The 72089-nt window shown below is 37.5% G+C and overlaps 1 protein-coding gene across 1 annotated transcript; it reads left to right on the top strand.

Annotated features, from left to right (window-relative positions):
* The first annotated feature begins 40153 nt into the window (after positions 1–40153).
* LOC110681093 (serine-rich adhesin for platelets-like) lies at positions 40154–70437 on the top strand. The gene is made up of 4 exons (XM_021856862.1): positions 40154–40399; positions 41692–41814; positions 57571–58983; positions 70343–70437. Exons 1-4 carry the CDS (start codon positions 40177–40179, stop codon positions 70393–70395), a joined length of 1812 nt encoding a protein of 603 aa, XP_021712554.1. The 5' UTR covers positions 40154–40176; the 3' UTR covers positions 70396–70437.
* The last annotated feature ends 1652 nt before the right edge of the window (positions 70438–72089 follow it).

Genomic DNA, 72089 nt, shown 5'->3' with positions numbered 1-72089 from the left:
ATCGCCATATTGAGCCTATTTCATCATCTACCCGATGGGAGAGGAAAGGGAAGGGAAAGATGGGAGGAAATAGGAGTGGGGTCCCTTGAAAACGGAAGATCGCATAAGCGAAATGAGAAGCATGTAGCGCCATACCACAATGGGTTCGAACAGCGCCCTTAAAAAGGGCACTGCAAAACGCATGAGCGTAAAGAGAGCCTATAGCTCATTACCACAGCGGGTTAAGAATAACAGAAATGTCCTGAAGATTCAGGCTTCTGAATTCAGTTTCACTTGATAAGTGTTTACCAAGTAATTGGAATCGCATTTGCGCAAAAAACTGGACAGTTGCATATCAGGTGATACGAAGTTCCATAATCGGAGTCACAACTATCACACACAAATGAGCCAACACGCTGAAAATTTGCCATGTGATAGTTGAGTCGGCAGTGGCCTGTCAACGCTCTGACCAAAGAGACTGCAAATTCTGCTTTGACAGATTTGTTCAATTACTTCACCACCCTTGGAGATGGCTCAGTAATGTACAATTTTGTTTGACGACATGACTCCAAACTATTCCAATATTGCTTGTTACTGAGTTGCCGCCCAAGAGTTATCTGAAGCTTCACCCAGCACTTCTAAATTGGAATAGCCGGCTCAGGGCCAATGAAGTCATGTGATGCTCCATCGATGGAAGAAATGGCCAGGTACCCATACAAGGTTTACAGAGTTGACTGAATTCAGTTCCTCAATTTGAGTTCGACATGCGATAACAAGCTTCGACCTTGAGTTGGCCGAAGCAAGAGCAGCAGCCTGACATCTGACATACTTTACAAACAGCCAGACGTCCACTTCTCCTGTGAAGGGAGTTGTGTAGAAAATTTCCTATAAGCAAAGTGACAAGCAATTGTGAGATCACTCGAAGCAAGGACAATTGTGTTCCAACTCATCGGAATTGGAAACATCCGAATCACTAGGATTTCCAATGGACGGAGATAATCCATGGAATTTGGTCACAACCGATTCCCAGTGTATGTAGCGATGATCAGATAATGATTCATCATCTGATACATACCAATTCGTCAACTTATGACTGATTCTGTTCGAGCAGAGCATTATGTCTAACACTTCTTCTCTAGCAGATACCATGAAGGTTGGGCGGTTCCCTAAATAAGTAATCCAAGATTTGAACTACTTAAGCACTTTATCAGAGAGCTTCTCAAATTGATAGTTGAACTGCTCCAGATGATGTGATGAGTATCAGCATCAACTGCCCACAATCAGCAGAAGGCCTCTTCATAGGCAGTGAACGACAACTCGTTTTGAGATCAACCATTGGGGATGGTTCATCATGTGGTAAATACACCAAAACAACGAAAGACGTATTTCCTATTGAGGTCAACAACAGAAATATCAATGGTGACAGCACATACATCTCTGGTTGTTAACTCAGAAATGAGTTGTAGCAACGATAGCGCTATGTACGAGCACGCATGCACGAGGCATGGCACGCGAGTTTGCCATTTCATGTTTCTGAAAGTAGCAAAACTGGGGTCCACAAGGTTACCTAGATAAAAGTTCACAAAAGTAAGGTTTTTGAACTAGCGCCATTTGAGCTGTATCATTTGCATGAGTCTACAAAGATTGATCATTGCTGATTTTTATACTGAAGATTGGTCTAACAAAGCTATCCTAACCGTAGCCACTACCCAAACTAGGCAGGATTAAGCTTTTCGCAATCTCAGAACGAAAAAGACCAGCAGCGAAAAAAACCATATCGGTATCTCTTAAAAGTCGCCAAAGGCGAAAAGCACAGAACACACTGTGTAATACGGCATAATGCGAAACCATAGAGGTGAAAATTTAAACTAAGTTACAACGTATTAATAATCCCACCCTTATTTAGCCTCAGGCTTGAGACTGAAGAAGGGCAGCCGATTATCTCGGAGAAACACAAGGTCACAGGTAGCACAGGAAGGGCATAATACTGTAGAGGGCGCCCTGGTACTCCACAGGCTCCGTTTGCGGTTAGGTTTTATTTAGACCCCCCTAACCATTCATTCCTAGGCACGGTAAGCTTAAAGCCGCATTAATTAGGGGTCACCTGTTAGGTGGACTTTTACCACCGGAACAGGCAGTCCGTAGTGTTAATTCTTAGCCAATTGAAACAACCGCTACCGACACTACGCGGCTATCTAGGCTGATCGGGAAAAGGAAGTTAACAATGATGATTAACTCCTGACGTGCCCAAACAGCTCCTATTAGAAACAATTAGAAAATTTTGATATTGCTGAAGAAAATGTTGGATTGCGTAGGTTGAGGCAAATGTATCTCGTAGTTTTGTAAAACAGTAACTTCCTTTTCATATATAATTGCTGACATTACTGTTAGTTTTTTTTATTGTTTTTCATATATGTAAATGCATAATTTCTTATTTAAATGGCTACTGTGTACCTATCTCATTACAAATAAACATTGAAAAAAAATGCCTTTTTGCATCATCGGTTCGCCATTTTGACTCTAGCCTTACTTTTGAGAAGGGCCTAAGAAAAAAATTCTTTAATGATTTTCAAACATTATAACTTAGAAACGGCTTGTCCGATCAGTTTGGTGCCTTCTGCAAAGTTTTAGGTTATTGTTGGGACTATCTGGAAAAAAATATACACTGTAAAAAAAATGTTGTAATTTTTTATATTTCGAAAATAAAGCTTAAAAATCATTTTTTTTTTAAATCGTATTTTTGATTTTTTTTATTTTTTTATATGTTAAATGAAGTCTTTTGCACAGTGGGTCAAGATGGAGAAATCATGGACAAAAAAAGTTATGTTTTTTTTCTAAAAAGGTGAACTTTTGAAAATGGTCTTAGAAACGGTTTGTCCGATCAGTTTTGGCGCCTTCCGCAAAGTTTTAGGTTATTGTTGGGACTATCTGGAAAAAAATATACACTGTAAAAAAAAAATGTTGTAATTTTTTGTATTTCGAAAATAAAGCTTAAAAATCAATTTTCTCAAAAATCGTATTTTTGATTTTTTTTATTTTTTTTATATGTTAAAGTAGACAAAAAATGGCACAGTGGGGTCAAGATGGAGAAATCATGGACAAAAAAGTTATGTTTTTTTGAAAAAAGGTGAATTTTTGAAAATGGTCATAATAAACTTTTTAAATATTTTTCAACTCGATTTTATAAAAGTACGCAAAATTTACGACAAAAAAGGTGTACGGAAAAATCAGGCTAACTTTTACCGTTTTAAAGATAGAGTAAGGTGGGGCAAAAGTTCGACCTTAGTGGTATAATCAAGTTTCCAGGAAAAATAATAGCAGATGAAACAAAACAAAAACCATACAGCGAACCTTCAACATATTGGTTATAATTTTGCTGAACAAACTTGTGTCAAAATATTTACCCATTTTTAGTTATAACAGTTTCAAAATTGATTGTCTTAAACGAACTTTTGCCCCACCGGTGGGGCAAAAGTTCGAAATCTAGTGTGGGGCCAAAGTTCGTTGGCTAAAACACAAATATCAATACTTTTATGCCAGGCATACTTTATACCAGCCGTAAACTTATGTTTGTCGAAAAATACACACTAAATTTTCATCAAAAAATAATAAACTTTTTAAATATTTTTCAACTTGATTTTATAAAAGTACGCAAAATTTACAAACAAAAAAGGTGTACGGAAAAATCAGGCTAACTTTTACCGTTTTAAAGATAGAGTAAGGTGGGGCAAAAGTTCGACCTTAGTGGTATAAATCAAAGTTTCCAGGAAAATAATAGCAGATGAAACAAAACAAAAACCATACAGCGAACCTTCAACATATTGGCTATAATTTTGCTGAACACTTGTGTCAAAATATTTACCCATTTTTAGTTAAAACAGTTTCAAAATTGATTGTCTTAAACGAACTTTTGCCCCACCGGTGGGGCAAAAAGTTCGAATCTAGTGTGGGGCAAAAGTTCGTTGGCTAAAACACAAAATATCAATACTTTTATGCAGGCATACTTTATACCAGCCGTAAACTTATGTTTGCCGAAAAATACACACTAAATTTTCATCAAAAAATGCTCAAAATAGGGTTAATTGTAATACATCAAAAAATAGCAGTTTTTCGCAAAACTAAGTGGATATGTAAAATTTTTGTTACATTTTTTGCAACGATCAGGCAAATTCGCTAAATTTGAAGATAATATGTAGATTTCAGGATATTTGAAATTTTTTCCGTGGATTTATGGGTCGAACTTTTGCCCCGCAGATTCGAACTTTTGCCCCGCTATGGGCCAAAAATTGATTCCAACTATTTATGCAAAAACTAATACACGTCGAAGCATCCTTATGATAGGCCTAGAAACGCCCTTACATAAAATATTAAAAAATATTTTATCTTCATTTGGTTCCATGCATCGAAAGTTTGACCAAATATTACAATATTTACGTCGAAAAACAACAAAAAGCCATAACTTTTCCAAATCGCGATCGATTTTTATGATATTTGGAGTGAAAGTCTCTTACTTGAATAGCATTCGAAACCACCATGTCATTTCTAAGTTTTGATTTGATTTAAGCTAGAAATCTTCAAAAAAAAAAACTCTTACCCCACTCGAACTTTTGCCCCACTTTACTCTACAGCGATTTTAATACAAAATTATGATATAATTTTCAATTTTCGGTCATTATAATATAACTTAGAAACGGTTTTGTCCGACTAGTTTGGTGTCTCACGCAAAGTTGTAGGTTATTGTTGGGACTATCTGGAAAAAATATACACTGTAAAAAAAATGTTGTAATTTTTTATATTTCGAAAATAAAGCTTCAAAATCAATTTTTCTCAAAAATCGTATTATTGATTTTTTTTATTTTTTTACATGTTAAAGTAGACAAAAAATGAAGTCTTTTACTAACTTTTACCGTTTTAAAAATACAGCGATTTTAATACAAATTATGATATAATTTTCAATTTTCGGTCATTTTCGAATGTTTTTCGAGGCTCATAAGCCTAGAAATTTGTTCATTGTCTGAAATAGCAGATAATTTTTGACTAAAATAGGACGCTCCATCATTGTATAAAAACATGAAATAAAATGCTTTCAGAAAAAAATATTCTTTATATTATAACTCGAAAAACATCCGAAAACTATCAAAAGTTGTGAATTTTCAGTAAATTTAATTTTAAAATCGCTGTATCTCGGAAACGGTAGCAATTAGCAAAATTTTCTCATATACCTTTTTTGTTGAAAATTTTGCGATCTTTCATAAAATCGGGTCGAAAAGCATTCAAAAAGTTTATTTAGACCATATTGAAATATCAACCTTTTTTTAAAAAAAATCATAACTTTTTCGTCCATGATTTCTCCATCTTGACCCACTGTGCAGAAGACTCCATTTTTTGTCTACTTTAAAATATAAAAAAATATAAAAATCAAGAAAACGATTTTTGTGAAAATTGATTTTTAAGTTTTTTTTTCGAAATAAAAAAATTGCAACATTTTTTTTACTGTGTATATTTTTTCCAGATAGTTCCAACAATAACCTAAAACTTTGCGGAAGACACCAAAACTGATCAGACAAATAGTTTCTGAGTTTTATTTTTTTGAAAATTGTTAAGGCTTTTTTTCTTAGGCCATTCTCAAAAGTAACGCTAGGGTAAAAAATGAACGAACCGATGATGCAAATAGGCATTTTTCTGTATAAAGAAAGGATATGCCAAATTTCAGCCAAATCAAAAAATACAAAAGTAAACCGACATTCGAATTCAAATGGAACCGCTCTATTCCGTTATTCCCCGGCATCAGAACGGCCAGGCTGTGAGGCGTCATATATTGAGAGCGACTCGATGGCCTTCTTCACAACACGTTGGATTGGTCCAACTCGATTGGCCGTCGATTTTGAACCCTTGCTGGGTATAATTTTCAACAAATATTGTTGAATAAGTTCGAGAAATTTAGATGCCTCTTTCATGTACACAAAATTGCGTACATAATGCACGCTAATCAGATCCTGAATAGCTTCAACGAAGTCTGCGGTTCCTTCCGAAAGGCGTGTTTGATCTGCATTAACGTAATACATGGTTTTTGCATTACCCATATCTGAAACAAAAATGATATAGTTATACAATTCAATGCATTCAAGTTGAACCCATAAAACAGTCATGTAAATTTGTCGTGAAAAAGCAGTTAATGATTAACGAAACCATTAAAGTCTACAGTGAAACCTCCATGAGTCGATATCGACTAACCGTTTGTGGCATACTTCCGGGCTCTTAATCTTTAGCTAATTAATGTTTTTCTATAATCAGTGAGTAGTCATAACAGAATGATTAAATTTAGGCGCCATCCACAAATTACGTAACGTCCCATGGGGAGAAGGAGTAGGCTCAAGAGTTACGGTTCATATTAACAATTAAAAACTTTTCAGCATGATTTATTGTTTAATATATTTTCAATCATGATTAGCTTAGCCTTCTGGTGCAAACAGTGAGTATCTGCAGGTGATGTTTGATTGTAAAACCGTAACAATTGTTACGGTTAGTACCTGGGAGGGAGAAACCAATACAAAATATCTGTACGTCATAGTGAGCCGAGATTCCGCTGTCACGAACTGTCACTGTGAGCCCAGATCTCAAACATTGGACTAACATGAAAAAGCGCGTAACTGATTAAACACATTTTTCGTATTTCTTCAAAAGTGATAAAAATCGAATGAAAATCAATTCATGCACATAACGCAAGTAATGTCACGTGAGCACCATTTAATCTGATTGACCATAAAAGCATTGAAAAACGCATCGTTCTACTTTTTCCAATGAAAATGAATATTTAGTGCATAGAAAACTGTGGCCCTTTTTCATGTTTTGTCAGGAAAGATCGAAGGTGCACAACAAAAGGAAACTACCGATTTTCTCGAAGCCTGCCTTGATTGTTGTTGGCAAGCTGGAGTTATCTTGCAGTTCAAATAACGTTGTCTTATATTTCGTGTGTAGTATCGGTGCCTCCCTCCCAGGTTAGTACTATGATGACTAGGTCTATCCATACAAAAAGATTCTAAATACTTAATTAGAAAATTCCGTTTCAAGAAATGATTTCTCCCGAAGAGTTATCCGACGTCATATCCGACTTTCTCACATACCAAATAAAAAATAAAAATATTGCTTGAATAACGAAAAATATGTATCCTTCAAAACAAAAATGGGATACTTTGGACTTTTAGAAATCAATACGCTTTGACAACAAAAAGATATTTTTGTCTAAAATTTGAAACTAATTCTATAGATGATTAGGATTCGATAGGACGTCTATTATGATGTTGTTGAACGTTTTTTGTTGATAAACATAATTAAGGAAATTGTACAGCGCTAAAGATATACATACCTATATAACACTCTTCCGCATTACCTCGTTCGATCAAGCTGGCTATGGTAGGTAAGGCCGTTACAATATGACGTGATGTGTGCGATGAGTCGCATACTTTGAACGCGACAATTTTGTCTTTGATTAGCTGCTACGATGTCTTAATTGATCGATGGTATCGCGTGTTTTGTAAAGAGGTATGTTTGATCGTTTTCTTTGAATTTAAAAATTGGTGCTCGATCGATAAAATCGTTTACTGATCGAGCTACGAAAATCTTTTCAGTTATATTATCATACACGACTTCCTTAAGGCCGCGTTCGTGAATATATTGCACATAAACTTTTATTGTTCCACGTTCTCTGTTGAACAGGAGTAAATCGATTTCGAGTACGAGAAATTGTTCGCCAGGTTGATCATGTTCGAGAAAAAGGAAGTTGCCTCTGCAGTAGGTGTATCTTAAGAAAGTTCCCTTCTCTATGTACATATTTTGATATGACTGCAGGCCAAAGCCGGACAACAAACGTTGTGTACAAGAGGGCAAATCCGAAAAATTTTCGACGAATTTCTCTAATACGACGTCGTTTTTGTATCGCAAATTTTGTTGATTTAGAAGGCCTTGGAAATACTGGTGTTGTTCAGAACAAAACTTTGTTACAATTTCGGGTATGTCTGTCGAAAAGTTCAATCCGGTTCGCAGACGTATTTTGAAAAAAACAATGCTTCCTCTCGCAGAATAGAGTACAGTACATCATAGGTGGTCCCCATCCATAAAATAAAACGGGTATAGTGTAGGGTAAAGTGATGCTTGGGACGAAGCGGTAGATCGAAGTGCTCTTCTCTTAATTCCATATATTCAAATCATAGGAAAGCAAGCGCACTTGTGTTTTTGATAAGATCGATGATGTTATTGTGTTGGTAATTTTAAAGATTAAAAGTAGCATTGTATACAGAGAGTCATCGTGATCAAGTAGCTTATCTTTGAGGATGAATGGTAGAATTTGTATAAGGTGCCATATGTCACAGGCCTTTCCTTTTATATTTTTCGTTTTCCGAGTAAAATTAAACGTGATTTGCGTACTTATATTCAGAGATTTGAAAATGCCCTTAACTCTGCCTTGCAAGTAGGTTGAAAAAATGAGTCAAGTTGAAATCATTCTTTTGAAAATGAGGTACAAATCTGCATTTGCCCACCCCTCAAATAGATCATTGAATAGATTGAAAACACATTCCGACTTTATTCCTCGGTAAGGAATTTTAGATGGATCGCTGATAAAAAATCTTTAAGGTTTTCGTCTGGGGTCCTACTAACTGAAGTGCATAAAGGGTCTTTTGTAAATGAATCATGATCCATATAACAAAACCGACAGAAAAAGGAGCACCTGGAAAAGTTTTCAGTCATTCCGACTATCTGGTGACCACCCAAGTTGTCGTTTAGCGTTGTAAATAATAAACTGTTTTGTCCCTTCCAGCTCCATTGATAACAATGCCCGCTTCTTCTAATATTTTTAAATCTTCAACCAAACGACGAAAAATGACACTTTTACCAAAATACGCGAAATCTTTGTTTTTACACAGAAGAACAAGATGCACGTTGTCGGTTAACACACGAAGATGGGGATCAAGATTACCAATCACTAAATAAACACAAATAATTTTGTATCTTAATGTAGCATTCCCTATAGCATTCACCACAACTTCAGCAGCATCCCGATAGATAAAAACATTCACTGTTTTCTTAGAAAAAAAATGAACTGTTTTTAGAATTTCAAGCCATCGGTGTAGTCGTGTATATATCCAGGAACACCATGTTTATCACGGAAAGCTGTATTATAAATGTGCTGATCACACAAAAGGGATTTCAGGGTGTCCAGTATTGGCACATAGTAATAAAAGCATTCGTTATGCTCATTATCCTTTTGGAGTGGCTCTTCCACTGGACTAAACATATGAGAAATTGCAACTGAAAAACTTTTTTCGCATATGTGGCGCTCTGAAGATTCCCCCTGCACCGAACATTTTTTTTTAGCATTAAACTATTAATGATCGGCTCTACAAAATACTGTTTCTGATCCACACCAATGTTTAACTGATCAAACACTTCATCACATTTTTCCCTCAAATCCTTTTATTGAAGGTTTCCGAGTTCACTGAGAGATACCACGATTTCCTGGATTGCTGTATCTGGTACATGGTATTTCGAAAATAGACTTCCGAGCCCAATTTCCGCAGCCATTCCAGGACTATCACTTCCCGCACTTGCATTGTCTTCCCCACTGTCTCCAAATTCACAATGGAGCTCTGAATTGCCATCTCCGTATCTGAGAGAGTCCGAATGTTTAGGAACAAGCAAAGGCAACTTAGGCACTTGATTTCTATGAACATACATGCGGTGGATTCGTAAACTGTTCGTAGTAGCAAAAAGGCTACCGGCTGGCCTGCTGATATGTGATTTTCGGCATGTTTTACTATACAGTTCACATCACTCTCCTCAAATTCACACGAAATCACAAGACACTTCAAAGGCAATCCATTTTTTCTTTGCGGAATGTTGTTGTTTTAGATGTTTCCGGGCATTGGAAAATTTTAAAATTCCTGTAAATTTTCACATGCTGCAGGTATGTGTTCATATCTCCGTAAAGCAGTTCACATATTGTACACTTAATTGTTTGTTCCATATTGAATGGACTGTTTTTTCACCTGTTTTTTTTTCGGAAAATTACCGGCGACGTGGAACTAGCAACTTTTAACGGCCATCTTGCACTTTGTAATGATGCGATGCAAAGAGTCAAGCGATGGTATGTTTACGTTTCGAGATGTAAAGTTCACAGTTTATTCATTGACATTTGTGAGAAAAAAGGATCAATGTTTTCGAAGAGTGGTATGTTTACTAATGAATCATGTAAATTTGATGCATATATCGCGCTCCATCTATGTGCATGATATTTCGCACGAGTTTACATTGGATAATATTTACGTGTTAAAAATTTACATTATTTTTTCTGTTAACGTTACCTGTAATTGTACAAAATTTTTGCTGTGTAGGTCATCAGATGTGGATATATTTTATAATATTTTCCCCCTGCCTTGAGGAACACCAGTTCTTTTAGGAAGTTTATCAACTTGGAGTTCTGATAATGGACCTGAAGTGTACGATTTGATTAGTAACTTAGAATTATGAATATTAACGATGTGTTAAAAATGTAATATGGGAAACTAAAAGCTATCAATTTTACAATCAATCCTTCCTTTTAAACAATATGCAATGTTTTTTTTTTATGTCTAAAAGAGGAGGTCAGTTAACTTCTATGAATGTTCTTTGAAGTATCTGGCAATCTAGTCCAATTAACTTTTTTTTTAAAGTTCACTGATAGAGGAGAGCAAGTTGATTGGAGAAGCTTAGACAAGTTTATGTCCGGTTTTAGAATCCGTTCAACCTTAATCTTTTTTGTTTTTTTTTTAATGGAAGTGTGCACTATAAAAACAGTTTTTGAATAAAATGAATGCGAGGCTGGCTCTGCCTGAGCATAGCCAAAGTGCGTAAGATCGATTTTACCTTTGACTGGTTCGGTTTTTCATTTGGCAGTCTTGTAGAGCGGTGGTTCAATGATTGTTGTGGTTGGAATAACACAGACGCAAAGTGGATGACAACTTTTAGCGCGCGTGATTCCATTTTATTGCTATGGTGAACGCAACGAGGCAAAACCAATCATTCCATAGCCCTATTCTCACAGTGTTAACGGGGAGCGAGTGGGTGTTGTTTCATTATATAACAGCTCACCGTTTTCAATGACTCTTCTTTGGTGCCCACGGGGTGTAAACAACAATATTAACAAGCTGGTTATTTTGAGTGGCTCCCACAGTGGAGAAAATACATTACCTATAGCTTGGTAACGAAATAATTATTGATGATAAATTAAGAGTGAACTGTATAGGCAGGTTAAAAACGAATTGTTCAAGATTTCTTTTCGAGATTATTAGTTCCTAACGAAACTCTATCATTCTATATTTATTTATTTATACTGAAGATTTATAGTTCATCTTCAATTATTAAACATTCATTTGGCAGGAATTAAGCCAATGGTTCACTTTGAAAGATTGTACAAATAATTTTTCGTTGTTTTCCTTCGTATTAGGTGTTAGGTATCAATTGTACACTATTATGAAGAAATGAAATCTATGGTTTTAAATTCAGGATGAGAAGCCCAATAACAATCAGAGACAATATGAGAATTCACTGAAAGGCTAATGACCTTCACCAGAAAATTTGCTTTGAAAAAAATAAACTCTCATAGTGCCTATCCATAAATTATTTAGATCTAACCCAACAGCTATGAGGCATCTCACGACTCACGGCATGAAAGCGTTAATAATTAGAGTTTCGTTATTCAAAACTGAGCTATTATGAGGCATGGTGATTATAAGATAAAACAGTTATTACTCGTTTTTGGCAAATTTTCCTCGAAACAAAAGATGAGACGAGACGGTAAAGTTTGGCGCATCGTTTAGAGCTGTTTGTCTTTTCACAAGAAATGCTCAATATCAAACCACAACTGTACAGCCCGAGGACGTGAATTTCAAACATAAACACAAAAGCACAACAGTCTCAAGAGCGCTATGCATAATAATAAAATTCACTTTATCCTCGGGTAGCTAGGAGCCTCGTCAGCTTCCCTAGCGAATCTATACCGAACGAAACATGGTAAACGTGGTCGTAGTTAGGGTTTCGTTTCAAATGCCGTTTTTTATATCTATGCGATTAAACAATTTGTAAAAACTAACTTCTAGAGAGAATAAAAATCATAGAGTCGTTCGTAATGTCATTTTGACATTATTTAGCTCCATCCTACAAGCAGCGAACTGGTCTATCGAAAATCGTGCATTTTGCCTTATGAAAGGTGGAACGATTATTGCAATACGAAAGCTTTATGTATCGTTTTAGCATCATTCCTCATTAAGGCGTCGATGGAGCCTTAGTGTACGCACGTCCCGAGCAAAGTCCAACATCAAAAAGAAAGCAAGTCGAAAACATATTTTGTATTCAGCATCAAGTTGATATCATAATTTGATATGAATTTGACATTGAAATATTCGATATCATATTTTGATTTCGTTCTGCTATCATTTTAAATTTTGGCACTGTTTTGTTGTCTTATTCTAAATACACTGCGGAACTCGTTTTTGTCTCAAGCAACAAAATACCGCTATTTACTAAATTAAGGGTTGCTGAATCCATTACCGTTTTCAATAATTTCATAGCACGTCTAGTTTTTAAGATATTGACTGTTGAAATGCAACATTTGACTTTTTCAACCAACTTACATGCAAGTTTCTCAGCTTGTATGGCAATTTATTTGACTTATTTGCCACAGAATTCAAATTTCATATATATAAGAACTATTATTTCCACACTCTTAAAATAATGAAAATTACTGCGGACGTAGTTCACATCATGACTGAATGACACATAATGTAAGTGATGAAATGAGGTAAAAATGTGTTCTGAAAAATGTATTGAGCGAAAAATGTAATTTAACATGATGAAGGACATGAAAACAATGCCACTATGATTGACATTTTCCGAATCAGACACCATCGTATTTAAAATGTTACAGAAATTCGCGTCATTTTGCTCGCTTTTTTTATGTGCATCCAAAAGACGTAAAATCACATGGTTTTTTTCGGAGTGTGCAAATTTCATAGTATATTCGATGCTCAAAAGTTATTTTTTGATGGTTTCGAAAAAAATTGTATTCTTCCATATAATAGAAACGAAGAATTTTGTGTGGAGACTGCAAGCATGTAGGAAAATTCGAATTAATCTAAATTTAATCGTGCAATTTCAACCAAATTATATCTGAAAAGAAAGTTTATGTCATATTTTGCATGCTTGATGGATTAGATCTCTAAAAAGTTTGATAATTCATACTCTAAATTCCATGTAAACATCAACTATAACAGTGTTTTATACAACTTTGGCGTCCTGTACCTCAAAATTGTGATGTGCCGGAACATTTCTGAGAACGGCATCAGATACAGCAACCCAAAATCTACTAGAAACACATATTTTTATCTTTGAGACACGCAAAAATGTATTTTTTGTTGCGATGTGTTATAGTTCATTTCCCTGTTTTTCATTTTCCACATCAAATGATCCTCCTTCATGTTAAGTTACGTTACAGTTCTGGACAAACTCTCCCACCAAGTTTCAATAGTTAGGTAGCATTAGCTTTAACATATTTGTACCACTGAGACTTCTCAAAACCTATCCTTTCCCACTGCATGAATGTGTCCCTAGACCTACGAACATTTCGAACCAAAACTAGCATATAAATCTCAATAATAATCAATAATCAGGGCCTTATTGCGCCCAAACCTCCTTGATAAACGAGATAAGTAAAAACATAATTTCCCGTAAAACGTAACTTAACAATATGTTCTACAATCACAACGTGAGATTTCTTTTATCAAGAATTCCTTATTTATCTTGGATGGATGAGTTGATGAAAAATTCAACATCAGCTTCGACGCTCTTAGCGAAAAGCACTTTTAATAATTGGGACCGATTTTGCGATTGAATGTGGGACCGTACCACCCACTAGCATCCCATTGCGCAGTTGTATTGAATACGATTGGTTTATACACAAAAACAGTCTTTGTAACAATTTCAGTGCCAAAAAAATTTAATCCTTTTATTTGAATGCAGTTATATAAAATACTTAATACTTGACTGTTCACCGCAAGCAGCGTTTCAAAAAACAGGAAAGAACTGCTAACTGAAAAATATCGAAGGTGCCAATATGAACCTTAGTATTTCACAAACCAACACATAGTCTTAAGCAATATCAAAGCTTTAATATGTTAAACTATTTGGTTGAGTGAGTATAGACCAATGGTTCACAACCTTTTTGAAGCTGTGGCCCCCTTCCACGTTTAAAATCATCAATATTCATTGAAATTTATTCGTATGATGGCATTTTAACACTCTTATACCCAACCCCGCCTTTAAACGAGGTACACTTTGGAATTTTGTGTATTTTTTCGTAGCTCTGAAATTAATATAATTTTATTTTTGGCTTAAACCTTGACTCATAACTCACATATAAGAATAGCTTTTTATTACTTTTGAAACTTTTTTGTATTTTTAAAATTTTATTTTAATTTTAGTTTTTAATGTTACCTAAGTTCTTTCAGAGTGCTTCGTGAGGCCCAAGCAGGACAGTTCGGTTTTGCGTCGTCCGATCGATTTTGCTCACAATTTCGCGCGTTTTCGTCACCGGAGAATTTTTTTTCCCTGTTTTGGAGCGTCTTGCCGGGTAGTGCTTCGTGAGGCCCAAGCAGGACAGTTCGGTTTTGCGTCGTCCGATATATTTTGCTCACGATTTCGCGCGTTTTCGTCACCGGAGAATTTTTTTCCCTGTTTTGGAGCGTCTTGCTGGGTAGTGCTTCGTGAGGCCCAAGCAGGACATTTCGGTTTTGCGTCGTCCGTTAGATTTTGCTCACGATTTCGCGCGTTTTCGTCACCGGAGAATTTTTTTCCCTGTTTTGGAGCGTCTTGCTGGGTAGTGCTTCGTGAGGCCCAAGCAGGACAGTTCGGTTTTGCGTCGTCCGATCGATTTTGCTCACAATTTCGCGCGTTTTCGTCACCGGAGAATTTTTTTTTTCCTGTTTTGGAGCGTCTTGCTGGGTAGTGCTTCGTGAGGCCCAAGCAGGACAGTTCGGTTTTGCGTCGTCCGTTAGATTTTGCTCACGATTTCGCGCGTTTTCGTCACCGGAGAATTTTTTTCCCTGTTTTGGAGCGTCTTGCTGGGTAGTGCTTCGTGAGGCCCAAGCAGGACAGTTCGGTTTTGCGTCGTCCGATCGATTTTGCTCACAATTTCGCGCGTTTTCGTCACCGGAGAATTTTTTTTTTTTCCTGTTTTGGAGCGTCTTGCTGGGTAGTGCTTCGTGAGGCCCAAGCAGGACAGTTCGGTTTTGCGTCGTCCGTTAGATTTTGCTCACGATTTCGCGCGTTTTCGTCACCGGAGAATTTTTTTCCCTGTTTTGGAGCGTCTTGCTGGGTAGTGCTTCGTGAGACCCAAGCAGGACAGTTCGGTTTTGCGTCGTCCGATCGATTTTGCTCACAATTTCGCGCGTTTTCGTCACCGGAGAATTTTTTTTTTCCTGTTTTGGAGCGTCTTGCTGGGTAGTGCTTCGTGAGGCCCAAGCAGGACAGTTCGGTTTTGCGTCGTCCGTTAGATTTTGCTCACGATTTCGCGCGTTTTCGTCACCGGAGAATTTTTTTCCCTGTTTTGGAGCGTCTTGCTGGGTAGTGCTTCGTGAGACCCAAGGACAGGACAGTTCGGTTTTGCGTCGTCCGTTAGATTTTGCTCACGATTTCGCGCGTTTTCGTCGCCGGAGATTATTTTTTTTTCCCTGTTTGGAGCGTCTTGCTGGGTAGTGCTTCGTGAAGCCCAAGCAGGACAGTTCGGTTTTGCATCGTCCGATCGATTTTGCTCACAATTTCGCGCGTTTTCGTCGCCGGAGAATTTTTTTTTTCTTTCCCTGTTTTGGAGCATCTTGCTGGGTAGGTATTTGGGAAGGCCCAAGCAAGACGGATTGTTTTCGGAACGTCAAGAAGTTTTGCTGTCAGTGTCAGTTTTGTGTTCAGTCGAGAATGGATTACCAACTGGTGAGTTCGTTTCATGCTTATGATAATACATTTTTTCTTGAAAGCGTAACTTTTATGTAATATTAAAACAAACTTTGTATGGTTCGTCACTATAAGTGTCGGCATTATGCTATTTTCTTATACAATTTCAATATACATAATTTTTTCTCTTTTTGACATTATTGAAAATTATCTTTTGAATTGTTCGACATTGTGAATGTTGACGTATTTTTTAAAACTTCTACCATATCGAGACAAAATGCACAGTAATTCTCATATGTCATTTTCAAACAAACTATGTATGGTTCGTCACTACAAGTGTCGGCATTATTCCTGTTTCATATAATTTAAATCTATACATGTAATTTTCAGTTTTCGTCATTAATAAAAACGTCTTTTGAATTGTTCGACAATCTATAATGTCGATGTCGATCTATAATGTTGACGTATTTTTTAAAGTTTCCAAAAACCAAAAACTTCTCGAGACAAAAATACAAAACTAGCTTTAAATATAAGTCGTATATTTCCCCCTTGTCCATGGATCGCATCACCGACCAGAGGTGACTCCCAGATCTTTTCCTCCCTCACTAATAAACACCCTTCCCGTGGTGATTGTGGAGATGCAGAGGTATTCTCGGTCTCTAGAAGCAACAATCATTACACCCTAACACTCCTTCCCCATCCCAACTGACTGTAAGGACTTGGCCGGCGCCGTTATTGATCAATAATATTAGATCTGCTAAAATTGCACTTCGAGAGTAAGCGGAAACTCCCATCCCTTATTCATTTGGATCGTAGTGCAATTCTTACCAGTCCGATCAATCACGGAGTAGCAACCATTGACATGTACAGTCAGTCTATGCTATGCTATGCTATGCTTTTTGCCGATGAACAGTTCGGATTCTGACATGGACATTGATGAGTGGTCAACTTTTACGTTTAACAAATTTGATTCATTCCAAGAACTCTGAAGGCAATTCTACTGGTCTTGTTCTTCTAAACATAGAAAAAGCATTCGAAAGTGTTTGGCATGAAGGCTTGATTGTAAATAAAAAAAAACTTGAATTTTCCAACATCAGGTATGGCCCACTTAGCATTGGAACATACAAGTTTGGTTCTTACAACGAATCTAATGGTCGAATTTAAAAGCAGAACCATATATGTTTGCTCTACTACAATTGTTATTCGACACGAATTGCGCACTTTTCATCACTACCTTGATACGCCGCTGCTATCGGTGAGTTGTACTAACTGATCTCACAATCGACCAGCCGGTGAGTATGTAGATGGTAATGAGAATAAACAATCCCAAAGCAGACCAGAATTAAGAGAGGAAGAAGGGATAAATGAGAGAGTAGAAGTCTGTGAACGATACTTTGGTTAAGCCAACAATTTGATAGCATTATTTATCCATTTAGAATAGTTAAATATCCCTAAAAAACCATTCAACCCGGTAAGCTAAGCGTAGATTGAAATAACTGGGAATGTGCACTGAATGATTCAATTAATACAATTTAGGTTGCACCTTCAGTTATCGCTATCCTGTTACCCGTAGCACCAACAATAGATTATCGCCGTATTGAAGTCGAATCCGACCGTGAATCCTGATCACTCCCATATCCACCGGGTTTAGGCCTAGAGAAGCATATCGCAGTTGAGAAACAAAAGAAATACTAAACGTAAGTGAATACTAGTTTGTTTTTATAATGCACACTCATATCTATAGACAGCTATATAAACCGAGCCACAATTCGTCACTTATGTTGACTGGGGTTCCCATAACCATTTTGAAGTAGCACTTAGTAGATCATGAAATTGCTCATTTAAATGGAACTTCCTTAATATGATAAGCAAATTTACGCATTCCAAGTAATTAATTTAAGCTGAATTCGTCTTATAGGAAAATTATATCCTTCTCACAACCACGGATCATCTGTCTTTTATTCATTCCGAGGCGAAGGATAATAATTTCGGAAACGTCGTTGGACCGAAGGCCAACAAAATATAATTTTCGTTTATTTTCACGAATTGAGCGTGATGCCTAGTCGCGGTTGTATCAGATCAGGTGCGAAAGGTGACAAAGGCGCGTGCAAAATGTTAGGTGAAGGTGCGGTCGGTGGTCAAAGTTGCGGTGAGGTACCAGATGTGTTGGTTGTGGATGAAACCTTGGAAGGATATACGTGTAAGACGTGCAGAGGAGCGGACTCCAAGGAGATGGTGCAGTGTGATAAGTGCGACGGATGGTGTCATTTCTCCTGCGTGGGTGTTTCTGAAGACATTGCCGACAAGAGCTGGAGTTGTACTAACTGCGTTACTGCGACATGGGTCCAGCGAACTAAGGCAGCTTTCGAAAACGGAACCAAGCGGGATGATGGCAACCTAGATCGCAAATCAACTAGAAGCCAGCCAATCGGGAGCATCGCTACGAGTACGCGCGCCAACCTGGTGATTCCTTCAGAAGTTTATCAAACTGACTCCCCGGATCGAAATCCCGTCAACAGTGCACACAAACCTTCAACAAAAGCGGTGAAAGGCCAAGCGAAGACAGATCAGCGGAAACAGCAGTGGAACACGGATAATCGACCCGCAGATCTTTCTGTTGTCGATGCCGCAAGAGCATTATCAGAAGTTTCAATTTCTTCGTCGCAGAAATCAGCAGTGAGCCGCACTAAGTTACGGCTGATGCGACTACAGGAGGAAAGGGATTTCCAGCAGCAGCAAGAAGAGCGTCGAAAAATCGCCGAAGAGAAAGCAGCGGAAGAGCATCGGAAATATCTGGATGAGAAATACATGTTGCTTGAAGAGGCGTTGAGCGAGAAAGGATCACGAAGGAGCGAAAGAGGATCGCAGAGCCGCAGTGATGCGTCAAGCCGAGTGAGCGAATGGGTTCAGAGAGCCAGTCAGGTGCAGATCGAACCAGAAGTGAATGTTGTTTGCAGGAATAATCTACAACTCCCCATAAACAGCACGGGGCCTACCTACGATAATGGTCGGTTCGGACTGCAACGAATTCGTTTCGAACCCAGTGCCCAAACTGGTCTCGGCAATGTAGAAATTGTTCAACGATTCAATCAACCGTTTCACTCAGCAGCAGCAACGATCGCAACTACAGGACAGTCATCGCAGACCAGATTGCCCAACCACTTCCGTCAAGGAGTGCTACCAACGAATCCCGTCAGCAATCCATTCGCATCGTCAACTAGGCCTCCATTCAATTCCACTACCTTTGATGGACAGGTCCTACCCCCTCCGGCTTGTTCTACCGGAGTTCACCAACCAAATCTTCAAAGTGGCATTCACGCATCCCAAGGAACATTTCAAGAGGAGTCTCAGGATGAATTCCAGATTTCCCGGTCGCAGGTGGCTGCCAGACAAGCAGTTCCGAGGGATCTACCAACGTTCTCCGGAAATCCGGAAGAATGGCCTATATTTCTGTCGATGTTCAATCGTACGACTACCATGTGTGGGTTCACCGAGGAAGAGAACCTAGTTCGGCTGCAGAAAAGTCTAAAAGGCAAGGCCTATGAAGCAGTTAAGAGTCGTCTGATGTTCCCCGGAAACGTCCCAGGCATTTTGTCTACCCTGAGAATGTTGTTTGGGCAACCAGAAGTCATCGTACAGTCGCTGATAGGAAAAGTCAGCTCTCTACCAGCCATTAGGGAAGACAAACTGGATTCTCTGGTTGATTTTGCTGTACACGTTCAAAACTTCTGTGCCGCCGTAGACGCGTGTGGATTGCAGGAGTACATGTACAACGTTACGTTGCTCCATCATCTGGTCAGCAAGTTGCCACCATCGCTCAAACTCAATTGGGCGCAATATCGTCTAACGATGCCTACCGCCAACTTGGCGATCTTCAGTGGCTGGATATACGCCTTGGCAGAAGCTGCAAGTGTCGTCACCTTTCCGTCGTCGGTGCCACCTGAACAATCTCGGAATGTAGCTCGTAGCTCCAAGAAAGGAAATGTGTACCTCAATGCCCATTCAGAGACACCGTCGTCTGAGGATAGCATAGATACTTCGCCAAAGGAACCCTCGTCCTCAAAACTCTTGCCGAATAAACAGGTCTGCCCAATTTGTAAAGGCAGTTGCAAGTCCGCCGACAAATGTAAGCGCTTCGTAGACCTCTCCAGAGAATCGCGGTGGGCTGCAATAAGAGAGTTCGCCCTGTGCCGTACCTGTCTGCGGATGCACAAGGGAAACTGCAACGCCAAGCCCTGTGGTAAAAATGGATGTACCTATCGACATCATGAGTTGCTACACAATGATTCGAAGGACAATACTCAGAGCACAGAAGCAGCAGTGTCAACCGGAAACGAGAATAAGTCAACTGCTTCACCCTGCTCCAATTCATCCGGATGCAACATACATAGGTCAGCTGCCAGTTCAGTACTATTCCGCTACCTCCCTGTCGTTTTGTACGGTAAGACGACCGTAGTTCGCACGTACGCCTTCTTGGACGAGGGCTCCGAGCTCTCGCTTCTTGATCAAGAGATTGCTAATGCATTAGAGCTGGACGGTTCCGAACGACCTCTATGCCTGAGATGGACCGGAGGAACTGAACGTTGTGAACCGAATTCTCAAGTTTACAATCTCCAAATCGCTGGAGCCAAGGAAGGAAGCAAGCGCTTCGATCTTAATGATGTGCGAACGGTAAAGGACCTAAAACTACCGCGACAATCGTTGGACATGGTCAAATTTGGCAAAGAATACCCATATCTCCGGGATTTGCCGATCGATTCCTACCGGGAAATACGGCCACGTATACTGATCGGAACCAAACACGCCCATCTTGGCCTCGTCCTGAAAAGTCGAGAAGGAGAGTTTGGGCAGCCAATCGCAGTCAAGTCAAGGCTGGGATGGACCATCTGTGGAGGACAAGGCACTGATCGCGGAGCAAGTCTACACCATTACAGCTTCCACATATGTCCGTGTAATACCGAAGCAGACGAGAATCTTCACCAGGCGATGAAGAACTACTTCGCCCTGGACAGCCTCGGAGTTACTAAATCGGACAAATCAATGTTATCCATGGAAGATCAACGAGCCATGATGTTACTCCAGACACTTACTCACCACCAAGATAATCGGTATGAATCTGGCTTACTGTGGCGATATGATGACGCTCGTCTACCGGATAGTCGATCCATGGCGCTGCGACGATTCCAATGTCTGAAAAAGCGGATGGAAAAGGAACCGGAGCTGCAGGCGACTTTGCAAGCCAAAATCGAGGAGTACCTAGCAAAAGGCTACATCAGATTGCTCAGTGAGGAAGAAATCAATGAGAAAGTGCCTCGCCGGTGGTATCTTCCGGTTTTTCCCGTTACCAATCCAAACAAACCTGGAAAGGTACGTATAGTGTGGGACGCAGCGGCCAGTGCCCATGGTACTTCGCTGAATTCGGCTCTTCTCAAAGGACCAGATTTACTGTGCTCCCTCCTCACCATTCTACTCCAGTTCCGAGAACGTCGTATCGGACTCACCGGTGACATCCGTGAAATGTTTCACCAGGTGTTGATTCGTGCAGAAGACCAGCTCTTCCAATGTTTCTACTGCATAAACCAAAATGGAGGAACCCAAGTGTACGCTATGCAGGTGATGACCTTCGGAGCATGCTGCTCACCGACCACTGCGCAGTTCGTGAAGAACACAAATGCTGATCGATTCGCAAACGATTACCCAGCGGCGCATCAAGCCATAACTAAGTCACACTACGTGGACGATATGCTTGTCAGTCTGTACACTGAAGAGCAAGCCATCCAGCTGGCCAAGGACGTCAGGCACGTCCACTAGAAAGGCGGCTTCGAGATTCGGAACTGGATCAGCAACTCGAGAATGGTTCTGGCAGCGCTACAAGGAGCAGATACTGACGAGAAATGCCTTGATCTGTTCTCCGAACTGGCCACGGAAAAGGTTCTAGGCATGTGGTGGAATACGATCGAAGACGTCTTCACCTACAAAGTGGGATGGAATCGTTACGATCCAGCTTTGTTGGGAGGTAGGGGAAGGGATGGTAAAATGAACACCTTAAGGAAATCATATAGTTTCCGATAGAAAAACGAGGAATTTGTATAGTTCTATCGCACAACATCAAAAATAGGGATGTAATCTATAGCAGCGACATGGATTCAGACTAAAATATTAAAATTTCCACATATTTTCGTCGCTATCAAAAAGCGATGCAAATGTTCATTTTACCTGCACTATGTGGGTAAAATGAACAGCGGTTGGTGGTAAAATGAACACCACGCAAAAACGTGAGCAAAACAAATATTTCTGAAAATGTTCATTGCCCCACCGAAAATACATCCATTAATGATTGTAACCCATTCAAAAAAAAAATCTAAAGGTATCAGATTTGACATCATATCATAACGATATTCACCTCACTGAAAAACCTCAAGTCTTTCGAGCTAAAAGTTAAGTCAGTCCTAACTATCAAACGTGGTTTTCTAAAATCTTTGTTATCGTTGATATTTTCACTGCAATTGACCTACGTATCAACTAGAACACTCAGATTTATACTCTAAATCGTCCGTGCGCTATAAAAAATCATCGAAATTTGTTTCTTCTCGGTAAAAGGCACGGTGTTCATTTTACCACCCCTGTTCATTTTACCACCACTTCCCCTACACGTAGGCCAACCAAGCGGGAAGTTCTTCGCGTCCTGATGACCATCTTCGATCCGTTAGGGCTAATCTCCCACTTCTTATCTTATCTAAAAATTCTGCTGCAGCAAATCTGGCGATCCGGTATACAGTGGGATGAAGAAGTCGATGACGACGCCTACAATAAACGGCTTACCTGGCTGAAGGTACTTCCACGCGTCGAACAAGTGAAGATTCCACGATGTTACAACTCCAAGTACCTCATAAGCGAATCCGACGAAGTGCAGCTGCACACAATGGTAGATGCAAGCGAAAACGGCATGGCCGCCGTTTGTTATCATCGTTTGATCCGCGACGGATCTGTTTCTTGTTCCATTGTCGCAGCCAAAAGCCGAGTTGCCCCGCTCAAGTTCACTTCGATACCACGACTAGAACTTGAGGCCGCCGTAGTGGGCGCCCGGTTATCTCACTCCGTTCAAGAGTCTCTGTCCTTCAAGATCTTTCGGAAACTGTACTGGACTGATTCCAGAGATGTTCTCTGCTGGATCAATTCGGACCACCGGCGCTACAGTCAATACGTCGGCCATAGAATCAGCGAAATTCTTGAAATATCCGAGGCGCAGGAATGGCGATGGGTCCCGGGCAAGCAAAATCCAGCCGACGACGCTACCAAGTGGAGCAGCTTACCAGAATTGTCATCTCAGGACAGGTGGTTCAACGGTGCAGACTTCCTTTGGCGCTCTGAAGCAGACTGGCCGACAACGCTCAGCCGTCAAGATTCGACCGACAATGAACTACGTCCGTCGCTTCTAGCGCATCATGTTTCTCCGGAACCAGTGCTTTGCGTCAACAACTTCTCGACTTGGGAGCGATTGCTCAAGGTTGTCGCATACGTCCAACGGTTCATCAATAACTGCCGTCACAAGCACCAAGCAACAAAGACGGAAACTGGTCCCTTTTCGGCAAAACAACTTCTCACGGCCGAAATCTGCCTGGTTCGACTCTGTCAACGGGAATCGTATCCCGATGAAATGATAGTGCTTCAAAATACACTCCAGCGTCCCGACACCACGATGACTATACCAAAATCCAGCGCCCTATACCAGCTCACACCGTGGCTAGACGGTAATGGAATTATGCGCATGCGAACCCGTATTGCTGCATGTCACTACGCCACTGATGACGCCAAGAACCCAATCATTCTCCCGCAGAAACATCACACCACCCGTCTGATCGTTGCACACTACCACCGCAAATATCATCACCACAATCACGAAACGGTTATCAATGAAATCCGACAGAAATTTCACATTCCCCGCTTGCGAGTTTGTTACCAGCAAGTGCGTAGAAACTGCCAGCAGTGCAAAAACCGGCACGCAGCTCCAAATCCACCATTCATGGCCGACCTTCCACCTGCCCGCCTTGCAGCCTACTCACAGCCGTTCACGCACGTTGGAATCGATTACTTTGGTCCGATCGAAGTCACCGTCGGCAGGAGAGTAGAGAAGCGATGGGTGCTCCTTGCTACATGCCTCACAACTCGCGCAATCCACTTAGAGGTCACACACTCTCTTAACACGAGCTCCTGCATTATGGCTCTCCGAAACTTCATGGCTCGTCGTGGTACACCCAAGAAGATCTACAGTGACCGTGGCACAAACTTTGTAGGGGCAAATAGAGAGCTGATGGAGATTAACGAAGCCATGAACGAACGCGAATTTATGAAGGAGTTCGGGAAGGCCGGCATAGACTGGATCTTCAATCCACCTCTCACACCGCACATGGGTGGTAGCTGGGAGAGGTTGATCCGAACAGTGAAAAACAACCTAGCAGTAGTGTGTTTATCAGCAAGGCCATCGGACGAAGTGTTCCGGAATCTGCTGACTGAGATCGAGAACACCGTGAATTCGCGGCCCTTATTACATGTCCCGATAGACGACGATTCGGCACCAGCGCTGACACCGAACCACTTTCTGCTCGGCTCGTCCAATGGCTCGAAGCCGTTAACCGACATCGACGACAGCGGCGCAGCTCTTAGGCAGAACTGGCTTACGTCCCAAATCCTGGCAAATCAGTTTTGGAAACGCTGGGTTACGGACTACCTTCCAGAAATCACCCGCAGAAGAAAGATCATCGCGACCAAATCGGGTGCAAACAGACAGGTCCGGTCCGCTACAGTGCGGACATCCAGTGGAGTCTATGAGCGCCCAGCGACTAAGTTAGCAGTTCTGGATGTAAGGTGCGACGGTGAGTAAGCCAACTTACAGTTGGCGTACCCGGCGGGACTGTTATTCGACACGAATTGCGCACTTTTCATCACTACCTTGATACGCCGCTGCTATCGGTGAGTTGTACTAACTGATCTCACAATCGACCAGCCGGTGAGTATGTAGATGGTGATGAGAATAAACAATCCCAAAGCAGACCAGAATTAAGAGAGGAAGAAGGGATAAATGAGAGAGTAGAAGTCTGTGAACGATACTTTGGTTAAGCCAACAATTTGATAGCATTATTTATCCATTTAGAATAACAACTACCGAAAAGCTAAACATTACATATAATTTGCAATTGGATTAGATGGACAAATTGATGTGAAGATTTGCGAAAAAGTTACACGTCTTCTCAGTGAGAATCGAACTCACGACTCCCCGATCTCTAGTTGGGGCGCGTTAACCACTACGCCATGAGAGGACTCATGAACGCAGAAGTTAACCTGAATTCGATTTCAGCTCAATAATCACGTGGTCCTCTTTCGCAAAGTGCACCTCTTTCGGAAGAATTAGATGCCCATCCAAACACAACGCTTTCTATATATATCCAATGCCTAGCCCGAGAGCGCATTGTTTTTTAGATATAGGAATAGCACACTACACTAGCCAGCAACTGCGCTGGCTGAGGTTTCTATTGTGTGGGCTTCTAATGGGTCGCGACGTTCTCAAACGACCGGTTACGGAACATGAGTCCGTTGCTCGATAAATACTTGTTTTAATTATGAATCGTGGTTTACGGCCAACCAGCCGAGTGGAAGTTTAACAACTACCGAAAAGCTAAACATTACATATAATTTGCAATTGGATTAGATGGACAAATTGATGTGAAGATTTGCAAAAAAGTTACACGTCTTCTCAGTGAGAATCGAACTCACGACTCCCCGATCTCTAGTTGGGGCGCGTTAACCACTACGCCATGAGAGGACTCATGAACGCAGAAGTTAACCTGAATTCGATTTCAGCTCAATAATCACGTGGTCCTCTTTCGCAAAGTGCACCTCTTTCGGAAGAATTAGATGCCCATCCAAACACAACGCTTTCTATATATATCCAATGCCTAGCCCGAGAGCGCATTGTTTTTTAGATATAGGAATAGCACACTACACTAGCCAGCAACTGCGCTGGCTGAGGTTTCTATTGAGAACGTCGCGTTTGAGAACGTCGCGACCCATTGGAAGCCCACACAATAGAAACCTCAGCCAGCGCAGTTGCTGGCTAGTGTAGTGTGCTATTCCTATATCTAAAAAACAATGCGCTCTCGGGCTAGGCATTGGATATAAGGTACAGTGGGGGAAGTGTATCAGTGGGGTAAGTGGATCATTTGTCAATATAAAACCTAAACACTTGGATATGTTGAATGTTTTCGCACCATTGCTTCGTTTTAAGTTATATTCTTACGCCCACACTGATACTATTGCAAAACTGGTACTACACGTACACTAACACAAGCAAACTTGTTCGCTGTAAAAAGTAATTAATTTGAAAATTGTTTTCCATCAATCAAAAATCCATTGTATCTCTGTCTAAAATCAAATTCTATTATTTCTTTCGACACATGGTGAGCATTTCAGTTCTAATTGAATGAATCACAATGAAAAATATGTCATTTTTATGAATAAATACAAATATATTGGACATGGTACACTTACCCCTACTTTTTAGTGGGGTGGGGTAAGTGGATCAAGAATAATTATCATTTATTGGCAGACTGCTTAGAAGAATTTTAATAAGCTTCAATACCCGCAAATGTTGTTTTCCTTTATTTTGTTCCATTCCCAGCTTGAATTTGTTAAATTGGTCATAGAAAATTTGAATTAACCCACCTAAAAGTTTTTTTAACCTTTCTGGTATAAAAATAAATATAAAAAGAATAATAATTTCAAAATTCACACGAAACTTTTCGTGGTTTATCTAAGCTGAGTTGTAAAAGAGCAAAATATACTAATTTTCCAATCGAAAGCATAGTCTCATACATGATTTGACCATATAAATTGTTCTAGACAGATGATACACAAATATTCATAAATAAAACAGAAGGATTTCAGTTTGTTATTCAAAAGTGTCTGTAACTAATATTTTTAAACCAAGAGTGCTTTTCGAAAATATCGTTAGGAATAATCCTACAATACTTCTGTATAACTTATGCGTATAAATGGATGAATTTTCTCCAAACTTTTCTTTGTTTTTTTTTTTTTGTTTTTTGTTTTTTTTTGTTCTAATTAGTATGAACTAGTATATACATACTTTTTATTATATTTTGATTAAATAAAGATACTTTTTAATTTTAAAGTAATAAAATGTAACATTACTAGCACTACTAACAAGTGCGAGGGTAATATCATTCTTAATAAACATAATCATACTACATTTGTTTCGAGAACAGATTTTTTTTAATGGTGATCCACTTACCCCACCATGGTGCAGCAAGTGGATCATTTGGCGCAAATTTTTAAGTCTCTCATTCTCAAAACATAACAATCAGTAAAAATCAAAAAAATGACGATTTGAAGTATAATAGTCCCTTATTTGTTATCCACAGAAAAAAGTTTGAGTTAAGCTATTCACGTTAGCTGTACATAACAATGAAGTTAACTATTGATTTTTCTGTATCCACTTACCCCACGGTACCTTATATAGAAAGCGTTGTGTTTGGATGGGCATCTAATTCTTCCGAAAGAGGTGCACTTTGCGAAAGAGGACCACGTGATTATTGAGCTGAAATCGAATTCAGGTTAACTTCTGCGTTCATGAGTCCTCTCATGGCGTAGTGGTTAACGCGCCCCAACTAGAGATCGGGGAGTCGTGAGTTCGATTCTCACTGAGAAGACGTGTAACTTTTTTGCAAATCTTCACATCAATTTGTCCATCTAATCCAATTGCAAATTATATGTAATGTTTAGCTTTTCGGTAGTTGTTAAACTTCCACTCGGCTGGTTGGCCGTAAACCACGATTCATAATTAAAACAAGTATTTATCGAGCAACGGACTCATGTTCCGTAACCGGTCGTTTGAGAACGTCGCGACCCATTAGAAGCCCACACAATAGAAACCTCAGCCAGCGCAGTTGCTGGCTAGTGTAGTGTGCTATTCCTATATCTAAAAAACAATGCGCTCTCGGGCTAGGCATTGGATATATATAGAAAGCGTTGTGTTTGGATGGGCATCTAATTCTTCCGAAAGAGGTGCACTTTGCGAAAGAGGACCACGTGATTATTGAGGTGAAATCGAATTCAGGTTAACTTCTGCGTTCATGAGTCCTCTCATGGCGTAGTGGTTAACGCGCCCCAACTAGAGATCGGGGAGTCGTGAGTTCGATTCTCACTGAGAAGACGTGTAACTTTTTCGCAAATCTTCACATCAATTTGTCCATCTAATCCAATTGCAAATTATATGTAATGTTTAGCTTTTCGGTAGTTGTTAAACTTCCACTCGGCTGGTTGGCCGTAAACCACGATTCATAATTAAAACAAGCATTTAGAATAGTTAAATATCCCTAAAAAACCATTCAACCCGGTAAGCTAAGCGTAGATTGAAATAACTGGGAATGTGCACTGAATGATTCAATTAATACAATTTAGGTTGCACCTTCAGTTATCGCTATCCTGTTACCCGTAGCACCAACGATAGATTATCGCCGTATTGAAGTCGAATCCGACCGTGAATCCTGATCACTCCCATATCCACCGGGTTTAGGCCTAGAGAAGCATATCGCAGTTGAGAAACAAACGAAATACTAAACGTAAGTGAATACTAGTTTGTTTTTATAATGCACACTCATATCTATAGACAGCTATATAAACCGAGCCACAATTCGTCACTTATGTTGACAGGGGTTCCCATAACCATTTTGAAGAGCACTTAGTAGATCATGAAATTGCTCATTTAAATGGAACTTCCTTAATATGATAAGCAAATTTACGCATTCCAAGTAATTAATTTAAGCTGAATTCGTATTATAGGAAAATTATATCCTTCTCACAACCACGGATCATCTGTCTTTTATTCATTCCGAGGCGCAGGATAATAATTTCGGAAACGTCGTTGGACCGAAGGCCAACAACAATAATAACATCAAACGATTTTTTACGCAGCGTAGCTCGAACGCACTTCTGAGGAATTCAATATGGAAGGAGAGAGAAGGAAAATAATTGCGCACAAAATTTTGGAAAATTCATCTTGATCATGAATAGAAATTACAAAAGTGTTAGGTTTTCCAATAAATACTGTGTAGCTTGTACTGAATAAGTATGAAGAAACTAATTCGACGGATCGCAAGCCACAAAGGAAGCGTCGGGCAGTTACTGTGCACCGTCAGCTGTATATACTGTTCATTTTATAAAGTGGACACTTTGTTTATGCTATATTTTTTTTACTTATTGATTAATTCGTTATCGGTTTTCTGTGCATCGTTCAACTATTATTCTACAATGCTATGAAAATAAAGGATTTTGGAAAATGCTTTTGGTTAAAGAGCTAAATAATTTAGCCAAAAACTCTTAAGAAAAGCTGATTGTCAAAGTTTAACACTATTTTTCGCAAAACAAAAATCCTCATTTTTAGGATCAAATTAAATGTTTGTATCCTTTACTATTCTACTGAAGATATAGCTTTAAAAAAATGAATTATATTCCACCTTCCACTGACATTAGGTAAAATTAGGGATTTATCCATTTATGCCCAAATTTGTTGATACACCATCCTTTCACTCCCAGCAAAAGAGAAAAGTAAAAAGCGTGTTCAAAACTAGTTTAGATTACTAAAGAAACTATATTTGTATAAATGAGAGCTAAATCGTGAGTTTAAACCGCAGTCTTAAGTATACATTTTACTCTTTATGGTCGTTTTACAAAATAGTTTCATACTTTTAAAATCATTTTCGCATATTCATCGATTTACAGAAAATTGTAAACGTTTTTCTCCGAATGTTTCAATTGGTGATCTCCGAATAACATATTATAAAAACAATATGTGGAAAATAAAATCAATTTTATTACAGCAGTGTTGCCAATTTTGGTGATTGTCATTGTGTTTTGAAAGGTCTTCTAAAAATAAAGCAATTGTTTTTCTATTGTGCTTTTAATGTGACGTGGGGACTAATTAAATGAATCTATGAAGGCGTAAATTATTTTTAATATTAATACTATATTAGCACTTCCGTCAGGACGTACTTTAATCCAAAATAATCTACTCATAACAGTTCTCTTCAAATTTAAAATATTTTTCTTCAAAAATATTGGAGAAAAATGCTTTCAATATACCTGTGATATTGTTGCTCCAAAAATAACTTGATTTTTTCATCAGGCTTCTTATTGATGTTGCTTTCGAAGAACAAGCCTTTTTTGAAAATGAAAAATGTAGAATGTTGAGTTTTCCAGACAATTTATAACAATCATTGATTTTTATAACTTCTAAAAATCGACCATTCTGAACGTTGTTCCATACTCGTGTGCAATTAAATTATTTTGGAGAACATTTTATTATTACAACATTGTACTATACTAGTCGAACGATGTACAGCAAACCGATTGAAATTTCATTGATAAATTAAAAAAAAATACAGCATGCACAAAGTGTCCACTTTATAAAATGAACAGTCCTTAGATCAAAGTCAGGACCTGTTCGGAAATGAACATGGGAATTTACAGGTGAAGCAATGGACTGGGTTGCGGAGCGACAGAAAGATGGATTTCAGCAAATAACAACACTGGGTTACTTGACACACTACTTTATTTCTCTCTGCTCTGACTATTTACACTTCACTACTTGATTGTTGCTGCTGATTGGTACTTTCACTTCTATTTCACTTTTACACTCGATCTTAACTCGTGGATAGTTTGAATAAAACTGACTGGCGTCACACAGGCACGCCTGTATTTATATGGCAAATACGCCTGAAAGTATGCAATTCCAGTATATTCCAGACGCATGGCTACAAAATAATGGAATATTCCAGATTTTCTGGAATATTCGATCACATGGCATGACGCATGAAGGGACTGTTTTCGAATGTTCTAGACCTGGTTGGAATGTTCTCGAACTGCTGTTTCTGTTGCACATTGGACCGAATCGACAATTTAGCCGGAAAAAAGTGTTATCTCTGTTCTCGTCGAATTTAGACGTTCGATGTCTTCAGAGAAGTTATTCGTAATTGAGTTTTGCATCTTTTAAGGAAAAATTTAAATAGGGTGGCCCATATTTAAGCTAAAATGTTGACTCAAACTTTTTTGTTTGATGAAATCTGTGGCTGCGCTCTTCTGCAAACTTTTAGAAAATATTATTTTGAACAACTTTGTCGAAGACACTTTTGATCTAACTCTTCATTTGAGCTAAGTAAATTGATTTTCAAAGTATTAACTTAGGGTGGACCCAAAAAATCAGTTATTTTGATCTAACTTTTTTGTTTTCAGTTTTACGTGAATGTGGTCTTTAGAAGAGTTGTAGAAGAAGTAAAGATACACGTTTTTGCTGAACATCGCAAGTTAATAATTATTGTGATTTTGAAGTTATAAGCAAATTTAGGTGAAAAACTATGAAATCTAAAGATGCCCATAACTCATGGAGTTGGTTCGATAAAAATTTTCTTTGAGTGGCATTCGTAAGGTCATACAATAGGCAACTTTTGCTGCAAAAACTGCGAGAACGTATTTTTTGTAAATTGAGAAAATTCACTTCAAAAATATATTTAAAAAACTCGAAATTCGCTTGTAACTCACAAGATTTTAAAGTTAACGGCGTGCTGTCTTCAGAAAAGTTGTAGAACTTAACTAGATCTATAACTTTTCCATACACCAATTTGAGTAGAAATGTGAAACAAAACAATTAGAACTTATAATATATTTTACTATTAGTTAATACAAAATTATTCAAGTAGTAGCAATATAATTATACTTTTATTCTATCAATAATTTTCCAAACCTGCACACTTTTTTATACCCTGGGCTTCTTCAATATTGTTAGATTATTCCACCATTTCCACAGTTTTGTATCCCAGGACACTATTGTATGTATTCGGTCACAATAATAGCTGTCACAATGACGAAACGGTTAAAGTTTCTTATATTGCATTGGCATCATTTTACATTTTGAATTATACGTGAATTATACCACTGAGTACTGATAAAATAATAATAAAATCATAATACCATACAAAGTTAACAACAGCAAGTATATGAAAGCGACTGCTGATATACTAACTATATGTTTTATAGTAATAAATATAAGGTGACCTACATCTGAATCGTATCATCATTTCTTCATATTTTGTTGCACATTTCTCTTAAGATTGGTGTATGGGAAAGTTGTAGATCTAATGAAAGTCTTCAATTTTGCTGAAAATAGCACGCCGTTAACTTTAAAATCTTGTGAGTTACAAGCGAATTTCGTGTTTTTAAGTGTGTCTTTGAAGTGAATTTTCTCAATTTACAAAAAATACGTTCTCGCAGTTTTTGCAGCAAAAGTTGCCTATTGTATGGCCTTTCGAATGCCACTTAAAGAAAAATTTTATCGAACCAACTCCATGAGTTATGGGCATCTAAAGATTTCATAGTTTTTCACTTAAATTTGCTTATAACTTCAAAATCACAAGAATTACAAACTTGCGATGTTCAGCAAAAACGTGTATCTTTACTTCTTCTACAACTCTTCTAAAGACCACATTCACGTAAAACTGAAAACAAAAAAGTTAGATCAAAATAACTGATTTTTTGGGTCCACCCTAAGTTAATACTTTCAAAATCAATTTACATAGCTTAAATGAAGAGTTAGATCAAAAGTGTCTTCGACAAAGTTGTTCAAAATAATATTTTCTAGAAGTTTGCAGAAGAGCGCAGCCACAAATTTCGTCAAACAAAAAAGTTTGAGTCAAAATTTTAGCTTAAATATGGGCCACCCTATTTAACTTTTTCCTTAAAAGATGCAAAACTAAATTACGAATAACTTCTCTAAAGACATCGAACGTCTAAATTCGACGAGAACAGAGATAACACTTTTTTCCGGCTAAATTGTCGATTCGGTCCAATGTGCGTTGGGAGCGAAGTTTCGCGAACAGGACCATTGATTCAAATCCAAACATCTCAGACAGCCATTTAACATGGCAGACGAATCCATTGCACGCAGTACCGTGCAATAGATTCGTCTTCGGATATTGAAGCCTACGATCATGCCGTGTCTGCAGACAACCAAATAGGGAAAAAAATTAGAGCAATGTGGCCAGATTCTGTACCATGAAGCTGTATGATAAAATTTTGACGTTTTTTTTTTCATAATGCGTAATACCCACCTAGTTGACCCCAATTCAGCCTAATTTGGAGATTTTAGACTATTACGAAGCGGTTTTTCGATCGAGTCACCAAATCGCTCCTCTAAAGTTTTGATCTGGGCCAGACGGTGGACCTCGGTTGTCCTCGTTCTCGAAGGACTGTTGAGGATCATCCGGAGGAACTTAGTTTGGGTCCTCTGGAGCCTCAGATCGTGGGTTTTTGCGCAACTCTCCCAGATTGGTACGCCATATTCGATGACTGGAAGAATTACCTGGTTGTAAACAGCAAGCTTGTTCTTCAAAGACAGCTGACTTCCGGTTGATCAAAGGATATAGTGTTTTTAGCAAGATGGTGCTTTTGTCAACCTGCAGTCTGAAGAGAAGCTTGCTGTCTAACGTTAGCCCAAGGCAGTCGGTTACATCAGACCATTCCACCGTTGATCTACCGAGGGTGATTTTACAATCCTCAGCCGGAACAAGTCTGGGGGATATGGAATAGGGGAAGAGGATGACCTGGGTCTTCGCTGCGTTGATACAGATCTTCCAGCTGTTCAAATAATCTGACCAGACGTTCAGGCCTCTCTGGAGTCGAGATGTTAACGCTCTCGTGAATCTCCCGCTGAGGTGTCGTCAGCGAACAGTGATAGAGAGCCGCCTTCAGAGAGCTGAGGCATGTCCGAGGTGAACAGGTTGTATAGTAGGGGACCTAAACTACTACCCTGTGGAACACCTGCGGGGATGTTGAGTGGGTCTGAGTTGACTCCATTGAGAGAAACCCTGAAAGTCCTGTGAAACAGATAATTTTTGACGATTTTGGTGAGGGAATATGGTATCGGTGCAGCTTGTACAACAGACCAGAGCGTTGGTACTGAATGCGTTTGGTGTTTCTTAAACGAATGAGATCTTTGATAACACGATCGATAAAAAGGATGTTGCCCACCTGACCAGATGCTGGCACATGCTGTTCTCGGGCCACGGAGATGGCATCTTCGACGCTCTGCACCTGCCGGTTGATATCTTCCACGGACGCCAGAGGAGCCTCGTACCGGATGTTGGCGTCGACACACCGCTGGAATTGGCCCCAGTCGACACGGTGGTAGTTGCGCCGGGTGACCCGATGCCGGTTGACCAGAGAACCAACTTCTACCACCACCGGGTAGTCGTCCGAGCTGAGGTCCCGATGAACGACCGGTTGGGAGATGTTGTCGGCCATGTTGGTCAGGAAGACATCGATGGTTGAATGGGCCCCGGACCTGCTCAGGCGGGTGGGTGAATCCGGGCTCAAGATGGTGTAGTGGCCTTCCTCCAGGTCCTGTTGTAGGATGAGGCCGTTCCTGTTTCGCCGGGGGTTTCCCTAGATTTCTCCTAATGCTTCCAAAACTCAACTTATAATATTTCCAAATAAACTAAAAACTCTTTATTTGAAACCTTCAAGACATGTTGTCTCGATGACAGGGGTTCCAATAAATTGGTCAGATTAAGTAAGGTTCTTCTTCTTCTTTCTGGCGTTACGTCCCCACTGGGACAGAGCCTGCTTCTCAGCTTAGTGTTCTAATGAGCACTTCCACAGTTATTAACTGAGAGCTTACTGTGCCAATGACCATTTTTGCATGCGTATATCGTGTGGCAGGTACGAAGATACTCTTTGCCCTGGGAAGTCTAGAAAATTTACAACCCGAAAAGATCCTTGACCGGTGGGATTCGAACCCACGACCCTCAGCTTGGGCTTGCTGAATAGTTGCGCGCTTACCACTACGGCTATCTGGGCCCCAGTAAGGTATCTATGGTGATAAAAATTTAACTTTTAAAAATTACAAAGAGGACATTCAACCTAATTGTAACAAATATATAAAATGTCTGTATCGTTTTGATAACAAAAAATCGAAACTTTGTCTTAAGAACAATATTTTGATCTTCAAACAAATTTTCATGTCGGCCATGTTGTATGCTGCACCAATATGGAGTAGTAGTTGTAAAACCATTAAGAAAGCTCTACCACCCTGGTTTAGTACTAATGAGAAACATAGAATAACCAATATTGAATCATTATTTACAAATGTCGAATTAAATTATTTATAGCGAAAGCTTTCGCTTTGTTGGTTTTCATTCGTCATAATGCATCCGAGTTTCAAGATATTCACGCCCTGAAGACCGTTTACTGCACAATCGTTCGTAGCCTTCTCCAATATGCTGTTCAAATCCGGGCACCATATCAAGAAACGCATATTACTCGCATAAAATGAGTGCAACGTTGTTACATGCGGTTTGCGTTACGGAGTCTACTTTGAAAAGATCCACTCAGACTGCTACCTTACGAGAATCGATGTGAACTAACTAGAGTGTCCATCCCGGGACATCCCGGGATTTGACAAATTACGGGATTTCCCGTTTCCCGGGATATTTGTTCTTACATCCCGGGAATCCCGGGATCCCGAAGTATATGTAGAATTTGATGAAAACTCACAAATTTGGATAACACACAATGGCTATTTCCCAACTATTTATCAAGTATTTTATAAAATAGAAAAGCATAATGGAAAGTGAGAATAAACGAGTAGTTATTTTCATGAAAAGACTTATTTACCAAGTAAGAAACGCATATTTTTATTTGTTAGTTCAACAGTAGACTTATTTATAAGTCTAGACTGAGAAAGCAAATTTGAAAGTTAGCGTTAGCGTTGTTATGGTAGATTGGATACTAGGAACATTCATGTTTCTGTTTTGATAATCTCGTTCAAATTGCTTTCAGGAACAAGGCAAAAGAAAGCAAACTTAAAAGTACACCTAAACTTCAGGCAATAATTTTCTGTTATTAACTTTCAATACCTTTAATGTTCTCTATTTTTTTTTTGATCTAAGGTTTCGATGACTTTTCAAATGTCTGAAACAAATTGCTTTAATATTATGACTTAATTTTTTACCACACTTCCATTCATAAGTGTTATAGAGAGTTTGAAAAAAATCCTAGCAAACCCGTAATTTTTCGAGCTAAGTTTTGATTTTTGTTAAATTACTTAATCAAAATAAGAAAGTCATTTATGAAATGTGTTTTGTTATAATCAACATATGATCTTGCAAAAAAGCATTATCTTTTTATTTCATTCACAAAACATTGCATTGTTGAATTTTAACTTCCTTTTTAACCAAAATACTAGTTATATTAAAAATTTGAGAAATCCCGGGATCCCGGGATTTCCCGGGACAAGCTAAGTTTTTTTTTCGAATCCCGGGACGAGCAAAATGGCCGGAAAATGGACACTCTTGAACTAACCAAGCTTGGGCCTTTACAAACACGTCTTGTATTTTTCAAAAAAATGTTTGCTTTCGATGTCTTGACGAATCGGATTGATTGCCCTGATCTGCTACGACAAGCGAGGAAATATGTAATCTAAAAATAGGACAGATTAAGGTGAAACTCTGTTGAATCCAAAAATATTAGTATTAAAGTATATGTGTGCCGTCATGCACGTGTGCTAGTGAAAAACACATCATTAGGCCTTGGTTGCCAGTCATTTTATTGTTTATTCAAGATATATGAAAACGACATAAGAAATATGCTATGCGCACTATCTATCGATTCTGACAAGACTGTACAGTACACCCGATTCTGTTTTTGCACGGGGGATGCGTACCGTGCAAAAAAAGTTTTCAGTTCAAAATTTCAAAAACCGTGCAAAAAAGTAACACTATTTCTCGACGTTTCATGCAAAAATAGGGTTTTGGCGGAAAAAAATGTATGGAAACTTTTTTTGCAAAAACAGAATCGGCAATACAGCAACAGGTGCATCGAACAGCGAGCTCTCGACTATCGTTTAGAAAAATAAAAAAAAAACACCAATTTTGGGATCGAGCGCATAGTTTAACCACGGTTCTTCACGGTTTATGCAGTTTTTCGCGGAAAATTCATAAGCACCTAATAACTTTTGTGTAAAGAATACAAGTAAACACTGCTGAATGTGCGATGTGAAGTGAAAAGCGTAAGAATTGAATGAGAAGAGTCGTTTGTCCCGCGGGTGTAAATGTAAACATTCGCAGAAATCTCTGCCCTCCGTGTAAGAAACAAGCACGGTTTAGGAGATTCAGGGAGCAAGTGATCAATTTAAAAGTAAAAACAGGAATGTGAATAAACTGTTATGTTTGGTTAGACGACGATTAATTACAGGTAAGGGCTATAAATTTAGATAAATTGTGTCACGGTACACAAATGTGCTTGTCTACTGCCATGACATGGATTCCTTCCTATATGTCCTTAAGACCAATTCACCAATACCAATAACATGGCTCCTAAGTAATAGAAATTCTGTTATCAGGCATATCTGTCATTTTTTACTGCTGTAACGATGTCTATATGCATTTCTGATTTTGATTGGGAGCTTAAGGCTCATGGTTATTTAAGTAATTAGAACTGTAGTTATAATTGTTACATCTACCCTAAACAAATTCATCAATACACTTCAATCATTACGCTTTCAAAGATATGCATATGAAATTGAGAACACGATTCGTTTTTTACTAGCCCGTGTATTTGATATTCAATCGCAATCAACGCTCTACAGCGCAGAAACTCATGTTTTTGTATTTTCAGTATATACAATTCATTGATTTTTTCAGTGCAAAAATTAGTACGGGATACAGCCTTGACAACTCGAGGTTAATGGTAACAATTTATGAAAGAAGAACATGGTAAGGATTGGCGTTGATACCAATTTCTTGTGGGTACCCATCTGCCGGATGATCAGGTTCCTATATCCAATACAATGGCAACCACATAAAAAACAGGGAAAGAGAATGAGGGGTCATGCACATATTACGTCACGCTCCAAGGCTGGAGTAGGTCAAGCTAAGCGTGACAAGCCTTACAAAATTTCCAGAGGGCTCATAAAAAAAACGTGCCATAGGGGGGGGGGGGGGTGAGGCGGTCAAAAAAGTTGAAATTTAGCGTGACATAATTTGTGTACCATCCCTAACCACGATTCACTTAATAATATATAAAAATACATGTTTTATGTGATTTTTTTTAGGACCGACGATTAATATCATGCTGATCAAAGTGTCATCATTTAACGGTTCAAGTTTGACTTACGACTTACGACTTCTGGTGGAAACATACGTACTTTGACCATTCTTAAGGCGAACAAATCGCCCCTAGTACTTGCGGTTTAGCGAAGGCAGAACCCTTCAATTGGCTACACCGATGAGCGCAGAATATGTATATATGTCCTGAATTTCGCGAACAGTCTCTCTACTGGCAATCCTTCTGTGTAGCAGCTTATAAAAGCAATCCAGTGACACGGATGCAATGAGAGCATAAAACGTTGCCCGAATGAATAAAAATGAATAAATTAAAAATTCCTCCTTTCCGGTACGGTACGCGGGTCTCATTCTCATGCTGCACTATGGGCCGCCGAAAACCAAAATTCCAAGCAGTTTAATAACTAACAAAAACCAACATGAAAGAAATACACACTTAAGTAAAATTTAAAAGTCACTTTTGTGACGACTTGGGTGCTTTTTGAATTGAATCGAGAATATTTGTAAGCAATACAGGTCGGACTCGATTATCCGGAGTATCGATTTTTTTTCCACTCCGGATAATCGAATCCTCCGGATAATCGAATCACTAAGAAAAAAATTGAAATCTTCGATAAAAGAACATAAATATTATCTTTTTTCAATGTTTTATTTATATGATGCGATGGCGTAGCCAGAAACTATTTCTAGGAACAGTTGGGGTCTTTACAAGAAAATAATTTTTTTGATCAGCATACACCAAAATAAACCTTTTTTCCTTTTGTTAAATACGTTCAAAACTGCAAAACCATTCTTATTGTATATTGCAATACCAAATTATCTCAGATTTATGCATACAAATTGGAAAACAAGAACATCAAAAAAACAAATTCCAGATAATCGAGTCTAAAATTCCGGATAATCGAATCCCGGATAATCGAGTCCGACCTGTTATGAGTTTAAGGAAAAATGTTGAATGAGATTTTTTTTAACTTGAAGTTGGCTTATTTATTATATAACAAAATACATTGCAAATTTCCAAAAATATTATTATTCATGAACTTCAAAGAATTTTGACATACAGTATGATGTGTCTCAGTACAGTTGAAAATGGCCGACAGTTGTGATTAAAAGGCCATAACTGTTTGGAATGTATTTATAACTATTTGTTAAACATATTTATCGATATATCAAAATGTATTTGCATTATATTTATCATTGCCCCTTTTAAAATTTTATAACAGGTTTTGTTGGCTGTACATAACCTATAACCAAGCCACATAATCTTTATAGAATCATGCAATCAGTGTCAAAAAATAGAACAATTATTCTAAATTACATATTTGTACATGCAATGCTATTTCAAAAGGTACCAATTTCACATTTGTTGAATCATTTCAATCAAATTCACTTTCGGAACAATATGGTTAAAAAACCTAGCTAGAATTAAAGCCTTATTTAATGTGGTGGAACATCAGAGGCATCTGGTTTGAACTAGGTTTTGAATTCCATTATTTTATAATACGCAGGAAATTATTACATGCAGATCGTGATTTTTGTCCAGCTCTGTATATGATTGATTTTAAATAGATATAAATCGAGAAGAATTTCCAATGTCTGAAATTAGAGTTTGCTGTTTGAACAAGATTCAACTCCATAAAGTTAAAAAAATCTCTCTTCTATCTTTCTATCTTCTATAAGAAAAAAATGGAATGGTGTTTGTAAGTCACAAGCTGGCGTGAGAGCGGGCTCTCAGATTTTGAAAGTTTTATCACACTTATGTTCCTAATGTGCTCCGTCATGTTTGTGTGTATAAAAAGTTCAGGTTATTCACTGCCTCTATACTTTTTTTTCTTGAAATAAGGGCTTTTTTGGTCTTTTGATACGAAATTTTGATTTCTGGTCCATAGTGTGCTGCTCTCTTCAGGGCCAGACTAAGGTACTCGTTCTGTGGCTGCCGTTCCGGTCTGTGTGATGAATATTTAGTATATTGCTTATGTATGTTTGTTTTTCCTCTTGTTTTTCCGCAGTTGCGCCGGTTTGTGCCTCCAGCAGTATCATGATCGTTGGTGCATCGCTGGACGAACGAGTTCCGGTTCCGTGCCATGTAGTGTCCAACCCGCGGGACGTTTCATTCGATTGGAACTTCTCAAATAGTGGCGAGCGCTTTGAGGTAACTAGTGGCCAATTTAACCTGCTGCAGGATTTCCACTCCTCAATCGGGGATAGCGACGAGTTTGGTGACAGTGCCTCGGTGTACGGCGGTTCGGAAGAGAATTTAGGTAAGTGTGTGAAACAAAAATGCATACATTATTCCCGGATTGAATTATTGGAGATCAAATGGTTTTTATATAGCAAAAATGTTGGTATTTTCCACTAGAAGGAAAAGATAAAGCGCGGAGAAGTGATTTCGGAACAATTTATACACATCGTAATAAATCAAAATGTTCCATGAAAAGTCACGATACCATGACTTTGTGAAAGATGTGGATCAGTCCTTCGTCATTAATCTCTAAATCTTATAAATGTAAATATTATACTACACATTGAAAATGCATTGCATATTGCTGTTCATATTCAGGTGTGGTAATACGTATATAATTGTTGATATTTCCAACAGAGATTTAACTTTCTTCAAACCAAAGAATGTTCTTTATTGTTACGCGGTCGATTAATGACTTATGATATAATTGTTCATATTTCAAAGGGAAATTTCGCCTTCTTTATTTAACACTCTGTCATATCTTTCCAATATTTTTTGGATCCAGCTATATAAATGTCTCCAATGTTTTTTCCTGCTTCAAATTCAAATGCTGTTCTTTACGTTTCTTTGATAGATATAGTTGTTGCCAGTTAAGCTGTTAAAATTTAGGTAAAGCATTTTGTAGCAAGGGTTTGCCAAATGCTTCTATCTTACTAATAATCTAATATTGGTAGAAAAGCAAAACTATAAACGAATGATTGACAAAAAGCTCTCAGTTACTAACTCTGGAAGTGGTCTCAGAACACATATCTAATAACCGGGCTACGAAACCAGTAGTACGAAATGTAACATAAAAACAGAATATAATGATTCAAGAAAATTGCTGTTGAAAATGGTTGTCAACCTTGTTCTGTTTTATTCAATACGTGCAGTAGTATTGATAATTTAAAATTGCCCTTCTTTTTTTTCTAACGCTGTTTTTTTTACTTTTGCACATACTTGATCATAAATATGATATAAAAAAACATATGAATAGACCAAATATATTACGTTTGACAAATACGCTGAACGAGACGATTCTAAAATATTCTATTCTATTCTAAAATGAACTGCACATGTTATTTGGCAACACAAATTTTCGTTTTCACTCACTAGCGCAGCTACTGGTACATCCACAATCAGGCACCCATCCTACATTAGCTTTGATACCCTTTGACGTGCACCGTATCCAAATTGGCAAAACCCAACGGTGCTCCTAACCCAGTTGACTTGATTCGAATCACTCCGTAATTAATCAGGTCATGCGAATAAATCAGAGTATCTACAACAGCAATTCATCCAACGCTTGTAATGACCATTATCTCGTTTCAGAAACCATTTACGAACTGCTTTACACCCCCAAAAGTGAACGGGACTACGGTACGCTGGCATGCTGGGGGAAAAATTCGATTGGAAAGCAACTTGAACCGTGTCTGTTTCAGGTCGTTCCCGCAGGTAAGTGATAGCATTACATTTCTCTAATTTTACCATGTCACGTTGAAACCGAGCATTTTTCACAACAGAAAGCAAGAAAATTGCTTACTACCACGCATTTCACGGTTTGTCTGGAACCTTTATGAGCGAAATTAAAATATCCACCGATTCAGCACCCACATTCAAAAGATATAGTGTTCAAGTATCTTCTCTGTGAATTTTGGAATATTTAAATGAGGGAAACAAAAGTTATAGTAATTTGAAGGTTTTGGGCTTTCATGAAGGGATATTCACATGGCATACACAAGTTCCATGAGAGAACATAATTACTTGTAAACGAATCAAGTTTGAATTGAGCATTCAAAAGATGTGACTTTCAAACATCTAATTTTGAGAATATGGTATCACTTCGACGAGATAATCAGGAATTGTATTTTGTGCATTTACCATCATTTTCATGAAAATTGATTTAGTGCTCATTCACACGCATTTGTTAAAATTAGGTACAAACAAACTAAAATGTCTACACAATTGAAACCCAGAATTCAAACAATACAGTCAATGACAGGAACCTTCCTTAGCTGAATGGTTAGAGTACGCGGATACAAAGCAAAGCCATGCTGAAGATGTCTGGGTTTGATTCCCGGTCGGGCTAGGATCTTTTCGTAATGGAAATGAAAAAAAAAAAACATTCACTTTCCTGGGCATAGAGTGTCCTCGTACCTGTCACACGATGTACAAAAGCGATAATGACAACTTTGGCAAAGAAAGCTCTCAGTTGGAAACTGTGGAAGTAGAGTGTCCATTTCCCGGCCATTTTGCTCGTCCCGGGATTCGGGACAAAAATCTATGCTTGTCCCGGGAAATCCCGGGATTTAACAGATTTTCAATAAAATTAGCTTTTTGGTTGAAATGGAAGTACAAATTTATAAACGCATTTTTTTTTTCAATGAAATAAACAGATAACTTTTTAAATTGATATGTTGATTATAGTTAATCACATTTCAGATAAGATTTTCTTATTCTGATGAAGTAACCTAATAAAAATCAGAACTTAGTTTGATTAATTACGAGTTTGCTATGGATTTTTCAAATTCTCTATGAAAGTATGATAAAAACTTAAGTCATAATTTTAAAGCAATTTGCTCAAACATTTGAAAAGTCATAAGAACGTTAGAACAAAAGAAACGATTAAAGATCATTGAAGGTATTGTAGATCATGCTAAAAGTTATTTACTGAAAATTATTGACTGAAATTAACTGCCGTGAATCGCAAGTCAGTCCCATCTGCATTTTGGTCAAAATTGAGTTGATATCATGTCAGTCCTACGTCAGATTTTTGCATCGTGTAATACAAAAATAAATCGTTATTTGGTCATTTTTATATTTTTCTTAGAAAGGTAACGGAGTAAGAGCAAATTATGAAAGTTTCATTAAGATCGAAACATGTTCCAATCTCCTGATTTTTTTTAATATTTGTATGGAAAACATGATTGAAAACTTCTCAGTCAATTTTCTCAATACCTACTTTTTACAGATGGTACTGACTTGCAATTTGCGGCACTTCAGGTGTACTTTCAAATTTGTTATCTCAGCATAAGCATATAACAACAACTAATGTTGAAAAGAAAAGCATTAAAACTTTGCAACTAGACAAATAAAAATATGTGTTTCTTACTTGGTAAATTGACCTTTTCATGAAAATAATAAATCGTTTATTCTCATTTTCATTATGCTTTTCTACTTTATCAAATAAAGTTGATAGCTTGGTTGATAGTGAGGACAAATATCATTGTTTTTCATTGAAATTTAGTAGTTTTCATCAAATTCTACGTACATTTTGGGAATCCCGGGATTCCCGGGATGTCAGAAATAAAATCCCGGGAAACGAGAAATCCCGAAATTCGTCAAATCCCGGGATTTTTTGTCCCGGGATGTCCCGGGATGGACACTCTATGTGGAAGTGGTCATAAGGACTGTTCATTTTATAAAATGGACACTTTGTGCATGCTGTATCTTTATAATTTATCAATGACATTTAATTCGGTTTTGTGCACATCGTTTGACTAGTATTGTACAATGTTGTGATAAAAAAACTTTTCTAAAATAATTAAATTTCACACGAATATGGAACAACGATTATAAAGGTCAATTTTTGGAGATTATCAAAATCAGTGATTGTTAGAAATTGGCTGGAAAATTCGACAATTTTATTTTTTTATTTTCAAAAAAGGCTTGTTCTTCAAAAGCATCATCAATCTGGAGCCTGATGGAAAAATCAAGTTATTTTTGGAGCAACAATTTTACAGATATAATAAAATAATTTTTCCCCTAGAATGTTTAGAGAAATATATTTGAAATTTAAAGGGAATTAATTTTGAGCTGATTTTTTTAGTTAAAAGTATATCCTGACGGAAGTGCTGATATAGTATTGATATGAAAAATGACTTACGCCTCCATAGAGTTACTTATTTAGTCCCCACGTCACATATAAAGAAACACAATTGCTTTATTCTTAGAAAACCTTTCAAAGTACATTGACAATCATCAAAATTGGCACTGCTGTAATAAAATCGATTTTATTTTCCTCATATTATTTTCATAATAGGTCATTCTGAGATTATCAATTGAAATATTCGGAGAAAACCGTTTACAATTTGCTGTAGATCGATAAATATGCGTACATGATTTTAAAAGTATGAGACTTTTTAGTAAAGCCACCATAAACAGTAAAATTTATACTTAAGACTGTGGTTTAAACTCATGATTTAGCTCTCCTTTATCCAAATATAGTTTCTTCAGCAATCGAAACTAGTTTAATTGATTTTTTTGAAGCTTTACCTTTAGTAGAATAGTAAAGGATACAAGCATACAATTTGTTCATAAAAAATAGGATTTTTGTTTTGCGAAAAATAATGTTAAACTTTGACGAACAGCTATTCTTATGATTTTTGGAAAAACTATTTAGCTCTTCAACCAAAAGCATTTTCTGAGATCTTATATTTTCATAGCATTGAAGAATAATAATTGAACGATGCACAGAAAACTGATTACGATTTGATCAATAAATAAAAAAGATATAGCATAAACAAAGTGTCCTCTTTATAAAGTGAACAGTCCTTAAGAACACTGCTGAGATGCAGCCGTTGTCCCAGTGAGGACGTAATGCCAAAAAGGAGATGAAGTGAGTGACAAAATACTGTTTTTCTAGACAAAATGCATCAAGATTGGCTGACCAAACGTTGAAGGGGCAAAGGAAACAAATATTTCTTGGGGGAATGGTTCTCTTTCGAAGACATGAACAACTCATTATTACCCAAACGTCATTCATAGCAACAATATGGTGTGAACAAATCTAAAAAATCCAAATCTTTATTAAACATTTACTACTCTCGACATTTTGTTTTTTTGGCGTTTTAAATTCTACGTTTTGTCCCTAAGGGCAACTTCACCGGTGGTTCATTTTTTGGTCTAAATGTATTCTAAAAATGGACCTGTCAAAATGATTTAGACCAGTAAAATAAACCAAACTTCACGAGCATGCATCGGTGTTGTATTTTTTTCCGATCCATTTCGAATGTGATCACAAAAACAAACATGATGGGGATGCTTGAAAAATGTGAAATTCCAGCTGGATGGATTTCTGTAGAAATTATTTAAGAACCACGCATTACACATACCGCGAAATTTACAAAGGAGTTCCTGGCAATTTCTGGCGGACTTAGGAATTCTAGGCGTTTTGCGTATTCATTTCTGCGTAGTGGAACTCCTGGTGGAACTTATCGAATAATTTCCGAAGGAATATAACCTAGAAGACGGACTTAGGAATTCTTGATGGATCTCCCGGTAAGAACTTTTGAGGAACTCCTGGTTAGAATTCGGTAGAAAACTGCCAGCGGGATTCTTGGAGCAACTCGCAGAAGAATTCCTGAAGGAAGTACGGTGGAATTCAGAAAAAATCCGGAAGAAACTCCGGATGAATTTTGGAAGGAACTTCTGATGAATTTCCAGTAGAGCTCCTTCTTGTTCCCGAATGAAGAAATTTCGAGGCATTCTCGGTCGAGTTCCGAAGCTATTCCAAGCGGCGTCCTGAACGAAATCTCAGGAGGTATTGCGACTGGAATTCACCTGAATAATTTGTAACCGTTCGGCGGAAATGCTCGAGGTGTTGTGACAACCGGTGGCTTTAGCGCCACTCTCGAATCCGAGAGACCACCGGCCGATTTTTATTTGCCCGACTGACCTTTAACCTCAGGGGTCCTCGAACGGTCGCTGGCTCAAACTCAAATTCAAAGCGCAAAACTAAGAAAGACTAGCTTTTTCCCCTCCGGACAACAAACCCACTGAAACTCGTTCAACCCTCTGGTCTCAACAGAAAAAAATTAAAAATGAGGATGAAAATCGAAGTATTAACGGAACGGAACTTAGAGCAATTGGAATGACTTCCCCTATTGCACCTAAACGGAAACGAAATAAATAAAAACGGAAACTACTCGATTTTCGTAAAACATCACAATTAATTCATTAATTTATTGACTTCGGGTTGGACTTTAGTTTGGGTTTGGACGGGATAGCAATTTACTAGATCATGGCCATGTCTAACTCTAACACATACCTGCGCAGGATTTTTCTTCGTCGTCTGTTGCCAGGAACCTCGGCGATGGCGGCAGAAACTTTCGTAGCGATGGCGACGAGAACCTCCGTTGAAATGGCGGCGAAGGGGAACAATTCGCCGTCGCTGCCTGATTAGCTTGCAGCGAAGTGAGTCCGCGCTGATATGACCGAAATTAAAGTTGCGAAGTGGGTGGCGGCTGGACGGATGGCCTCCGATTTCTTCCGGAGAGCGATTCGCTACGAATGATGTCGTGCGGCCCGGGAATTGACCGTCTTCCTCCGGACAAGGGCCAACGTACCTTCGTGCGGCCTCGCGTATGGCGCTCTGACCGCCCGCGATGAAATGTACCCTCACCGTCGGTTCAGGTCCGGAATCGTGGTGCGCAATTGGCGACGCAACGCTCGATCCGCGCTCTCCAATATGGTGGTCCTAGAACTGACGTAAAGGGGACCTCCGTCGATTGATTGGCGATCGACGGTCGTTCTTCGCTCCTCTTTCTGGCGAAACACCACACCTCGTTTAGCTACCCCTAAGGGCGGGCCTTGACGGTTGCACGGACTCAGTAAACTCCACAAAATACTCTTCGTCGACTCCGGTCGACTCACGAACTCCAGCCCTACCCAAAAAGCGCTAAGCGCTGGAAAGTCCAACACGAAATTTTCTTAATTATTTAAAATGAAAAATATTGACATTATAACGGAAATTACCTTTTTGAGTGTAAACTTGCACTAATAAAATCAAAAGTCGCGAATATCGGACTCACCAACTACAAACGAATCTCTTAAGAACAAACAAATCACATAAAAACCGTTTAGTACATTTTAAAAGACATCACTCCAATCACTCTTTACCTCTACAGAAAAACGTTTTTAACAAAGGTCACTACTAATAGAAATTATAAAATTGAAACTTTGACCTAAACTCGCGAAACTTCTGAATACCAGCCGATTTGGAAGCGAAATGACCGAGTCTCAGTTATACAACATACAAGAAACCTACTTACATAAAGAGCCTATTCTTTAATCTTTTTGCGCCCAAATTAAATTTGAAATGGCGAGAGTTCGCGCCTTCGGTAAACGAACAAGCTAAACGAATAAAAACATTACAAAGGTTTCCACATCACTACACATATCCCATACTGGGTGACGTCAATTTAGTACATTTAGTCAAGACACAAACCTTATCGATACTTTACGTAACACTGAGCTCAATCAAATTCAAATTCAAGTGATTTTGCTTAAAAAGATAAAAACGTCAAAAGTTCACTAAGTTTACACTATATTTTTTTAAGTAAAAACGTAAAACGTTACAAATTCTTGGATAAAATGTCCAGAGGAGTTTGGAGGAATTCTTGAAATTCTTAGAGGAATTCCTGGAGGAAATACCAAAGGAATTTCTTAATGAAACTTCCTGAGGAATTCCTGGACGAAATCCTCGAAAGAATTACTGTTGGAAATCCCTTAAGGAATTCCTGGAGAAAACCACCGGAGGAGTTCTAGGGAATATCTTCGCCGAAAACCTTGAAATCTCCGGAAGAAATCCTGGATGAAATCCCCAGAGGAAATAATATTAGAATTCCTCGCAAGAATCCCCAGAGCACTGTGTTTTATTATCTCGATTACATGCGCTTTTTGAATAGCGCCCAAATCGTTGATTTCAGTGGTATAGTTTGTTCGGAGAAGTTTCTTGGTATATTAAAGCGCATCTATTGAAGCAAAAGGTTTTGTGATCAATCCACCTAGCAGTGAGATAGAAAAACTAAAATAAATCTTCGGGAAATGGTTTTAACGAGTTTTTTCATACAAATTTGTGTACATTATGTTTAAAAAGTTCATAACTCTTTTACAAGAGTTTAAGTATTTTTCGTGTGTTCTACAAAGTTATCAGATATCTTGAAACGTGTGTTTTTGCTGAACATTGTACCTCTCTATCACTTAAAGCAAAAGAATTATCGGTCGTATTCGTTTTAATAAGGCTTATTTGTTTGATTGTGAAAACCCATGGAAAGACACTTATAGACAAAAGTTTTTATCAACTGCCATAAGAGATGATATGGTAATTTCATCATTTGTAAGAGTTATCTGCGCTATTTTGCACTAAAGGGGCCTAAACTACCCTTTGAGAAAAGAGTGATTCATTAATAACTTTGTTACTTTAAAAGATAGCGTGATGATATGTTCTGCAAAAACATGTTTTTTTTATAACAACCAACTTTGTAGAAAACTCAAAAAATGTTAAAAATCTTGGAAAGAAGCTATGATAAAAAATATGATTTTATGAATGAGGGGTCATTCACATACAACGGTATATATCTGAAAAAGTATTAGAGATAATAATATTCGACAAAGTGATTTTAAATTTCCAATTCTACAACTTTGCGGAAGACACCAATTGTATATCTAAATGTTTTGAAATTATAGTTTTTCTATCTCACTGCCAGGTGGATTGATCACAAAACATTTTGCGTCAAAAAATGCGCTTTACTATACCAAGAAATTTGTCCGGACAAACTATATCGCTAAAATCAACGGTTTGGGCGCTATTCAAAAAGCGCATGAAATCGATAAAATAAAACACAGTGCAGAGAAGTGCTTGAGGATTTCCCTGGAGGAATCATTTAAATCTCCGGAGGAATTCTTGGACGAAATCTTCGGAGAAATTTCTGGTGTAAATCCCCCAGCGAAATTCCTGGACGAAAATTACGGACGAATTCTCGAAAAACATCCCTGAACGAATTTCTGAAGAAAATCCCGGAGGAATTTCTCAATGAAATCCCCGGAGGAAATTCCCGAAAGAATGTCTGGACAAAATCCCCAGATAAATTCTTGGATAGAATCACCGAAGGTTTTCTGGGGGAAATCCTTGGAGGAATTCTTGGCAAAAATCTGCGGAAGAATCGCAGAAATAAATTCCCGAAAGAATTCCTGGAGGAAATCCCCGAAGGAGATCTTGGGGGAAAACCCTCAAGAAATTCATGGGAAATCCTCAGAGGAAATACTATTAAAAATTTTCTGATGAGCACAAAGGGGATATTCTCGAAGGAATTCCTGGAGGAGATCTCCTGAGGAAGTCTCCGGAGGAAATCTCCGGATAATTCTTCTGAAAAAATCTTCCGAAGAAATTGTGGGAGATAACCCTCGAAGGAATTTATTAACGAATTCCTGAACAAAATCCTCAGAGGAATTTCCATTGGAAATCGCCTGAAGAATTTCCGGAGCAGTTCTTAGTGGAAATTTTCTTATATTGGAAAGAAAAAATCCGTAGGATTTTTTGCAAAAAAAACTGGAGAAATTCCTTGTGCTAATCTCCGGAGAAATTCCTGAAGGAAATGCCCGGATAAACGTTCTTAGAAAATCCCCTATGGATTTTTTGGAGAATATGCCTCGAAAAATTTTATAATGAAATCCCCACAGAAGAACTTAAAAAAATCCTGGAGGAATTACACGAGAACTCTGGAGGAATTACCGGAGAACGTCTAGTGTAATTCACAGAGAAACTCTTTAGATTTTTTTGGGAACTTTGGAGTATTTTCCGATAATTTTCCGAAATAACTTCGGAGGATTTTCAAAGAACAACTATAGGAACTCTGAAGAATTTCTGTTGAAACTCCAAAAAAAAAATCCTGGAGGAAATATTGAGCTTCGAGAAATTTATGAAGGAAATTCGAGGAATTTCTGAAGGAACAATGAAAGAATTTCTTGAGAATCTATGAAAAAAAATCCGTAGGAGTTTACTGTGGAGCTCCGAAGGAATTCCCGTAGTAACTACTTTAGAATTCTCGTGCAAACTTTGAAGAAATTCCAAATGGAGCTCCGAAGGAATTCTTGCCAAGTATGCTGAAAAAAAAATCCTGAGGGAAATCCGGAGAAATTTAGAGAGGAACTCTGAAAGAATTCCTAGATAAACAGCTAAGATAATCCTGGACGAACTACGAAGAAATTGTGAAGACATCTCCGGAGTAATTCATTGTGCTAATCCTCAGAGGAATTCCCGAAGCATATCTCTGGATAAATCCTCTGAAAAAATCCTCGAGTCAATTTCGGGAGAAAATACCCAACGAAATTTTTTAATGAGATCCCTGGAGAAATTCCTGAATGATATCCCCAGAGAAAGTCCTGGACGAAATCCACGGAGAAATTGCTATTGGAATTCCCTTGGGAAATCCCTTGCGAAAATCCACGAATGAATCCTTGGAGATATTCCCAGATGAATCCTTGAAATCTCTAGAGAAATCAGTGGAGATAATTCTCGGAGGGATTCCTGGACAAAATCTCAGCAGGAAAATCTTGAGGAAAAATCACGGAAAAATTACTGGACGAAATTCCCGAAAGAATTACTATTGAAAATCCCCAGAGGAAATACTGGACGAAATCCCTGGGAAAAATCCTCTAGAGGATTTCCTGGGAGAAATCCCCGGAAGCATTCCTGGAGGAAATCTCCGGATTAATTTCTGGAGCAAAATCCCGGGCAATGCCTAGACGAAATCCCCGGAAGAATTTCTGTACGAAATTCTAGAGAAATTCTTGGACGAAATCCCTGGAAGAATTGCTATTGGAATTCTCCTGAGAAGCTCCTGGAGAAAATTCCCAGAGGATTGCTTGAGGGTTATCTCCGGAGGAATCGCTAGAGGAAATCCCCGAAGAAATTCCTGGAAGAAATCTTTCGATACATTCTCAGAAAAAAAAAAATGCTCGAAGGAATTTCTGGAGAAAATCCCCGGAGGAAAAACTATCGAAGGATTTCTTAATTAAATCCTCGGAGGAATATCTATCGTAAATTCACGAAGGAATTCTTGTGAGAAATTGACGGAGAAAATTCCTGGATCAATTCCTGGAGATCTCCGGAGGAATTCCTGGAAGAAATCTCTGGAGAAACGCTTTGAAAAATCCTCTAAGGAATTTCTTAATGAGATGCCCGGAGGATTTCCTGGACGAAATCCTCAGAGAAAATCCTGAACAAAATCCCAGGAGGTATTGCTATTGGAATTTCCCTGGAGAAAATGACCGGAGGAACTTTTGGGGAGTTCTTATCACCGGAGAAAATCTCCGGTGGAAATTCAGGGCGAGGAATTTCTAAATAGAATTCTCGGAGGAATTCCTGGACAAAATCTAGAATTACTGTTGGAAATCCTCTGACGAATTTATGGAGAAAATCCCCGGAGGAGTTCTTGGATATATCTCCGGAGAAATTCCTGGACGAAATTCCCGTAAGAATTGCTATTAGTATTACCCTGAGGAATTCTTCGCAGGGAATCTTCGGAGGAATTTCTGGAGGAAGTCCAGAAGGAATTGCTGTACGAAATCCCTGCAAAAATTTCAATCCTTTTTCAATCCTGGGGGAAGTTCCATGAAAAAACCCTGTAGGAGAACCGCGGAGAAACATCTGGAGAAATTCTTGGAATCGAGGAAATTCTGAAGGATATCCCTGGATGAACTCATGGAGAAAATTTCCGGTGGAATTTCTGGAAGGAATCCCAGAGAATTTTTGAAAGAAGCTTTCGCAGGAATTCCTGGTGGAAATTCCATGAAAAATTCCAGAGGGAGATCTCTGGAGAAATTTCTGGAGAAATTCATGGTGGTAATCTCAAGAAGAATTCCTGGGGTAAATCCTCGGATAAATTCCTGGAAAGAATCCCGTAGGATTTGCTGTATGAAATCTCCGCATAAATTTCTGAAAAAAATCCTAGGATTAATTTCTAATGGAAATCCCATGAGAAATTCCTGATGAAATTTCCCGGAGGATTTTTTGGAATCAATCCTGGAGCTAATCTTAATCATTATAATTATTACCAGAGGAGAAAAAAAAATAATAACTCGCAATACCTTATGCATGCCATATTTTGCTGTAATTTTTTGCTGTACCATAATTAGGTATTGTTCAGTTGTCAATACCTCATTTTGGTATTATAATGGTGCTTGAAATAAATGTTCAAAACAATTAAAAATACTTCATTTTGGTATTCGATAGCTATTGAGGACTGCTGGAGGTATTGAAAAATTTCACTTTTATATGAAAATCCATCACGTATTATTTAGGTATTACAATACCTGATCAAATTAACAATTTGGTATCAGTAGAACATGTTTGAGATATTATTTGAGGTATTATACCTCATTCAGGCTCATTCATACCTCATTCAGGTTGTAAGTATTGGAAATTATCTGGTATGGAATACTTCAATTTGGTATTCAGTAGTTATTTTCTTCTGCTCGGGTAGTGAAGGAATTCCTGAAGCATATCCACGAAGGAATTCCTCGTAGAATTCTTAAGTGGTATTCCGGTAGAAATTCCCTGGAATACAACCCCGAAAGGGTTTCTGAACGAAATCGTTAGAAGAATTTGTGGAGGAAATCCCCAAAGAAATTCTTGGAGGAAATCCCTGGAAGAATTTCTTGTTCAGAATCCAGCAAATTTCCCAAGGAATCCTTGAAAGAAACTCCTGGTGCAAATCCCCGGATGAATTCTCTGAAAAAATCCCCGAACGAATTCCTGGAGAAAAAACTCGGTGGATTTTTTTAATGAAATCTCCGGAGGAATTTCTATAGAAAATCTCCTTTGGAATTCTAAGAGGAAATCCCCGGGGAATTCTTGGGGGAAATTGCCGGAGGATTTCTTTTAAAATATCTTAAGATGAATTTAGAGGGAATTGCTGGGGTAAACCCCACGGAGAAATTTCTGGTGCAAATCCCCAGAGAAATTCCTAGGTTCCTAAATATCCCCGTGTAAATTTTAAGAGAAAATCATCGGAGAAATTTCTTAATGAAACCCCCGAAGAAAATCTTGAGAAAAATATTTGAATGAAATTGCTGAGGAATTCCTTGATGAAATCCCCGGAGGAATTGTTTTTGGAAATCCCCTGAGGAATTAAACGGAAAATCCTCGGAGGAGTTTTTGGGGAGCAATCTCTGGAGAAATTCCTGTTGGAAAAGCCAGGAGAAATTCCTGGAGGAAATATCCTGAAAAAATCTAAAAACAAAAAAGAAAAATCCCGAACCCGAATGAATTTATGAACAAAATTCTCAGAGGAATTCCTAATAGTAATGCCTGGAGGAATTGCTATTGGAAATCCTCTTCTGTGGAATTTATGGACGAAATCCCCAGAGCTTCAGCAAAATAATAGAAAATCACCTAAGAAATGCCTGGAGGACATTCCATTGAGAAATTCGTGATGCAAATTCCATGAGACACTCCTGGTGAAAATCCCCGAATAAATTCTCCCGAAAAAGTTTTTGGATGGAATGTCTGGAAGAATTTCATAGTGAAATCCTCGGAAGAATTCCTAGACGAAATCACCGGAGAAATACCTGCTGCAAATCTCTATTCTTGGAGAAAATTCCCGGGTGTATTTTCTGAAAAAAAAAAAATCCTCGAAGGAATTTCAGGAGAAAAATGCCTGAATTCTCCGAAGTAATTCTTGTACGAGATTACCAGAGGAATTCCTGAAGCAAATCCCCGGAGGAATTCCTGAAGGAAATCCACGGAGGAATTCCTAGTAGAAATCCACGGAGAAACATACCCGAAATACATACCCGAAGGTTTTTCTGGAGCAAATCCCCGGCATAATTATTGCAGCAAATCCCCAAACGAATGTCTAAAAGAAATTTCCAGAGCAATTTTTGAAGGAAATCGAAGAAGCTTCCCCCCAGCTTGGCTGTTTCAGGGAGAAAAATCTAAACTGGTTAACAAACATGTGTCAAACCAGATTTGGAACAGCTAAAATCTTGGTCCAAAACCGATAAAAAATGGACCAAACAGTTAGCCTGTTCCAAAAAAGTAGACCAGAAAACTAATACAAAATAAAATTGGAACATCATTTGCAACACCGGTGCAAGCTCCAATAACCTATCTGTAACTTTTTAATCAATATTTTTGACACATTTTTTCATAGTTTATCAAAAATTGAGGCAGTGTCATCGGCAAGCAAAGAGTTTCGACATCACTGTAGTAACTCAGGTTAAAATTTTGTATAATATTTTACCAAAATGCCTCCTTGAAGTACACCAGCTATTACAAGACGTGTTTCAGACTTGGAGTTCTGATAATTAACTTGAAGCATATGATATATGAAGCATTATCTTTCGAATAACTTTGGATTATTCTAACAAGCCTTCATGCCAATATTGTCGAATGATTTTCCTATGTCTTGAAGGGCAAGACCAGTAGAAAATCTTTCAGATTTGTTGCAACTAATCAAATTTTGCATACGAAAAAAAAAAATATAAGTGTTCGAATGTCATTGTCTGAATCTGAACTTTTAATTGGCGCACATTGCATTTTCGTTCATATGGACCATAGTTCTGTTAAAAATTACCTTTTCAAAAAGTTTACTGATGGAAGATAGTAAGCTGATTGGACGATAGCAAGAAGCTTCTTTGTCCGATTTTGAATTTGGTTCAGCCGTGGGATTTTTCCATTTGTCAAAAAAATATTCCAACTGAAAACATTTGTTAAATATATCAACCAAGAATGATAAGCTACTCTCTGGATGTTTCTTGATGAGGATGTAAAAAATTCTATCATCGCCGGAGGCTTCCATGTTTATTTTTTTTAACAAATCTATAGTTCTGATTGCTCCCAAAAAAAGTTTTCCAGGAATTTTCGAAAAGTTCTCTTGACTGAGAATGGTTAAGAAACCCTGAGTAACTTGATTTTCAATTGGACTAGTGAAACCTAAATTAAAATTGTGCGTTCTTACAAACTGTATAGCAAGTTTTTGAGGTTTTCGCAATTTATGAGTAGACATTTTTTTATCCTCTTTCAAAGCCGGAATTGGCTTCTGAGTTTTTTTTTAATTTACGATAATTCTAAATGGCTTAGGTCCAATAGAGAAGTTTCATTTTCAACATTTTTGTTTCTTAATTGTGGGAAACGATTTTTTGTTCAGATCTTGACATACAATTTTCATAGCAGGATCGCAAGCGCGTTGAAAAAGCCCTCGCCTTACTAAGACGGACCAAGAGTTAAAAATCATCTTTTTAAAAAAACGGATTCAAAACTAACTTCACATTTTGGATTGCAATGCTATTTGCTTGTTAAAGATTCGAGAGCATTGTCATTGTCAAGTTTTGTTTGCAAAGAAATGTTAACATCAAGTAACTTGATCCATCCAATGCTGGTTGAGTGACGATGACGATTCTTTTTTTAGTTTCGTCGACGACTTTTTCCATTTGACGGTGACAATTGTCTACCCTGATTCAAGTTGACTCTCGATGTATTTCAGTCGGCTCGAAAATAATTGAATGTGAAGCTTATAGGGTTGAAAACCTCTTCATGGGATATATGAAATGTAACAGGCACATGGTGAGAATCCAAATCAGTGTGGGTAACCAGTTGGTTACAAAAGTGACTAGAGATGGTTATGTGCAAATTAATTGTAGAAGGGTTCCTAAAAAATAAGGCTAGTGGGAGTTGAACTGAGAAATATTTTGAAAAGCATTCATTGAATAAAATTATGCTGTTAGAATTGCTTCGCGAATGTTTTGCATGAAAGTCATTAATCACAAAAAATGACCTAAGAGGAAAATAACCATTATCCTTTTGCAAGTTTTCAAAACCAGTTTTATTGCTCAATATTGAAGCAATATTCTAGAAAATCTATCATTGCGTTGTACTTGCTATACCTAGTTGGTAGATTCTCATGCGAATCAATTGAAATTTAAACGAAAAAAATGGTTTTTATTTTTTAATGATTGCTGATGATTGAATGATGGATTCTTAAGCCTTAATGCGAGTTGATTTCCATCCGGTCGGTAATTACGCAAAATAAAAAGTTCCGATTACTTTTGAGGTTGGATCCAGGATTTAAATGAATTTCCGTTATAAATGCTATTTGTATGTTATTAGCTGTAAGAAAATGAAACAGCTCGTCCTCCTTGCCATTCAAAGAACGATTACAATTCAAAATATTAAAACATTTTAGATCCATTAGAAAAACGTAATCGAATACCATTTTTATTAGTAAATTTTACACCAACTAGGACTGCTTCAGCTATTGAGAAGGTTTTGAACATTGCATCAATCATTTGATTCAATTTTTCAGTTAAAAATTCAAAATCAGAGGGAGATGTGTGATAAGTAGTAGGTAAATTTTCCGATGATTTTATTTTGGTATTCATTACAGTCCAAGCGCGTTATAACGACATCGAAAGGGACTGTCGCAATAGAGGAAAGTCGTTATAGAGAATAGATCTAACATTGAAATATTTTTCATGGGACCGAAAAATGTCGCTATAGAGAGCTTTTGTCGTTACAAAAGTTGTCGTTATAACGAGCTTCGACTGTAATTAAAAAGAGACGGAGCAGAAGTTACATGCGGTGGCATAAGTATGGGTATTTCCATGTGATTTGAAAAACCAAATGTTTATGTTAAGAGCATACATTTTTCAGTGACTATCTGCTAGTTTTCAAGCTTCATATTGGTACGATGTGCTACATTCATTTATTTACAGCGATAAAAAATATATTATGCATCAGTGTTGAGTCGAAAACAAGGCTGGTTAAAATGTATTGGGACAAAATGAATATTTTCATGGAATTAAGTGATAACAATTTTATTAATGAGAACGTCAATCGTTCTGGTATGTAAAAAAGCTTCCACTAGCGAGAAAAAAATCTCTGGGTTCGTTACTTTGCTCAAAAACTAGATTCTTTCACTGTCTTGTTTATATATCAATTTGGGCTGAGAAAAAAAAATCAAAAAAGTCAAATTTAAAATACAATTGAAACAAAAAGAAATGTTTACACCGTCAAACAGTTCATATACAATATAAATTCCATACAGTGCACGATTCGTTTATGTTATATGTATGTTCTCAGAGAGGTGATGTCCATTTCGCCCCGTGTGTTCATAATGCCCTAATCTCCCTACTTGAAAATTTGGACATAGCGTACGTAACATAGCTCAAAACCTTCGAACCACAATGCCTTTCGTTTCCCTTATTGAAACAATTACAAATTCACGGATAAAATACTCGAATACTGTATCTTCCAAATGGTAGGTGTCGAATTGATAAACATTGTTTTCGTTCACAACGGTTCCAGACACACCGTGATTTACAATCCAATTTTCACCTAATTATCACTCTCCCCAAGAATAATATCAGAAATACTTCTGTTTCCTTCTACTCCGTGCGGCTTTTTCGATTGGACATCGGAAAACTCAGCAAAACCAGCCCCGTTGCGCAACTGCACCCTCAGGCCCTACTCAACGTTACTGGGGACACCGCACGGTACTACATCTAATTCATCTGCAGCGTCAGCATCTTCGTCTTCGTCTTCGTCGTCGACATCGTTTTACTACGGGTCGCATGGAAGCAGTAGTGATTTGGAAACGGCCGCCGCAGCCTCAGCATCGTTGTCTTCGTCGGTGTTATCGTCAAACGGAATCCCTACCATAGGTCAGCATTATCGAGAATCTAATTATATCAGCACACAATTCGTTAAAGATCGGAACGTGTCAAACGAGCGAACGAATATTACAAAATTTAATCAGAAAAGTACGTTTCACGGTAGCACTGATGGTGGTGACATTGTATTGCGAAGACGTGAACAGATCAAACAGAAAAATACCACCCATGGTTTGGACAGGATAAGCAGCAAGATGGGGATGAGTGGCAGCTATGGAAGAATTAGTGCACCTAGTCATCACAGAGTGGGATTGACCTCCAGGGAAACAAATGATGACGAAGAAGAAGACGAAAGAGGGGAGCCACGGGTGGCAGCTCAAATATCGTCTGCACTCGCAGCAACTTCCGCATCGGGAAAAGTGAGAGGATCAGCATCAGCATCCGGTTCGTCTAGTTTTTCGTCATCAACAGGATCGTTCACAGCATCATCCTCGTCGGCATCGACCACCAGTGACGAAGAGAATAAGAGAAAAACAATTTCGAATAATGAAAGAACTAGCAGCATGAATTTGTTTAACACCGTAACGCTAGTCGAAGAGAGCTTCCAATCTAACTCGTATTCGACTGTTGGCACTGGAAATCGGTTCCAAGCAGCCAGAACTACACCCGATGCTAATCACAGACTGGCAAAAAGAGAGAAACGTTTTAATGAAAATCTAGAAAATGAAATAAATAAAACACATTTCGACGATGATGATGAAATTTTCAATAGCACCACCAGTGGCAATCAGGAAGACGAGGATAGCATCAGAACCATCCAGGGAAGCAGCAGCAGCATCAGTATTAGTAGCAGTAGTAGTAGCATTAGTTCGAGTACCGGTCCTACCGAAAGGAATAATTATCACAGCACTGCCAGAGAACTACCAATTGCAGCGAAATTGAGGTTCGATAATATTCGATACCACTCCCTGGAAACGGGAGGCAGTGCCAGACACACAGGTGCTGCTGTAGGTTATAATCCTAGCGGTAGTGTACATCCGTTTAACCACTATATGGAAAGCGTCGAAAGCAGCGCTCCCACAACGATGGAGCTCGAGTGTGTTGCCGGATACGATGGAGGATTGCCGCAGCATTTTTTTCTGGAAGCCTATGACTCGAGAACCCGCAAGCTTCGGCTCAATATCACAAGTGCACTTAGCGATGTTCCGTTGTTTCGTATTGATCTATCTGGTACGTATTTATCATATATTAGTTGATTTTGATGAATGGTGATGGCGAAATGTTTTGCATAATTTAGAGATTTATGTGTTCTTTTTTTCAAAGATTGTATGCAGTATGTATTGTATCCAGTTCTTGTATGGCACTGTTTTGTGAACATTATTATGGAAAATGAGCAACTGCTGCATTTAAATGTGTTGTTCTATTTTTTTTTTTTTTTTTGCGTTTAACTGCAGTATTTTTCCACACAAAACTAGAAATTGGGCTATTCAGATTTATGTTATACGGGCGTATTGCTGAAAAAAGATAATATGTTGAAAATTAACTTCAAAACAGCGATTTTGTTTTGATTTTGCTGTAAGGTAATCCATAAATTACGTCGCGAAAATTTGGCTATTTACAACCAAATTTTGTATTGATCGTCTCGTTCACCTAAATGCCCAAGAGCCTGGCGTAGTTTACAGACGACTCCTCTCTTGTTTCCTGCAACTTATAGGATGATTAATACTTTCTCTGGAGAACATTTAGAAGCTTACCGATGTGAATGTATTACTGTAATACTATTACAACTCGCATAAAGAGCTAAGCTCTATGGTTCCAAAGTAAACAAATTAATTTTTCTTAAAGAAAAATGTGAATTCACGAATTGAATTCAGCGTTTTATGTGCTGAATGTTACCGTAAAATTTATTAGAGAGCGTAATAAATTTACTTGGCATTAATTTAAAAAGAAGGGTATTGTCATAGAAATATGCGATTTTTGAATAAAATACGCAGGTTTTTCATTCGCTATGAGCAACATAAAATAATAAAGAGCGCGTTATCAAGCAAACTTTGTCCATTTGGTTGTATAGCAAAAAATCTGTATTTTCAAGACTATATTGAATATTGTTAACAGTATTTTGATCACCCTCTTTAAAGTTATCGCAAATGCCCCTTTTTGTAAAAAAAAATGCTTAATTATTTGTTTTGAACTATTTTTTAAACGAAAAGATTAAGAGCAATATACCCTTTGGCAACAATGTTTTATTTAAAAAGAGAAACAAGTTAGTAGAACAAATTTTGTCTTTGAAGTTCATACTTTTCATAATATATCAAAACTATGACATTTCTTTCGAAATGGGACATTTGCGATTACTTCAAAGTATGTAATCAAAATTGTGGGTGTTTTTCACTGCGCAAATTTCAAGTTATTTCCTAGTGGCGCACTATGTTTTATTTTGTAGATTTCATGTGTTATTTGTTATTAACATTATTTGTGTTTTCTACAAAAATGTTTGTCATGAAAAAAACCCGTGTTTTTGCTGCACATATCATTTGAAGTAACAAAGTTATTCATGAATTACTCTTTTCTCAAGGGGTAGATTAGGCACCTTTAACTGGCTTAGGCGCAAAATGGCGCAGACAACTTCTACAAATCATGAAATAACCATATCTCCCGTTTCGGCAGTTGATAAAAACTTTTATCTATAAGTGTCTTTGCGTCGGTTTTTACTATCAAACAAATAAGCCTTATTAAAGCGAATTCGACCTATAATCCGTTTACTTTAAGAAATAGAGAGGTCCAATGTTCAGCAAAAACACGCGTTTTAAGATATCTAATTACTTTGGAGAAGACATGAAAAAATAAAAAAAAATTAGTAAAAAGTAATGAACAAAAATGATTTTAGACGACTTTTTTCATACAATGTTGTGTACATTCTGTTAAAAAATGAATAACTCTTTTACAAGATTTTTACATTTTTCATGTTTTTTACAAAATTGTTAGATATCTTAAAACACGTGTGTTGCTGAGCATCGGGCCTCTCTATTTCTTAAAGTAAACGAATTATTGAAAGAATTCGGTTTAATAAGGCTTATTTGTTTGATAGTAAAAACCGACGCAAAGACACTTATAGATAAAAGTTTTTATCAACTGCCGAAACGGGAGATATGGTTATTTCATGATTTGTAGAAGTTGTCTGCGCCATTTTGCGCCTAAGCCAGTTAAAGGGGCCTAATCTACCCCTTGAGAAAAGAGTAATTCATGAATAACTTTGTTACTTCAAATGATATGTGCAGCAAAAACACGGGTTTTTTTCATGACAAACATTTTTGTAGAAAACACAAATAATGTTAAAAATCTTGGGAAAGAAATATGATAAAATATAAGATTTTAAGGTGTCATTCACATACAACGGCATATATCTCAAAAAGTATAAGAGAAAGAAAAATCATATCTTCGACAAAGTTGTTTCAAATGGGCAATTCTACAACTTTGCCGAAGACACCATACGTCTATCTAATCACTATGAAAAAATAGTTTTTCTATCTCACTGCTAGGTGAATTGATCACAAAACTTTTTGCATCAAAAGATGCGCTTTAGTATACCGTCAAACGGGATATCTTGCAACAGGGGTGAAACTTGCAACACATCGACATGTAACCGTATTGTCGTTTTGTTTAGCATTGAGTTGAATTATTATAATTTATTTATCCGTTGATTGACCTTAGGTATACAACAGAAGATTTTGGCGAGGGTTTGGATATTGTTTCTTTTTTGGTTGGTTTGCTAGATGTGAAAATCATATTATACGTTGGATTGTATGAAATTAATGCTGAAAAACGTTCCTCGTTCCACACAAACGGTAGAAACATGTCATGCACAAATTGGCAATATAATACTTTTGATAATTTGATGCTTAAACACTATAAAAATTCAAAAAACGTTTTTGACTACCCTTGTGGGGTAACTTGCAACAGCAATTTTGATCTCAATTGTTCAATATTTGTTGCCGTTTGTCATCGAAAATACATGAAAAGGCAAAATTGAACATATATTAGTTCAGTAACATTAAAATTTATGGACCTCAATCAATTCAATACATGTTTTGTACTATATGCTACAAAATTTACGTGAAACGCATTATTATTAGATAAAGTTTTATTTTCTTTATGATAATAATCAATAATTTTGAAAATCTGTACAAAAATTACCTTGCACATCTGGCATTGGGAGCTTTCTACATGGAATATGATAAAAGTTATGTCAAAACACCAACAGAGATCATTTTAAGACATATATAATAATAATGCAATACGTCGTTTTGATTTAAATATGTATAAAAAAATAAGTTATGTGAAGTATAACTTAAAATATTAATGTATTTGTAGAAAAGTTGCATTATAATTTTCAAGACTCATAATATACTAGAACTTCCCCGTGTGGGCTGCCTATGCAATTCCAATGAAGTTTTCAATCGAATTGATTTAATACTCATTATTTAATAAATAATAAATAGTTTTTTAAAAGTGGAGTAGCCTGTTTCTGATTATTGTCATGCTTTTACAGCAGAAAATTATTAAATGATCATAAGTACACGATATAGGTTAAGTCTAATTAGTGTACTTTAGGTAGCAGTGTGTGTTGCATGTTACCCCACATCAGGGGTAGCATTAAAAATGGACATTTTTCGTCTCCCCTGATCCCAGAAAATCAAATACTGATAAAATTAATACTGCGTGGTATTCTTTACGTGGCGATTAGGATACCGGATGGTTTTTGTCTCATCTGAATCCTCAAATTTTTCATCCATATAGCTTTGAAGTTGAAAATTGTTGCAAGTTACCCCGTTTGACGGTAACAGAAAACTTCTCCGTACAAAAACAACGGTTTGAGTGTTATCCAAAAAGCGCATGAAATCGACAAAATCCAACACAGTGTGTCGGTAGAAATGTCAGATCAATCGGAGCTCTAGGAGTAAAGATCCAAGTTTCCAAACTTGGGCATTATGTATGAAAAACGGCAAAATGATCTTTATTTTTTGGCGATCACTGTAACTTTGTGGGCCGAATTTTTGATACTTTCAGTAAACATGCATGCGTGCTCGTTAACCTTTGCGGTAGTAACATAGTTTTTGGCATACAATTTTAATCTTTGATCAGCTCTAATTTGATCAAATTTCAACCGATTTCATCTCTTTTAGCTCCATTCGATCGGGAATCTATTCTAGTTTTGATGGCCAGAATATGGTTTGCTTTGGTTCCACAGTGCCGGAGTTATTCCGGATTCCATTGGGGTAATAGATTATTTTGGATTGGTATTTTATAATTTTGATTGCCAGTTCCATTATGTACACCGTTTTAAATCTGTTCATTGTTCGGAAAAACCTGTAAAAACAATGAATATATATGTTAGAACATCGTGGGTTACTCTGTCATCACCTGGTTACCTCACGGATTTGGTGCCCCCGGGGAAGTGGCCACTTGTCGATCTGGAACAAACCCTAGCATATGACCCATCAAATTTCATGATTTTCCAACGCCAGTGATCAAAGCAACTACAGTTTTCCTTACTTGGGACCATCCGGCCATGTCACGGATTTGATGCTCCTTGGAAAGTGGTCACTTGTAGATGTGGAACAAACCCTAGCCTGGGGCTCAGCAAATTTCATGATTTTCAGCGCAAACTCATTGATGATCAATGTACCCACAATTTTGCTTTATAGAAAATTCTTAGGGAATTTTCATGGGTTTCAGGAGGATATTGATAGATATAACGTGAATATTATAAAAATAACAAAGATATAGATTTTAAACCATCAGGCATTAGATACGTAGTTCGGAAAGACAATGTTACTTCATAGAACGAAATTGTACTGCATAGTGGATTCCTCGATATATGTTTTTGAAGCTCGTAAAAATATTTAAACAAAGAAACAAGTTCCTTATCTTTAAGATATATTCTAGGAAGTATTTCTCCCATGATTCCTCTAAAACTAAAATCTTTTTGCATGACTTTGCTTTGTAGCCGCAGGCGTTACCACTAGACTAAGGAAGGCTACATGTACAATCAACTCTCCCTAACTCGATATTCAAGGGACCATCGAGTTAGGGAGGTATCGAGTTACAGAACACAAAACCAGTGCAACTGTGATCCAAGGGACCAAGAAAACCAACTTTTACCTTACTTTAACCAACTTGACCACTGAATTGGCACTGAAAATTCATGAAATATGATGGGTTTTATTCTAGAGTTTGATACAGGTCCAAAATTTGACACATTCCTGGGAACATCGAATCTGCGACATGGCCAGGAGGTTCCAAATATGAATATATGTTTGATATGATCATCAATGAATAGGCTCTGAAAATTTGTGAAATTTGATGGGTCATGTTCCATGTCGATAAGTGGCCACTTTCCCGGGGCCACCAAATCCGTGACATGGCCGGGTGGTTCCAAGTATGTGAAAATGTAGTTGCTATGATCACCTATGAATTGGCGCTGAAAATTCATGAAATTTGATGGGTCACATGCTAGGGTTTGTTCCAGGTCAATAATCCGGGGCCACCAAATCCGTGACATGGCCGGGTGGTTCCAAGTATGTAAAAATGTAATTGCTATGATCACCAATGAATTGGCGCTTAAAATTCATAAAATTTGATGGGTCACATGCTAGGATTTGTTCCAGGTCGATAAGTTGCCACTTCCCCGGAGCCACCAAATCCGTGACATCGCCGGGTGGTTCCAAGTATGTAAAAATGTAGTTGCTTTGATCACCAATTAATTGGCGCTGAAAGTTCATGAAAAATTATGAGTCACATGCTAGGGTTTGTTCCAGATCGACAAGTGGCCACATCCCCGGGGGCACCAAATCCGTGAGGTAACCAGGTGATGCCAGAGTAACCCACGATGTTCTAACATATATATTCGATGTTTTTACACGTTTTTCCGAACAATGAACAGATTTAAAGCGGTGTACATAATGGAACTGGCAATCAAAATTACTAAATACCAATCCAATATAATCTATTACCCCAACGGAATCCGGAATAACTCCGACACTGTTGAACCAAGGCAATCTTGCTTGGGGAAGATTAAGATATGACGTCCATCGTTTTTCAGGATTTCTGAACCCCCTCCCCCCTCCTTCTCCGTTTTTCCAATACCTAACAGATGCACTGACACGCTGTCACACTTTCATACACCCCCCCCTCTCAAATGATGTACGTCATATTTGGATGATCCCTTGGGTGTTTTCTTGGATATTGAAGATACCTTCGATAACGTGTCTTTCGATGCCCTATTGGAAGCTGCACGAAACCATGGCTCACCTACAATGATTACCAATTGGATTCATCAGATGCTCAGAAACCGACATTTCTTCTCGACATTGCGTCAAGCAGCGATTCGAAAATTGAGTGTATGCGGATGTCCCCAAGGGGGAGTCTTGTCACCACTTTTGTGGAATCTCGTAGCAGATACGCTATTGACGCAACTAAGCGGGTTTCCAACTTATGGATTTGCCGACGACTATCTAGCTCTGATAGTTGGTATGCACAAAGGCACTCTAATCGAACTGATGCAAAGTGCTCTTCAGATAGTCCAGAGTTGGTGTCGCCGATATGGCCTTTCGGTTAACCCGAATAAAATATCTATTGTTATTTTTACGGAAAGACGAAAACGCGATGGAATTTGACTTTTACGTCTTTTTGGCACTGAGATTAATGTAACTAATCAGGTAAAGTACGTCAGAGTCGTTCTAGATTCCAAACTTTCGTGGACACCTCACATTGATTTCAGAGTCAAAAAAGCTTGCATAGCCTTTGGTCAATGCCGGCGAGCTTTTGGTAAAATTATCCTTAGTACAAGTGGTCGACGTGAAGTCAGAGTGGACCAATTGACATTTTTCATATTTTTCATAAAATGGTTTTAAAATCTAACACTTTGTAATTTTTTTAACTCATTGAAATTTTTTCCACACATCTTTGTGATACTTTCAAACAATATAATGTGAATTGATAATCATGAAAAGACATACTCCAAGCCTCTAATATAACGATTTTTTGCTGGACTATGTACACTTAGTCCACTCTGACTGAATTAAAAACCACCGTTTGGTGATTTAGTTCACTCTGACTGATTATTATTATTTCTTTATTAGAGAGACTTTCAGCCTTTGGCATACCACTCTGACTGAACAATTTCTAGAAAAAATAACAATCATTTAACGCTTTCATGATCAAACTTGGTACATATCTTGAAGATAAACAGATGATCTTCATCCTTCGGCAACAGAATAGAAAATTCTTCAATAATCCGTATCTTCAATCCCGGACAATAAGCGGATTTTAAGATATTTCCTACAGACACCATAGAACTACCAAAAACTTCTATCGGACTGAGAATGATTCAAAAAATGCAACAATCAATCAAATTCTCGCTTTTTGACACTTGGTTCACTCTCTCTGCACAGAAATTGTTGCAATTTCTGACCACCCATCCAAATCTGGTAAATGGTCAAAAATCAAAGTCAAATGCATTGAATTAAAAAACATTAAGGAATTTCTATTGAAGGATGAGAAGATCAATCATTCCATGTCGAAAACTCTGACAAATCATTTCAAATGTCTTTCATTTCCAAGCATTTCTCAGCGTGCTCGCTGTTATGGTAATAAGCACTCTGGCTGAATACTTTTATCGATTTTTATTGATCATCCAAAGTAAATTTGTTACATATCTCTGGCAGTTTACAGCATTCAACAAACCTGATAAAAGTGAAATGGAGTTAAAATAATTTCACATTTAATGGAAAAATAATCCAATTTTCTCCAGTTTTGCACTTGGTCCACTCTAACTTAACGCGGACTAAGTGATCTCCAAATTGCTTATAACGTTCTTTACAGGACATTTGCCACACAATTTCCTTCACGGGAAGAATGGACGTCTGGCTTTTTGGAAAGTATATCAAACAACACAGTATGTTACATTGATGGTGCCCTTTTTGAATAAGGTTTAGCTGGTGCTGGTGTATATTCTCGTGAGCGGAAGCTGAATACAGTTTTACGTGATTTTCGAGCCGGCCTTCTGATACCTGATACGCATTACAGCTGCACAGAATTGAAAATTCAATGCAATTTAACTACAGTATAAACCCAATTCTTTTTTTTTCAAATGTTTTTTGATGCTAACTCTTAATAGGGTCTCTATTAGGGTGCGGCTTATTTTTCAAAAGTTCCCAAAACCAAAAATTCGTTTGCTCTACTGAATTCAAATCACATTAAAAAAGAAACCTCGAAATCTGAGCCAAACATATTAACATTTAGGGGTGGCGCCATCGTCTTGAAGGTGAATTTTCAAGTTATAAAAAATGACCTTCAGTGAAGTAAACATAACTTTGTTATTTTTCAAGCGATTTTATAACTTTTAGCATCAATACCTTCAAAATTAAATTTACGAAAAGTTTGTAGAACATCAAATTTGTCTTAAATCATAACAAGTTTTAGTTAAAAATAATTTATTCCAAATTTTTCCTCATTTTACTAAAAAAATCAACTTTGTTTGACCATAACTTCACGATTACTCAACCGATTCCAAATCTTTTTACTTGTTTTTAAAGCTATTTTAATTGTTTTCAAACTGTTAATACAACACATTTCACTAAAAAGATGTCTTGACCAAGTTATTCTGCAAAAACTGCACAAAAACATGATTTTTTAACGAAAAATGCCAGTTTTTTTTCAAATTTTCGCCAGTTAAATATTATCTCTAAAGCTGAACTGGTTTTTCTCATTTGTTAAACCTTTGAGAAGGACTTTGCAACAATTTTTGAAAAATTTTGAAACAAAAATATGTTTGCATATCGTCCCCTTAATGCTACAACTAGATAACTCGAAATTTGGAGTTTTTGAGTTGAGTATGCCAAAATATCGCTCTTAACTAGCTCTATAACATATCCAAAGCTCATAAACGTGCGATTTAAAACAAAAAAGTTATAGTATATTTTCAAAACTAGATAACTCAACGTAGAACAAACGTATTTTGTGCTAAAACTAGGTAACTCGAGTTACCTAGTTTGAGCTCTGAAATTTGCTCTCATGCCATTGTGTAGATTTGGGTGCTACAACTGGATATCGCATAAAAAAAAATAAAGAAACAACTGGCTATTACGAAAACAATATGGAAAACAAGTCTCGGGTAGAGATCCCCCAGTATCTATTTGATCATCAATTGAACCATTGAATGAAAAACTTCGAAATTATTAATTAAATAATTTAATAAAATTTCTTATTTATAAGAAGTTGAATCATGACTATTCATCCAAAAATAGATTTGAAAATATTGATATGAACTTTGGTCAAAGAATTGAAAATAGCAATTACATAAGATGTGCTTCATTTCCGTACACAATCCAGAGAGATTAGAATTGTTTTCATTGCATGCTTTTAGTTCAGGTGAAACTGAGCGTTTTGGACATAGATGTGGTTGATTTGATTTAGACTTGTTTACTGTTTAGGCAGACGTCAATCAAGAAACTTCTTAATATTTCTAAGCCTTCTACCATTTTCTGAGCTGGTCTCAACGTTCAGCATACCTGTTTTAATGTATGTTTGAAGGTATGGTCTTCAGAATCAAATAAAAATAAGTGTAGTTATAGACACTAATGTGAAAATAAGTATGATATCTTGCAATATATGAAATGAAATGGAATGCAAATCATATAAGACCAAAACTATCTTTTGTACACATTAAAATGGACTGCGAAACGCATTCATACTATCAAATTTTTACTGTTTTTGATTATAAGTGTGTAATCCAAACAAATTTTATCATTCAAAAGTTTTGTTAATGTTTCAAAATTTGACGTACCGTCAATGTTCAACGATATCGAACCTTTGTATTTGCTTAAACTAGTGCATGGTTTAAGCATGTGTTATTTCACGAAAACAATGCTCACTAAAACAATTTCCTGCACCTTGGAGAAATAATGTTTGAACATTATTCAGTACGGGAAGGTGTCCGGTGTCTGGAAATCTTCTTTTTAATACTAGTTGCCATTTTGGTGTTGCGAATAATCTTAAAGGATATCAATTATATAGCATTTGAGTTATTTTTATGTATTGGCTTAAACTAGGTATCTCGGATTATGAAGAAATGGTTGAATGATTGTGTATGCTACAACTAGGTAACTCGCAAAATTTTCAAATTATTATTTTTTTCTTGGTTAAAAATAATACTGATGCCTGAATTTGTACATGATAGGAAAAAGAATGAGTTAATTAACGTATATATCATGAAATAAAATTAATGAAACACTCTGGAACGGAGGACCATGTCCTTGAAAGATGGTCAAATTTTCAAAGTCGTTTATCTCAAAACGTCGATTTTCGAGTTATCTAGTTGTAGCATTAAGGGGACGATATGTTGAAATATATATGCACTATTCGACTCGCAATAAAGGCAAGATGCTTTATTAAATTTAAGTTTCATAGAAAAAATACAATTTCCGGCGAAAAAACTTAAATAACCAAAAGAAATTTGATTTTTTTCATTAAAAAATCATGTTTTTGGATAGTTTTTGGTGAAAAACTTAGGCAAAACCATTTTTTAGAAAAATGTGTTATATGAACAGTTTGAAAACAACTAAATTTGCTTCAAAAACATGTAAAAACATTCAGAATCGATTGAGTATTCAAGAAGTTATGGTGCAACTAAGTTGAAATTTTTAATAAAATGAGGAGAAATTTGTATAAAAGTATTTTAAACTAAGACTAGTTTTGATTTAAGACAAATTTGATATTCTACAAAGTTTTCATAAATTTAATTATAAAGATAATGATGCTAAAAGTTTTGAAATCGGTTGAAAATTAACAAAGTTATGTTTACTTCACTGAAGGTCATTTTTTATAACTTGAAAATTCACCTTCAAGGACGCTTGCGCCACCTCTAAATGTTAATATTTTTGGCTCAGATTTTGAGGTTTCTCTTTTAATGTGATTTAAATTCAGTAGAGCACACGAATTTTTGGTTTTGAGAACTTTTGAAAAATAAGCCGCACCCTAGTCTCTATCTCCAAGACATAACCGATAGCTACATTTTTGAATATAAATAGTAAGATACAATTTCTGAATGATGGATATTCATAATTTGTTTGGATAATATTCCTATACCTTATTTTTCAGCATCATATAATACCCATGCTGTGTTAAGACGAAATATTGTCAGATGAATTATTTTAAATACAAATACAATAACAAACATCAAACCATAGAACTTAACTATGAAAGTGTGAGTGCTTTTGTTAGTACTTATATTTATTTTTAATACCTATAATCTAATTCACTTTTCTTTTATCAATTACTAAAAGTATCCTTATGCAAACGCACCTTTTCAGCTTGATAAAAACATTACAACAAGTCAAAATTTGTTTACGATTTCTGAGCTTACCAGATTAAAATGTCCCACTCACAGTTGATTTACCTAAGCTGATCATTATTTTGTGTCCGTAATGCTAGAACAACTTTCACATCACACAGATTGTATCTATTATCTCCAGTCAGTGAATCGACCCACCAAAAATCATGCAATTGTCTCTGCTTTACTTTTTTTCAGAGCTGATCCCTAGTGAATCCTATACACCAACTCTTCACCTGATTGCGTTATAGTGTAAATCAGAAAGGACGTTCGGAACCAACGATTCTTGAGGACATAGCGATTAATGAAGCTGAAAAAAGGACAGTAGGTACTTCAGCAATTTTCTCCTTCTAACAAAAATATCAACTTGGGTCCCGACTAACTGAGCGCCCTAGAATCAGTTTGAATCGACGAGTGAGGGGAGAGCATGGTCTCTAGTGTGCAGTGAACCTTCTATTATTAGATTTACTTTTGAGCCACCCACTCTTCGCCAGTTTTCTCGACGAACTCGGGAAAGGGACTGTGAACCCAAGAAATGGACTATTTTCGAATCTCGTGTGCCGTTTCGGGCGACGAAAACGGTCAAAGGACGTTCGAGGGAAGAAAAGCTGTGTATTATTTGCTCATTCGACAGGAAAGCAATACATAATTTGCAAGAATTCAGAGAGAAAGCGACGAACAAAATAGGTGGTAAAAGTGAATTTCGGAAGTTTGACCCCTTCTTGGTCGCTTATTGCTTACCCTAACGATCGCCATTGGTTTCTTGAATTCTGTAAGGCAGGTGACAGAACCAATTTATTCCTTTATTGGAAGCATCGGCTGTAACCTATAAGAATGTGTCTCGGGATGACATTCAAAAGGAAAAAAAATGGAACGATAGCTGGGTAGAGTGCTTAAGAGCCGTGTAAATATTGTCGAGATTTAAGGGCAGCTATCGGTGAAACGACCAGACTGGGGATGGCTTATTGGAAAATAAATTGCCACATGGGGGCTAAATTTTCAGCGATACATCGAATTATGGGCGCAAAAGCTACACGATGCAGGCAGGGAGCATGAGTTTTCCAGAATGTCTAGAAAACTCTTCAGGTGTAAAGCTATCAAAACTGTTTATTTATATTCTATAGAGGTTTTAAGATTGGTGGAACAATTGTCAGTCTTCCAGAGAAAAAAAAAATAAGTAAAATTGGAATAGCAATAGCAAGTTTTCCTGTAAGTTAGGTAAAACTCTTCAGCATATCCCATCGATGGTTTGAGGACATTTTTTTTAAAGGCAGAACGTCGAATCCTAAAACATCAAAGAATTTTTTGGAAGAGAATCATTGTTCTGAAAAATTTTCGTTTCCTTCCAATATGCTTCTTACGACGTTTTGTTCTCTCGAAGTTTTCGAATTCAACGTTTTGTCTTTGAAAAGACACGCATTAGTTTGCTTTCATTCTAATGGTCACGGTATGCTTAAGGTCCTGCACTGTTATGTTTTAATATGAAACTTCGAAGGTTCATGATCATGTTGATAGCTAATTTCATGGAGGAGCGAGAGGAAGGAACAAATAAATAAAGGTTTCTTTATCGTCAACTTAAATATTCGTTATCCTGTACAGTTTTGTGCACATTGTTGCAAATGTTTGAATTTTTAATAATAAACTTTCCTAGGTTGATCGCAACTAAAATTTTATTGCGCGCATTAACTAAGAAGTTGCAGAAGTTATCCAAATTCAATACTATGTTTTAAAAATGGCATAATTTTTTTTAATGTTTTCCATTTTGCAATGAAAAATTTAATACAATATCTTTGCTCATAGTTTACCCCCATGAAAAAATATTTGAAAAAAAAACATCGACAAAATAATCCGACCATTTTAATTATAGATCTGAAGGTTTGAGAAGCTCATTTCGAATCCCAACCGTGTCATATTTTTTAACCCGTACACAGCGAATTCAAACGGA

The sequence above is a fragment of the Aedes aegypti genome, unplaced genomic scaffold (genome assembly GCF_002204515.2).
Source record: "Aedes aegypti strain LVP_AGWG unplaced genomic scaffold, AaegL5.0 Primary Assembly AGWG_AaegL5_hic_scaff_398_PBJ_arrow, whole genome shotgun sequence".
NCBI lineage: Eukaryota > Metazoa > Arthropoda > Insecta > Diptera > Culicidae > Aedes > Aedes aegypti.
This window is presented reverse-complemented; position numbering and strand designations above follow the sequence as displayed.

Coding starts and splice junctions, on each gene's coding strand:
- LOC110681093 (XM_021856862.1), top strand. CDS start 40,177: ATGATCGTTGGTGCATCGCTGGACGAACGAGTTCCGGTTCCGTGCCAT. Junction 40,400..41,691: donor CGGTTCGGAAGAGAATTTAG/GTAAGTGTGTGA, acceptor ATCTCGTTTCAG/AAACCATTTACGAACTGCTT. Junction 41,815..57,570: donor GTTTCAGGTCGTTCCCGCAG/GTAAGTGATAGC, acceptor CGGAAAACTCAG/CAAAACCAGCCCCGTTGCGC.